The sequence below is a fragment of the Sipha flava genome, unplaced genomic scaffold (assembly GCF_003268045.1).
Source record: "Sipha flava isolate LNK unplaced genomic scaffold, YSA_version1 220_pilon_pilon, whole genome shotgun sequence".
Classification (NCBI taxonomy): Eukaryota; Metazoa; Arthropoda; class Insecta; order Hemiptera; family Aphididae; genus Sipha; species Sipha flava.
The window spans coordinates 547,685-608,632 of NW_020272849.1; the positions used below are offsets into that span (position 1 = coordinate 547,685).

General features: G+C 27.3%; 3 protein-coding genes and 1 pseudogene across 4 annotated transcripts; 1 reads left to right on the forward strand and 3 right to left on the reverse strand.

Moving 5' to 3' along the window:
• Positions 1–8,079: 8,079 nt before the first annotated feature.
• On the reverse strand, positions 8,080–9,667 carry LOC112683152 (annotated as a pseudogene).
• Positions 9,668–15,733: 6,066 nt separating this feature from the next.
• On the forward strand, positions 15,734–38,420 carry LOC112683167 (sortilin-related receptor-like). 2 transcript variants are annotated; one of them, XM_025554066.1, is made up of 33 exons: positions 15,734–16,547; positions 19,967–20,197; positions 20,275–20,436; positions 22,552–22,818; positions 22,905–23,170; positions 23,305–23,506; positions 23,569–24,034; positions 24,439–24,634; positions 25,531–25,734; positions 25,801–25,975; positions 26,045–26,283; positions 29,453–29,678; positions 29,737–29,889; positions 29,946–30,129; positions 31,360–31,466; positions 32,062–32,188; positions 33,112–33,264; positions 33,340–33,476; positions 33,544–33,702; positions 33,792–33,993; positions 34,155–34,382; positions 34,469–34,620; positions 35,051–35,336; positions 35,394–35,623; positions 35,695–35,950; positions 36,014–36,112; positions 36,170–36,334; positions 36,395–36,651; positions 36,719–36,993; positions 37,058–37,257; positions 37,339–37,548; positions 37,680–37,697; positions 37,810–38,420. In XM_025554066.1, the coding sequence occupies exons 1-33, from the start codon at positions 16,344–16,346 to the stop codon at positions 37,863–37,865; spliced, it is 6,492 nt and encodes a 2,163-aa protein (XP_025409851.1). In that variant the 5' UTR covers positions 15,734–16,343; the 3' UTR covers positions 37,866–38,420. The 2 variants fall into 2 exon arrangements, with proteins under 2 accessions (XP_025409851.1, XP_025409852.1); XM_025554067.1 differs by lacking the exon at positions 37,680–37,697 and having other exon boundaries at positions 15,735–16,547.
• Positions 38,421–42,131: 3,711 nt separating this feature from the next.
• LOC112683129 (mediator of RNA polymerase II transcription subunit 24) lies at positions 42,132–54,853 on the reverse strand. Its single transcript, XM_025554022.1, has 20 exons — positions 54,703–54,853; positions 54,454–54,592; positions 46,401–46,526; positions 46,234–46,335; positions 45,932–46,160; positions 45,762–45,858; positions 45,501–45,681; positions 45,098–45,429; positions 44,889–45,015; positions 44,587–44,823; positions 44,347–44,519; positions 44,116–44,293; positions 43,954–44,054; positions 43,813–43,896; positions 43,597–43,747; positions 43,395–43,531; positions 42,989–43,124; positions 42,677–42,928; positions 42,461–42,606; positions 42,132–42,355 (listed from the first exon to the last, which is right to left on the reverse strand). Exons 2-20 carry the CDS (start codon positions 54,559–54,561, stop codon positions 42,346–42,348), a joined length of 2,907 nt encoding a protein of 968 aa, XP_025409807.1. The 5' UTR covers positions 54,562–54,592; positions 54,703–54,853; the 3' UTR covers positions 42,132–42,345.
• Positions 52,313–53,278, reverse strand: LOC112683130 (TIP41-like protein). The gene is made up of 2 exons (XM_025554024.1): positions 53,186–53,278; positions 52,313–53,118 (listed from the first exon to the last, which is right to left on the reverse strand). The coding sequence occupies exon 2, from the start codon at positions 53,027–53,029 to the stop codon at positions 52,562–52,564; it is 468 nt and encodes a 155-aa protein (XP_025409809.1). The 5' UTR covers positions 53,030–53,118; positions 53,186–53,278; the 3' UTR covers positions 52,313–52,561.
• Positions 54,854–60,948: the final 6,095 nt, after the last annotated feature.

Sequence of the window (60,948 nt, forward strand, 5' to 3'; positions counted from 1 at the left end):
TCCAAAACATTAGCCACTGGTCCGAAACTCGATCACCAGTTCATCTTGCTTTTTAAGCGATTCCTTTCTCACTTACATAACCAAGGGTATTGACTTTTTTACAATTTTTCGATTTCTTAAATAGTCGTTAACAGTAATAATACCATTAGATAGTTTTTGGTCAGATTTTTTAACTGGCTTGGAAAATATTTTTATCGAATCAATGGACATTTTATCAATCAATAATATGCAGTTTACATTTAATACACAAACCGTAGGTGGTAGGTTACCCATTGGCGCTATCATTATGAGTGAATTTCTAATTTATAGGTTATATGACTAAAAAAATTTCGTAAAACGATTAATAAGTATGTTATTAACTAATATTATGTCATAATAGAATTAATAATTGTAGGACCGCGAAGTTAATTCGCGAAGATTGATTTTAAGTAAATATTCAGTTATACATTTCGATTATCAAGTGTATTGAGATATCATCAATTTCCATAAAGTAAAATTATCCACTTACAAGTATTGTTGTATCAAATATCTACAGAGTATTTCAGTTCAAAAACTTTTGAACTTTAAGAATGATACAGGATATAACACTATTTATATAAATTTATAATTTTCATGATAAAAAACTTTAAACGTAGTTCTTTTATTTTTTAAAAAAAACCATTAAATAATGATGGTCTCAAAATATCAAAATGTACATGAGTTGTGATATTTAATTAATCTTTAATTAATATAATATTTTTATTACGATTTTACATATTTATAAAATATATACCCATATGGAATATATAGATGATTTGTTAAATTTTTTAAGTCCTTAACTCAAAGATGTTTCAATAAAAAATATATTTATAATTTGTAATAATAATAATATTACTTATATATGTAGTTTTTTAAGTTAGTGCTTAAAAAGTAGCATAAAAAATATACTAAAATAAAAATACACACATTTTAAAAATAATGCTTAAATAATTGTGTTTCATTATACATACAAATAAAATTATTAAATCCTCCTTTTTGAAATGATTAAGCCACAAATATAAATAATTACCATACATATATTTTATTTGCTAATAGCTACGTATTACACTTTAATTAACAAATTATACGATGTAATGATAGTTATATTGATGTGTGTTTTTGCAATTTCAACTAATTTCAAGATCTTTGACCTACAATCGATAAAATTGTAAAAGTCCAACGAATACACGGATATTGAACCCATTACATATATTCATTGTAATAAAATATTTAAGAGCGATAAATTATATTAACTTAACATATTAATATTATTATTTTGGTAATTTATTAGGAACAAAATATGACGTTGTATCGTAAGAATCAAAATTACTACAAAGATTTTTAAAATTCAGAGACTTCAGTTATTTTCAGTTTTTTTACAGCTTATAATTCGTTTTTTCGAATTCAATAATTTGCTATGTAAAATAGTACATACTATTAACACAGCATTTTTAAATTTAAATTTTATTTTCCTTTGTTTTTTTATTTGCTATTGTATAATAAAATCTATAAATTTGGGTTTTACTATAAGTACAAATGTTGTATAACTAACATACATTATACTCGAATATAATAATATTAAATAAAAATAATAGATTACGTTATGATTTTCGAGTCTGGCCGTAGCTTTGAAAATTTTGACACTATGGTATATGCTGCTTTTTGTAGATTTCTTCTACTTTGATATTCGTGTGCAGAAGAGAGGATGAAGAAAAAATATCACTGCCACTGAATCGATATCAACAAAATAAAGAAGTGGGGTTATTGTTTGTTGATGCTTGATATTAGTAATAATTCTAATAGTGTGGTATATTTCTTCTACTGTTGAGGCAATATCAGCTTAAGGGATGGATGGATGGAGGTTCCTGGGAATAACTCTCAGAAATTTATCAAATTGTAGCTGATAAGTATGAAACTGAGCATTAATATCTTTTAAATAATATATTATTTTTCTGTAGCTGTCAGGAGGATTGGATTTTGTAATGATCAAAAGAGGTTAACTTACAGGAAAAACTATCGGAGCTCATAATATCTTTGGGGAGGTTATATAGTCCGATATAATCATAAACGTCTTTTGTAAATATAGGCGGAGGTAAGATGGTTTTTGGTGTTTCATTAGTGATATTTGATTACCTCCGACTTAAGGCATCCTGCTTGGTCGTCAGTTTCGGCAATATTATTATCGGCAGTGGTAGAAGCGTCTGTGGAAAGCAGAGAGAATCGGTTTGGAATGAAGAACAGTTTTGTTTTCTTTGAGTTTGTGGCATTCGGTGATTGAGACGAAGAAGAGGATGATAACGAAGATGATAAGACGCGTTTATTTTCATTAATCAAGTTTGTATTTTTATTGGGTGTATTAATGGTTACGATTTTCTTTGACATAGCGTAAGAACGTTATTAACTACAGTCCATAGGTCACCATACATAACAGCACTCGTGGTCCATTGTAGTTGCGTAGTTATATGATTATTGTGTAATAGTATACGAATTGATATTTAAGATGAAATAAATAGAAAAATATAACTGTACTTGGTGGTGAAGTTTGACAGTTCGAGTATGGCAAATTGATTCTAGGTAGACTATCTAGATAAAACACTAAGTGTGACAGTTGCAAAAATTTCGGGTTCAAAATGCAGGTATAGTTGTACATAATTCGAGAAGAGCGTGAAGTACACGTGAGCACTATCGGACTATTTGTGATATTTAAGTTATTTATTGGAGTTTGAGTCCACTTTAATATAGATTGAAAGTCTATTTTTGTTAAATACCTAATTATGTTTTTATGAATACAAGTTTGTATTTGAAATTAGTTCATTTTAATAAAGGTTTCAACCAATCGGTTATCATATATGACATTTCGTAAGTAACTAAATTGATTAGAAAAATTCCAATCTTTTTAGGTGTTAATATGATTAATAGTTTGATTTTTTCCATTTTTATTAGTTGTATAAAATAAATTCTAACTATTTTGATTCAATATTAAAATCTTTGATAGTGTTGAAATTTACACAAGCTCATATAAGAATCATAATATATTGTTCACATATTTTAAAATATGCATTATTATTTAATATTATTTATAATATATAATGATTTGAATAAAGGTTCAAAGATTCTAATTAACGATTCTAAAGATTAAAAATAATGAAGATTTTGGGAGGTATATCTGCTTTTCATAGTGTGAATTTTGTAATTAACGTAATTTCAATCTTGGTTGCACTTTTTATAAATAAAATTTACTTCAAATTTGTAGCTATAACATAAGCAAAACCAAATTATAGTTTGGAGAATAGTAATTAATTTTAATTTATTGCTTAAACTAAACGTAGGAGTTAAGATTCAGAAGCTGTATACAACTGTTGTAAATACTAAATTCATGCACTCATTATATATTATGTATATATATTCTATATATTTATAACTATAGTCAATAGGAGTGTGTACAAATGTTATAACAAGTATAAACATTTTGACATCATGTAGCTTATTTTATGTATTACGAATTACACTTGATAAAGGTAAACATAAACAATAAAACGCATATAGACCATTAATAGCATAGCCATGTACTTGTAAGAATATTGACAATTAGTGATAGCTACTGTATATTACCATTTATTATATAAATATGTGAAATATATCACATATAATATATATAATAATATAATATAATATATTATATAATAATTATTATTATATTATATAATATATAATATATATAATAATATAATATATATAATATATATAATATATATATATAATATATATATGAAATATATATATTATATATATAAATATATAATATATATGTGATATATACATAGTGTATATTATTTTTTAATTTTGCTTTAATTTTCTTGATTAAATAAAAATAATGCATTCGAGTAGTGCGTAGTAAATTAATTCTAACCATTGTACATTTATAATAATATAATATTTAAATATATTGTATAAGTACATAACTACAGTTTACAATAGTGTAATATCATTCAAATAAACATTAAGTTTCTCTTGAAGATAATTACATAAACAAGTTAAAAAAGCAATTGATAAATTAATATTTCATTAATTATATTATGAGAATAAAAATAAAAATGACATGAGAGAATGATATCAATGATTTTTTCGTAGTATTATAATTTGTGGCCCTACTTTTCGTGCCTTAATGACCTGTCTTAAATTCTTGTTTGGGCTGACACTGTCAAAGTTAAAGTAATTAACAATACTAAAATTGCTAACATGGTAGGAAAGTAATCAATATATTTGTGTTAATAAATTTTATAAACTAATTAATATAAAACTTAGAAACAACCATTTGCCATATTTCAGTCTGAAGGTTTCTATAGGCGTAAGACATTTTGAATTTCCAGTCGTACATTACAAAAATAATAAAACTCCAGGCTAAGTATTTTTTTATTTGTTTTTGTATATAAATTATTTTATTTATTTATATATTAACATAGTTTTCATGTATTAACCATTTTTTAATTTTTATTTTATTTAATTACTTTAAAATAAACTAAATATTTATTAATTCAAAATGGTTTACGTCTATAGAAACATTCCAAATTAAATATGGTAAAGGGTTGTTTCTAAGTTTCTAATAGTTTGTAAGATATATTTATTAATTAAATAATTACTAACACAAATGAAAAAATGTAAAATAGTAATAATTATATCGGTTAGTATTATTATTAATTATAAATACTATTTATAATAAATGGGACATATTACTGATATATTTATATGATGCTATATACTTATTTTATTTACAAATATTGATAAAAATATTCATGGGATGAAGTGAACTTTGTGTTCATACAATATTATTAATCGTTTTCTTTTTAATTTTTTTAACGACTAGAAGAAAGTACCAAAATTAATTTATAATTCACTTATTTATTCTTTTTAGTTCAAATTTGAGCTATACAATCCTAGCTTCTATGGTTTTTAATATAAAAACAAAATACTATATATATAATTGGATACACATAAAAAATACAATTTTTGTTTCAATTTTTCAAACTTTAACTTCTTTATAACTTATATATTTCTATGAGGGAGAGAACTTCTTAACTTAGTTACTTCACTAAACATAACCTCTTACCATCTCACAACATTTAATTTATTAATTAATTTGAATTTAACTGGTTTGACAACTTAGTTATATAAGTGGTATTATATGTATAGTGTTCAGTATTATATGGTATAGATTATAGATATGTTGGAATCGATATAGATCAGGTTCCGGGAATCTGCGGCTCCTTAATATGCAATACGTGGCTCTTTGGAAAATGTATCAATATCAAGACCCGTAAAATATAAATTGTATTGTGCAATATTTTTTTTAATTTTTTTTTTTATTTAGCTTCTAGTAAAAACTATGACAGCTCAACACTTAAAAATTATCACAATTAGATATTAAACATAGACAAAAACAATAAATAGTGGCAATTTGACAAAAATATACATTGTATACAATAAGGGTACTTATAAAATACTGTGCGAATAAAATAAATACAATTTAAATTACAAAGCCAGCTTTCAATAAAAAGGTTATTATTTTTTTAATGACCGTTTCAGATTGAGTATTAAGCATTGAAGAAAGATATAGTGAGACATTTAGAGATTTTAAAAGATTGAACAGTGACAAACGTTTAGTATAAAGTGAAGGACAGTCAAATAATAAATGAGATATGTCACAGACGCTTTCAGTTATGTGTAGTGTACAAAGAGGGGAGCTATTTAACCCAAGTTTATATGCATGATCTGAAAAAAGCGAATAGCCCACACGAAGTCGGTTAAAACGGACTATAGTAGACCTAGATAGATCTAAATTAAAAAACCAAGTTTTTTTATTAGAGATGGGGGAACAATAGATTTATATTTGGAAGCAAAGTGAGCAGGCAAATTATTCCAGTAGTTGGGCCAAAGATAGATAATGTGACGACGTAATAAAAGGGTAAAATCGGTCCAGGATAATTTAGCGAGAGGAAGAAGAATAATATTGGAAGTAGATTTAGCAACTCCCTTGAGATAGACCTGTAAAAGTGGAACGAGTATTAAAAGAGTTGAAAGGTGAAGAGAAAACAAGATTTCTTTTGTTTAAAAGGGAAAGCAAGATGTTTCCAAATATTGGAGGGGCGTTCAGAGAGATAATATGATCGACGAGAATATGAATATTGACAGAATCAAACGCACCCCTTATATCTATGAAAGTAGCAATAAAAAATTCCTTATTGTTGAAGGAGAGATATATATTATCAATGGAGGTTGAGAGATATTCCATGGTACCCAAACCTTTTCTAATGGCGAAGAGATTGGGAGGCAAGATAGAATTAGATTCGAGCTACCAATCTAGTCTGGTTTTGAGCATGAACTCAAAAACTTTGCATCGTGAAGAAGATAAAGCAATTGGACGAAACGATGCGTTTGAGTTTGATTTGGGTATGGGAATAACTCTATAAGAGCACCAAGAGATAGGAAATTGCTGTGTAGCTAGCAAGTTATTGAATATATGAAGTAAAGAGACTAACGCATTATCAGGAGGGTATTATAACAAGACGGGAGAGATTTTATCGAGTCCAAGAGCTATGGATTTCCGTGAGGAAATAGAAAACTTGAATTCGGACAACATAAAAATGTTGGTAAGAACATGAGAGTGAGCTAAGAGAGGGTAGTGTCGGGGACGAGCTTCTGATTCGGTGGGGACATGGCACGGAGAGACTTTAGAACAAAAGTTATCGAACCAGTCATCATTGTCAGGCGTTTATTGGGGTTTACACAGTTTTCAAACCTTCTGGCAGTGGCCAATAGATATTGAATGGAGCAAGAAGGGTTTAGATTGGAACAGAAGCTATTCCAACTGTTTCTTTTTACATTTTTAAGCAGACGAGTGGTATGGGCGCTAACATTACGATATTGAAGGAGATCAGATAGACAACCTGTACGACGAAATATTTTAAAATGTAAAGATCTGGTTTTGACGGCCTCGGTACAGGACGAATTCCACCACTGGGGAGTGAGTGGATAGGATTTGTGGTTGGTTGATTTGACTGGTATTGTCAATTTTGCTGCGTTTATTATAAATTCAGTAAGATTTGAATAGGAATTGAGGAGGGCAGGGTCCTCGGAAGATGAGAAAACGTGTCGTGTATATTAAGTGAGAAAGAGGTCCAATTAGCCTTATTGTAATTGTAGAGTATAGGGCTAGTGAAGTTATTGGTTAAATGCTGATTGGAAAGATTAAGAATTGAGAGGCTCCTGTTGATAGTTGTCATGATAATGGAAGGTGATCACTGCCATGAGGCTCACACAAATTGCGCCATGAAATGTTACAATACAAGTTAGGGGAACAGAAAGATAAATCAATAGCCGAGTCGGTGGAATTAGGCCGTCCGACTTGTGTTGGGCTGCCATCATTGAGTATGCTGAAACGGAGTGAGTTGATGATATTGTAAATAATGTTTCCACGGTGAGATGCGAAGACAAAGCCCTAAGCGGGATGGAAGGAGTTAAAATCACCACAAAGTATAAAATTGCTGGAGATCAGGCTGAAAAGAGAAACCCACCTGGGTTAGAAACCCAGGAACGTTGGAACTACTAGGGATGTAGCATGAACATATCTCTAAAGGAGGTTGGGAATCCGAAACGATTTCAACCCCTAAAACGTCTATTTTGTGTTTGTAGAAATTATCTCTGGTGGTCATATAAATAGGAAATAATCTAGATTTCAAAGAGTGATGGATTGCTACGGCCACGACACCAAACCCATCTGGTCGATCAGATCTGTGAATTCTAAAAGAAGGGATATTCATATAACGGAAGGGGATGAGCCAAGTTCCGGAAATTATTCCAACATAGCATTTTTGAACAGAGAGAAGGTATATAAGAGAAGGAAGACGAGCTGATAGGCTTCTTACATTCCATTGTAAAATATTTAGATCGTTGCCAAAAAAAGATATTATATACGTTAGAGGACATAATGCTTGTGTAAAGTTAATAACGGGTAAAGATGTGGTAATTTATGCTAGGTTTACGTACAAAAGAATAGAAGGTTGCTTAGGAAATATGTTTGAAGTTGGGTATAGCTAGTAAAGAAAATAGAGAAGATTCAATTAAGGACTGAAGAGCAGAAGAGGAGAAATGTGAGGATAGAGAGGGAGAGTTAATCAAAGTTTCGGAAAGTTTTAAAGATAAAGCATGTACCCAAGAAAAATCGTTAGAGCTATTCGACATAAAATTACATTGATTAGATATATTATCTAAATAATTTCCATTAGGGAAAGGAATGAAAGGTTCAGCGGGTAAGATGTTTTTATTTTTATTTGACGTAGTATAAGGTTTCTGTTTGGGTTTTCTAAAATTAAAAAATTGATACTTTCGTTTTAGTTAGGAAAATTGTCATCGTAACGAGGCATATTTGGATTCAAAATATTGGGGTTTGGAAGCTGACTATTTACTACATCAGTGTATTTAATAGCTGATGTATAACATTTATTTTTCTTAAATTCTAAAGCACCTTTATAAGATAAATTTTCAGTAGCCATGATTTTTTTTATAACTTTTTGAGCTGACCATTCCTGACAGCTACGGTCTGTAGCAACATGTGGAAGTTTGCAGAAGAGACAGGTCAGATCTGTGGTAAGAATGGATGGGAAATTAGTGATAGAATGTTTGGAACCGCCGCAATAGATGCATCGAGAATCACTGCGACAGAATTTTTGGGTATGCCCATAACGTAGACATCTATTGCATTGTACCGGAGTGCAAATGCTTGGATGGACGTTGAAAATCATATTGTAAACCGGAATGTATTGAGGGAGACAAAAATTTGAGTTCAACGATGTGTATGGGTACGATATTGCCATCTTTTTTGATTGGTATACGTTTGAAGCTTACGAATTGGAAAGATGATAGGACTCCATCCAAAAAATCGTTCTCGGAAACGTCTGGATCGAGTTTAATTCTACTAAAAGTGTATATAAGGTTCGAAAGAATACTAGCTGTAAAGCCATGTTCTATTAAAACATCGAAAATCAAACATAGATTACCATTCAAAATCGAGTCAAAGATAATCTTGATTTTTTTTGCGCCAGCGGGTTTGATGTTAATTATACGGTGAAATTAGTAGAAAAAAATTTGGCTGCTTTAATCGGATACCAATTACCTAAATTTTTATTAAAAACGATGCATTCAATAAGTATCATGACGAGACCGTTATAATCAGCAGTGAAGGTCTGTTGTGTAGGTTGAGACGACATATTAATAACATTGGGGTTATAAGTAGAATACGTATAAATGTTAATTGGCGTTGAAATCACACCAGTGATGGAATGCGAAGTAAGATCATTAAAATTATCAGAAGATAAGCTGTTGTAAATGATCGAGTCTGTTGACGTACTGTTTTCCGTAGATACGAGATTATTATAATCGAAGGCCGAAGTATTTAACATCGGAGTGTTGTTTAAAATTTGTTGAAGTTCAGGGGACTTGGGAGAGAGTGAGTTGGCTTTTAACTTACGTTCATTTTTTTTTTTTTGAGGAGACAGATGTATAGCTGGAGTCAAGTGCACGATTAGAAGATAAAATATGTTTTAATGATGGGTGATTTACCCAACCGCGAGTCGCCGCCCGAAGACGACGACATATAAAGGTAATTAAAATGCACTAACGATTAGATACAATAAATAAATATTAATAATAGCTACTATAAGAGTAGATGGAAAAGAACACAATCGAACACTACGACAGCAAAAACGCGATTGACGATTGTGCAATATTATAATGATAATATTTCTGAATTTTTTAATAATGAAGTTTATTCAGGTGAAAATGAAATAATATTTTATCTATAATGACTCCACAATATTTATTAATCATTTTTATAAACTTTTCACCATATTAAAATAAAACAATATTATGAACGAGATGTCAATAAACAAAAAGCGTAAAATTCAAGAGGAAAATATAGGATTTAGAAGTGAATGGACAGATACTTTTGCATTTATCCAAAACATTATGGAACAAACAAAATGTCTCATTTGATAAAAACTTACGACTAAAAAAATTAAAAAAAAAATTTTTATCCAAAAAGCTCTCTGGACATCATGGTTTTGTAACTTTTTTAAAAAAAAAATGGCTTTTTCTATGAAAAGGTCCTTTACTACTGATATAGGTAGATGAAAACAAATAATAAATATAATTTAACCTAAAATTTACAAAATGTACAAAAATAATAGATAATAGTACAATGAGCTTAAGAAAAAATAATGTCTTATAACTAGTGGTCACATATATTTAGATAAATTATTGAAAGTAAAATTTAAATGCTGCTTAAAGATAAATAATGATTGGCTATTAAAAAATTCTATCTTATATTTATTTGATATATACATATTTCGGGAAATTGGAAAGTTCAACGTATAATTTTTTTTGATAAGTGGAAGTACAGATGATAATAGATCTAGTAATACGTTGTGGAATAAGAACGACAATTGACTAAGAAACTCAGGACAGTTAATGTTATTGCGAAGGATATTAAATTATAAACGTAAATCAAGTTTTATTTTATAAAATTTTAGAGAGCCTATGTTGAGAAGATCTAAAATCAGAGTGTAAGAAGTATGAGCAATGCGAGAAATTTAACAGCGATAACAAAGAGAGTTTACAAATTTATTTTGAACAGAATCTGTTCAAGAATCTGTTCTATACTCCTTACGTTAGATCCTCTCTTGCCTATTATTCTACTGTCTGGTCTCCTAATCTTCTCAAACATGAACTATCATTAGAATCAGATTCAGTAGAATAATAGGCAAGGGAGGATCTAACGCAACGAGTATAGATTAGACTTAGTGCATTGAAGTTTCAAAATTTACCACTGGAAAATGTTATTAAGCCAAACTGCTTTAAAGAATTATTTCTTTTATAATTTACATAAGTATCAAACGTAAGTTTAATATAAAAAAAAAAAAAAAAATTATCTAGATGTTTAAACTTTGAAACTCAGTATTTTAGACAGGTAACGTTATGTTAGAATAGGAGAGACTGAAAGACATTAGTTTACATTTACTTGTATTCAATGCAAAATTAATATCATTACATCATTTAGAGAATGAGTTTAGATCAGATTAAAGATGATTAGCGTTATCTAAGGATTTTATGATATGAAAAATTATTATATCATCAGCAAACAATAGCATATTTGAAAAAGAAATAAAATATTGTTGGTAGATATGAGAAAAATTATAGAAGCTAGATGGTAATCTTGAGATATACCATTAGTTTGTAGGAAAGAATAAGAAAAATAATATTTATATTTTAAAATTTGGAAACGAACATAATAATACGAAAAGAACCACAAAAGGCAATTGGTTACAAATACCAAAAGCTTGAAATTTATTTTTTTAAATAATGTGATTAATTGTATCGAAGGTTTTGGAAAAAATCAGTGACGATTACGTTAAGCTGATGGCCAGTATTAAATGCATCATTTATAAACTGAGTAAAAACTAGTAAATTGGTTGTTGTTGGTTTTAATTCTTGAAAACCGTGGTGCTTGTTAATTATTTAAGAATTAAGAGTTGGAATTATTTGTTTAGATATTAGGTCTTCGAATGGTTTAGGAATCACTGAAAAGTAGTGATGGGTCGAACTGTTCGAATCTCGAACCGAACCGAACCCTTGATGTTCGGTTCAGTTCGAAATTCGAACTCGGCATGAAAAAATGAATTATCAAGCATTTTTACTGTTCGAAAATCAAACTTGAAAAATTTGTCGAACCAGACTTACTGGCCACGATAGTTCGAAAACCAAATTTTTGTACAATTCTTCAAAAGTTATTTTTGAAAAATAAAAATTGATAATGATTATTTAGAAATAATTAGACTACTGGCGATAGAAAGTGATAGTCTGTAAAGGGCATGTTATGCATTATTTATAATAATAATGCTATTATTATAATAATAATGTTATTTTTCCAGTCACCTGTTACACACCCACCCTCCACCGACCAAAACATTAATAAGTTGTTAATCACCAAGAGGCAGTGTATCTACATTCATAAATTAGCTATTTTTGTTTTTAACATATTTATTATAGAGGTTAAAATCTATTTTGGGTAAATCCATGGTAATGTTCCGATACCGCGACTGTGCTGTTAATAAAAACATGTTTACAACTTACGTCTTACATTATAAATTCTATTAATCATTCTATATTTGTGAATTATAGTTATTATTACTATATTTTTATATATTATTAAAATGTACTGATTGTATTGTCATATTACACTCAATACTCAATACTCAATGAATATTTTATAAGCTACAAGACAACATGAGAGAGCACAATACTGGTTTTGAAAAATTATAATAATAAGAAATTATCTAAAATTTAAATGTATTATAAATACTACAATTACTTAGACTTAAAATTTAAAATGTAGATTAGGTAATACGAAAACTTAAAATACAATGGTAATTAATAATTATGGTTGATTTAATTTGTAGGTAGGTACAATGTACATAATAAAAAGTATTGAGTTCGAATTCGAGTTCGACTTAAAATCAAAATAGGTTCGGTTCAGTTCGAGTTCAAAAAAATCTAATTTAAAGTTTGGTTCAAGTTCGGTTCGATTTAAAAAATCAGGATTCGACCCATCACTACTGAAAAGAGAAAAATTGGTTGATGATTAATTACATTAGATGAATTACCATTTTTATGAATGGGGGATGATATCTACTAGATTTCCAAAAAAAAAAAAAATGGAAAATATCTGAAGAAAGGGACAAGTTAAATAAAAATTAAATAAGTAGCGCAAAAGGATAATGAAAATATATTTACAACGCTGTAGAAATATAATATAAATTAAGTCAAGACCAGCTGAGAGTTTATTGTTGAGTGAGTTTGGGGGTTCGAAAATGTTAGATAAAGAGATAGAACTAAATTATAAAGGAAAATTAAAACTATGTGTATGAGTGGTTCGTGAATTAAGTGTAATAGGAGCGAGGTTAACAGATTTGTTGTATAAATACAGTCGAATCGCGATAACTCGAACCTTGATAACTCGAAAAACTTGACAATTCAATTTTTTTCTTATTTCCCTAGAAATGCTCATAAGACTCAATGTATTATAAGTCTTATTAACTCGAATATAAAATTGTGATAAGTAGCTTGGTTGAAGTATATTACTTTATCTGTTATATCCGTACTGTACAATAAAGAGTAAACGAGTAGATAGAAACTGATTATTGGTGCATTTACAGTAACAGTAAGTATAAATAAAAATAAAAATTAATATGTAAAGTCATGTACAGTCAAATACAATTATCAATTGCTTCAAAAAATTTGAATTCTATTTAATGAAGAGCAGTATGGTATATTTTTATTAAACAATGACGATATATAAGATTGGCAAATTGTAGCAGATATATTTAATATAGATCAACCGACTACATTTCAATCGTATGCTATAATTGTTGATATTGTTGTAGTCAGTAGACTATTTATAGTATATATGTTATTTTTATTGATAATGAAATCATGGGTATAAATTAGGGCGACCATATTAAGAAAATAAAAAATCGGGACAGCTGTTACTTCCCCTCCAAATAAAAAACACCTCATCCATATATATTCTCTCATATGCACACAAATCTCGTGAGTTAAAGTCCAAATTTCTGTCATATTTTGACAAAAAAAAAATACCTCATAAAAAAAACCATAAAAAAAAAACCTCATCCATATATATTCTCACATATGCACACAAATCTCGTGAGTTAAAGTCCAAATCTCTGTCATATTATGAACAATTATTTTCTTTTTACTTTACTCTTTTTTAATAAAATAACCTAAGTAATAAAATATTTTCTTTTAATTATTATTAATTTTATAGTCCGTCGGTATCGGGACTTGACGCTCGTTCCACGAAAACTTTTATCTGTTATTTCTTACTTTGGTTTCACATTTTAAATATACGAGTAAAACGGTTTTATATATTTTCATACATAGATATTTTATTTACAAGCATTAATATTTTTTATAATAAATAATATGACAATAACGGGATAATAAGCGTCCCATTCGAAGTTTGTGAGGACAACGGGACGTGATGATCAAAAAAGAGACAATCCCGTTTTAAACGGGACGTCTGGTCACCCTAGTATAAATATATCAAATGATTCCCAGGCCCGTATTTAAAAATTCGGCGCCCCCGAGTATAAAATGTATGCCCCCCTCCAAAAAAAAATAAATAAATAATAATAATCTAACACTTATTATTTCGTCCATAATCGAGATTCTTTAATATTAAAATATAACTTATAAATCGTTTTTAATTAACAAATTAAACAAAGTATAACATAATAAAACATACTTTATTCTTTTTTTCTTTTTATTTTTTTCATTAGGTACATCATTTTTAAAATTAATTTTGCTAAAATATTTTGTCGTTCCTGAGACTTGACGCCCCTGGGCATGTGCTTACCCGTGCCCCCCTCTAAATACGGGCCTGATGATTCCTGATGAGCTTGAAATATGATGACGGTGAACCAAGCAATGTCATCATTACAAACTGTTAGGCAATTTGTTGTATCTACCGAAGGCGTGAATAATTCTATATTTCAAGTCATAGGCAAATTAGAAGATTTTGTGTTAACATTTATGTATATATGCTTATCACAAAGTTTTTCATCGTACATTTTTAAAATTATATTTTATTACATAACTCGAAGTTTTGATTTAATTTTGATAAATTCGAGTTAGGTATATCGAATAATACGTATCTGGTAGTGAATTTTAATCCCCCTTCAACTGCGAGTTATCGTGACTCGACTGTACTATTAAAATTATCAGCAAAATAATTTCAACAGAAATATAAAAATATAAACAATATCCACAGTTGTATTTGTCAGCCACAGACATCGACATTTCTAAAGCGAATGAAAATTGTTGGCTCGAAAACGAATTTTACGACCGTAATTTATTATTCAAATAATGTGTCAATGCCGTCAGTGTAAAATGTATCATACATAAATCATTAGTTCTTAGTGGAAATTTAACCGTAAAGCTCAGAACGGTTTTTTTTTTTAACATACATATTTTTATTTATTTTTTTATTTAATATCGGTATCTAATTTTGAAATATCGCGAGAAGCTTTTATTAAAACCCTCATGCAACAATTATCAAAATAGTGACACTTTTTTCTTCTAATTGATTTATGATCCTCCACGAGTGTTCGCCGCCAGAATACAGTCACAATACAGTGACTAGTAGTTCATAATACAATCACGCATTGCCGCGGGAACATATTTATGGTATTTTTCATAATGATTATTACTCGAATCACCGCGGCAATAGAGGTAGGTGTCAAACCGTCGGCAGTCCGCGGGTTACGGTAGACACGGGGACGCATTCGGCCCACGTTCATGGACGAATCCCCGAGGCGGCACCGCGCGTTGGTTCCATGACGAAAGCATCCAAAAGCTCGACCGCCGCCGGGACCGGAAGAACGACCAGACGACCCTTGGACGGGGGCGGCAGAAAGGACGGGCAGAGAAATGGTCGCGCCAGCACACGCACGCACGCGCAAACACACCAACGCCCGCGCGATCCCTCTTCCGGCTCTCCATCGCCGATCGTTTCCCCCGCCACCACCGCCACCGTTCTAATCGGCCGCCCGTGCAATAATCGTACGCGAGTGCGCGCGTCTTATCTGCTCCGTTCCGTGCGCGTAGTCGTGCTCATCCCGATCGTCACTCCCCTCTTCGCGCGATACACTACACTCGTTTTTATTAATCATCATCATCGTTATTATTGTTATTATTATTATTATTATTATTACCATAATAATATATTAATTCAACTGCGCTGCTACCGTTACGCCGTTCGCTATTGCATTACAAACGTACCGTCTTCGACTGTTTGTATAGTGTTACTCGGTGGTGGTGTCGCAATCACGACTCGCGTTCATCACAATATTGACTTCCGTTGTGATTGCGTTCGTTATCAGCTATATACGAGACATTATGATGGTGTTCGAGCGTAAAATCCGATTGTTGCGGCTCGGTGACAGCGAATCGTTTCTCTAAACTTAGTTGTATTGAAACATCCGGAAACCGTAGTTGTGCATCGCAACGTTCGTCGCGAGCTACACAACTCTCCGACCTCAGAGCCGTAGACCGAATACGTTCTTCTCTTCGCTATCTGAATCTAAATAATAGCAGAACCTGCTGCCGTCCGTCCGTCCTTATTGTATTCTACGGTATTATGCCCTGTTTTTACGTCTTGATCAACTCACCGACGATACTGTGAACAAGCTTGTACCATGAAAACCGTCTTGTACTTTTTTTTTGCGGCCCTATTCGCCAGGGATGCCTTATCCCTTTCCGTGTACACCGACGATCTACCCCGGCTGGCCGATAACACTGGTTCGTTAGAATCCTTCCCTGTCAGGACCAAAAGAGAAGACATCAAGGCAACGCTATCACCACCACCAACTATTGTCTCCGATAGAAACATAACAGCCCGGGTGAGTTGGCCTCTGAGTACAATACTTTTGGGATAACGTCCTATATGTAGGTTATTTATATGTTATTGTTTTAACTATTATTACAGTTGCTTAAGAATAATTTTTCTTTAATATTTGTATTTTCAACATTATAAGTAGCGACTGTAATCTATTGGGTGTACATGAACCTACCATTTTAAATTGGTTCTTCAATAATATCTATAAATGTAATAATTTGAGTGAAATTAAATTATTGATTTGTTTAATTCAAAATTGTACTACATATATATTTTTTAACTTTATTTTTTCCTAAGTGGCGATATCTATGTAGACTAATCTAGGTATACAAAGAGAATAAGAGTACATTTTTTTATTTATGATAGAAAGGGAAAATATGGTCTTGAAGTCTTGAGTAGAAGATAGCAAAGCGATCATTTCTAAAGATCGTCGATATCTATATATTTTAAAATCCTCATTAAAATCTAAATAAATCTAAGTTTAAATCTAATTATGTTTTTTAGGTACATATGATACTTATTAATAGCAATTTCGTTTATTATTTAATTTTCAACCAATAATATAATATTTACAACAATAATAATTATAACAAAACTAATGGTTTTAAGAAAATTAGAGTTTAATATAATTGAAATTTATAACGAACACTTAGATTTATATGACATAAAAACACAAATTATATATTAGGGACGTTCAAGCATTATGTAAGCAGATCAGGATGAAGAGTTTGAGAAATTTGACAATACCTTACATGGGGGAAAGGAGCTAAATTTTAAATATAATGTTAGTAACTATTAAAATACAAATTAACACAGGAAATAAGTAAAAGTCGATGAATTTGACAACATTAAACATTAATATTAAACATAACAACTTATTATTATTTTTATTTTGATAGTTGTAAAAATTAATTGAATTAATAAAAATAAAATAATTTATAGGGTTTATGTAAAATGTTGACACATGATATGAGGTAGGGAGTAATCACTGTCTGACGTATGCTTACATGGAGGGAGAGGGTAAAAAACGTGCTAACATAATACTTGAATGAACCCATTATATTAGTATTATTTATATATACTTAATTAACCCTTAGTGAAAAATTATATTAAAAAAAAGTAGTGAAAAAATAGTAACTAAATATACAAAAAATTAATAAATATCTTGATTACAATTTATGACAACATGCAATTTTAAATTTTTAATTCACAAAGTCATCGATTCGGTCATAAAACTATTTTATACCGCCTGAATGATATTTTAACATTAACTGTTGTTATTGGATAATAATATTACATATTGACTGTTTCTGAACAAGAAAGTTTTCCAATTAAATTTCAAAAAAAGACCAGTGACAATATTTTTGATAATTTTCATTTATTCTAAACTGGGATTTTTATGAAGTACATTTTTAATAGGCATTTATAATTTTACCAATTGTTCCTTGAATTTTTACCATTTCTTCTTAAACACTTTCCACTAAAATGAAATAACGAATTCTTCTAATTTTGTAATTACATCTGTCAAAATAAAGTAAGTAACAGAAATGTAATTTATTTTGATTTTTAAAAGAATTTCAGCTTTTATCGAGGATTCTTCATTAAATATTGAAATAGTTCGATGAATGTGTCAATCATATTTTTGATTTCTCGGAAATTATATCAATAATAATTATTGCATCTTAGTCTACATCAATTATTTTATTAATTTATACCTATATAGGTCCATCACCAATTGAGTTTATATCAAACAAAGAATTTCTTTGTAAATTGGTTGAATATATATTTTTTTCTTAGTGTGCATTCATTGAAGATCGATTTTGTAGTAATTATTTACTATTCTTAAAATTTTAAATTTTATATTTTAAAATTGAGTTAGTAGAATTTCAGCATTAATAAAAAATTGACATAAATCACCAAGGCTGGGGGACTCCCCCGAAATTTTCAAAAGTAGAAACATTTTAGCGGTGAATATAGTTTATTAACCATAAATTGTATTAAATAATAATGTTAGACCCCCCCCCTCGAAATTTTTTCCAGTTACGGCCTTGTAAATCACTGTTAGATATTGTTAGATACTTCAGTTAGATACCGAAGAAAAGGTAGACAAATAATAACTGAAAAAACTTAATTTAGGCTTACTATTTTTGTTCTCTTAATGCTTATTAGTTTGTAAGTGTTGTATTACTTGAAACCATTAATCAATAGTTATAAATTGTTCACAAACAAAACAGTATAAAATACTTTTGTATTTACTTTATATTTTACTTTTGTAAATGTTCCTTTGGAAATTCAGAAATATGTAATGCTTTCTCGGTTTTAGACGATCATACATTTGACTTGATAAAATTTAATTGAAATTATAAGAAATTAATAATTAAAAAAAATAAATCAATAAAAAAATCAGCCATGTTGGTTTACCTAATGTCCACTTGTTTGTTGTGTAAGAAAAACGAGTTAATACTATGATAATATATCTAGTATTTCAGCTGATAAAATATTATCTAAAAATAAATTGTCAAATGTAACACTAGTTTACATTTTCAAAATTTTTTTATAAATGAAAAAAATATTTAATAACTGTAAAATATATAAAAACATGTATTTATGACAAAATATGTAAACTCAAATATAGCTAATTTTGTTAAAAATCATGTGAAATTAATACATAATTAATTTATCACTTATCAATTATTAAGTATTTTCATAAAATAAAACTATAAGTATGAATAATAAAAAATACTAATAAACTTTATAAATTATAGTTGTGAATCAAAAATAATTTTTTTTATGTATTAAATAATAAAATATTTCTTAGCTATTAGATAGGTAATTCTATTTTATGGAAATTATTCTAAATACATGTTGTAATAAATAGTAATACAGAAAAAAAAATCAATGAAATTAATATTTTATGACAGCTTTCATTATTTACTATAGTTATAAATAATAAATTAATACCTTGATAAGCCAACAAAAAAAAAAAGAAAAACCAAATAAATTTGTTAGTTATTTTCCTAATATATTCAATTTTATTGTGAATATATAATTAATTTAATGATTTGACAATTATTGTAGGTGGTAGCTATTTTCTATATAATTTCTATTTTTACTATAAAATAATGTGAATTTTATAATTAAAACAAAATAATAAGTACATTGATTGGTTACAGTCACTGATAAGTTCAGTGTTTAGAATTGGTACTTTTTTAACTTTATATTATATTTCTTTATATTTAATACAATTAATTAAAAGAAGATAAACATTTTGTATATTATGTAATAACTTGATGCATTTTAACTACAATACTTTAAAATGAAGGATTTAATTTAGAATCCATTTCCATAATGACTAAGAACAATTTAATATCAAAAACACTAAAGAGACTATTATAATTTAATTTAAATTTATATATTTTTCAGGTTTTCCATTTAAATGAAACTCGACAACAATTGATGGTTCATTGGGTTGGTGATAATTCAAATGTTATCATATGTTTAGTTCGTGAAGGATTTTTTTCTTCAGCCGTATACATATCATATGATTATGGAGATACTTATATTAATAAGACAGAAGCATTTAAAATTAATGCTGTTGAAAATCTATATGCTTCCATCGACAAGTTTTACATACATCCTACTTTTAAATCATATGTAAATATTTGTATTTCAGTGTATTTAATATAATTGATAATTGTAATGTCATACTAATTGCATTTTTTGCCCCATAGTGTGTTTACACAGATATAATAAACCATAAAATATTCACAACAATTGATCATAGTAACCACCTGAAATCCATTCAATTGTCGTTTGTACCTAGCGTAGTAACTTATAGACCTGATATACCATTTGTATTTGTTGTCCATGACAAAATCAGTCCCACAAAACAAGTATGTATAATTTATATTGAAATATTATACACATTTTATTTTTTTAAAGATTGTATTATGCTCAATACTATTGTACTTTATTATTGGTAATACATTTATTATTTATTAAAACTTTTTGAACTGTTACAATCTTAAATAATGTTTGTCAGCTTTTATGTGGGTTGTTTCTATGGTATTCATATCTATATTTATCATTTCCTGTCCTCTAAATTGAATTTATTGTGCAGGAAATTTATTAGAACATAACAGGATGTTCAAATATCTTTATATATTACTAAATATTTTTCATTATAAGGTGTTTAATTTAATTCTTCAAAAACCATCACCTTATTTTATAATGATTGAAATGTATATCTTTTTAATCTAACTATATAATCAATATTTTAACTTCTTATATTTTGAAATATTTTAATGTATAATATAATTAAGGTTTTATTAAAAAAATATATACAAACAATTAATACGATATAAGATTTTTAAATTGGATTTTTGTTTTAGTGTCAGTGGCGTAATTTGGAATTGGTTCTGGGGTGGGGTTGGGATATTAGTTTATACCATCGTTAGAGTGTGGCTATGCCCCTCACACCTCCCATAACCATTAAAATTCATATATCTCAATGTTATATTAATTTATTATTATAAATTAAATGAGGCAAATGGTATAATGATGATTGTAAAAATGTTAATTTTTAATCATTAACTTTTCCTAACTTTGTACTTATAGGTTGTTCCACAGTAATCATTGAAGTAGATTGATCTAATTCTTTATGTTTTTCCTAAGAAAATATACTTGTGTTAATGATTTTTAAATTTATGGACATGGGTATGCCATAATAATTACATAGAAATAAGAAATATAAAAATGTATGAACTTTTAGATTATTTAAAAAAATAGTTCAACTTTATTACCACAAATTCTTTGCTAAGTTGGTCTTAATCTGAATCACATTTTGACAAGCTATTTTCTTGATCAGATTCTTTTACTTTTTTTTGAAAAAAAAAAATAAAGGCATTCTACTGACTTTTCATTTTTAATTTAATAATTTAATATGTAATTTAGTAATATATTAAATTTACACCATCACAAAATAGACACACATCCATAGTTAAAGAAAAAATAATATTATTTTATTACTCATTTTATTATAATATAAATAATAAAAGTCATTGGTGTTACACTGTTGCTCAACGTTTACTGCAATACAATATTCGAAAATAGTTAATATCTTATACCACTGAATAGAATTATATAATGATCGACGTCGTTGATAAGCAATTTCCTGGGAAAATAAACCAAGTTTTACAATAATGCTATAAATAGTCAAAAACAAGACCCAATATATATTTATATATATATATATATATATATATATATATATATATAGTATAATATAGTTATTATATATAGTAATAATATGTCAACCACTGTAGGTACTCACTTCATTTATATTTATTTTTTTTATATATTAAAATTGTACAGAAAAATGTCGCCCTACCCCTTGAGTCGGGCCTGATGAGGTATCGTAATTTTATAATAGTAAAATAAAAAAAAATCTCGACTATGATAATATCCATGAATTCTTATTTTTTATATTAAAATCATTTAAAGCTTAATGATTACGGGAATTTAATTATAGTTATTGTAAAAAAATAGCGTTTGGGGGGATATATTCCCATTTCCACCCCATAATTACGCCACTGTTTAGTGTTCAAGGTATTCAATATTTACCCAAGTATGTTATAGTTGGAATATTATAAAAAAATTACAATTTTGAGTGTAAAAAAATAAATTAAAAATTTTTAATTTTAAAAGTTTTTTTTATATTTATTTTTATCTTAATTTTTATATTTCTATAAATATTATTGTTTAAGTTAACTACCCGACAATAATATATTACAATTTAAAATATTTATAACATATTTTTATATTTAATTTTATATTATTGAATACACTAAGTTATGATTTAAATATTAAATGTATAACCGTTTATTACTAATGTATTCTATAAATTATTAAAATTAATTTTTGTGTAGAAATATTTCATATAAATAATTTCTACAAATAAACGACTAACCTTTACTTAAATTGTTTTTTTTTTTTTTTTTTTGTTTTAGTTGTGGATAACTCATGATTTTGGTAAAACATGGACTATGCTTGAAGAGCACGTAAAATCATATTTCTGGATTCCAGTTACATGGGATTTATATAAACGAGGTCATTCATTAATAATACAGCGTGAAGAATCTTCAAATACATCTGTTGTAATTGCCGTTTCCGAAAATATAAATTCTAGCCAAAATAATTTAACTACTTTAGCTGTTAATGTTGTACATTTGAAAGTAAAAGATGATTATATGTTTATAACTACTCAATTATCAAAGGTATTTTTAAAATAAGTTATTAGTTTTATTTATTTTAAAAATGTAAATATATTTAATACTGTAACTTAATTACATTTTTTGTTCAGAAAAATTTAGATCTATTGATTAGCTATAAAGGAGGTAATTTTATCCATACTCGGTTTGATACTGAACTTGACAGACGTGATTATTATATCGCTGATATTACTGCTAATAGAATAATGGTTGCTGTTGCTCATACTCCAATTTTTTCGAATTTATACATATCTGATGTAATACAGTCTTCTAATCAAGATTCCATATCCTTTAGTTTGTCACTTGAAAGAGTGGTTGCTTATTTTCCTAACATTACATGGACTGAATCATTAATCAGGTATTGATATTTTTATTCAAATGTTCAAGACCTAATAAATTAATGTATTAAAACATAATTGTACTTGTATAAAATCCTAGTTAAATTATTATTTTTTATAAAGAATTTATTTAATCAAAATTATCATTTTTTAGTGACATATGGACAGAAACATTTGCTGATATACATAAAGTTAAAGGCCTTCAAGGAATATATATTGTGTCACAGATTTCATCTTCAATGTCAGGAGGAAGTATAGATATAGGCCCAGAGCATATTATTACTTTAATTACCTTTGATTGGGGTGTAGATTGGAGATTGTTAAATGTTACACGTTCTTTTTCTCATTGTGAAAAGGTTATTTATATTTAACATACCAACTATTGATTTATTTATCGAATAATTTTTTTTTTTTACAGACCGATAACTGTTCTTTACATCTTACTCAAATGTTTGCTCATGTATATCCTGTCACTAGAACACATACATTCATTTTATCATCAAAATCTGCCCCAGGAATCATTATGGCTACTGGAGTAGTTGGCAAATCACTAAAAGGCAAACCTGGGGTTTTTGTTAGTAGAGATGCTGGACTTACATGGAGACAAGTCTTAAAAGAAATGCATTATTACAATATTGGTGATCATGGAGGTATTCTAATTGCTGTTCGATGTTACAAGTTGGAAAAAGAGGAGACAAGTCAAATTCTTTATTCAACTGATGAAGGAGAAACTTGGCTTGAGAAAAACTTTACTGACAGCAAAATCAAAGTTTATGAATTAATGACTGAACCTGGAGAAAATACTACTGTTTTCACAATGTTTGGTTCAGTTCTGGAAAAACACGAATGGTTAATAGTTAAAATTGATCTGAAAAACGCATTTTGTAAGTTATTAGTATATTTTATCATAGTAAATATTTCAAATACTTTTTTTAAATAATTTTTTGAGAAATACCACCATATTTTATACAATAAATAAAATATTAAAATTATTTTGGTATACATTTTTTTTCATTTAAATAATTTTATTGTGAACATAAAATTAATATTAATAATAAATAATAAATACATTCATTTTTATTAAAAGTTGTTAGAATTGAGGATTTTATTATAAAATATTGTATAATGTATAATTATGTCTCTTCAAATGAGTTAAGCTGTATTAACAGTAAACCATTTTAATAATTATAATTATAATACTTAAGACTGAATTAAATTTATTTGTTTTATAGTTATATCTTTTTAATATCTGTGTTTATTTTATTTATATTATCATTATTTTGTATAGCATATAATTGCACCAAAGATGATTATAAAATTTGGACTCCTACTTCTTCAGTCGACCATTTGAAAACATCCTGTGTTCTTGGGCAGACTCAAATGTTTTTAAGAAAAGCACCTAAATCAAATTGTTATAACGGGTTAAATGATGATCGACCAATTCAAACTGTAACATGTGAATGTGATATTGAAGATTTTACATGGTAACTATGAACTACTTTTTTATCTGTCATCTGCATGCTACTATAAAACAACAAGTTGTCAAAAAAGTTTTATTTCCAGAATGCAGAAAATATGTAAAAAAAAAAAACATTAATGTACAATGTCTAATTTTTTAATAAAATTGAATTTTAATACTTTACTTATTCTTTTAGCTCATACATATTTTTTATTAAAGACCACATATACTTTTGCTTAAATATATAATAATAATATAATACGTGTTATAATATAATATTAAAATATTTATAATTCTAAGTATATATTCCAAAATTGTTGGTTGACTCATTCATTGTAGACTGTAGTAATCTTATTAGTGTTATTGTCTTCTTTAGATTTTCATTTAGTTAAGGCCATGTTTTACTCGATTTTAATTTGGTTTATTCTAATGATAATGTATGGAAAGGTAATCTTTTAATCTACATATGAAATTCAAATACTTCTTATTCACTGACTGATTATTACATCTCAAAAATGTATGAACTTGAAATTTGAAATAGTGGTTTCTCTAATTAAAGCATTAATGCTCTAGATTTGCTATTAGAAAAAATTAAAAAAAAAATTTGTGTTGCCAATTTATTTTGCATTTAAAGAGATATTACTGCCAATTTGTATTGCACTGTGAATTTATAATCAATAATATAAAATTCTTACCCTTAAGCTATTTAAAAATGGCTAGGTTTTATATAATATAAGGTACTATGATGTTAAAAATTATACCCTAGACAAGACTATTCTGTGCGAAGCCAGATATTTCAGTAGTATTATACTCTTCAAATAATTACTAACAAATTATTTTTTCAAATTTTCAAAAAAATAATATGCACTATTTAAATTAAAATAAAATTAACAGATCAAAATGGTTTTAATTATTTTTCAGTGATCATGGATTTACATGGATGTCAAGTTCTAAACAATGTATTAGGAATAAAACAAGTAGCTTTGATCCTTATATTATTCCGTCAACATGTAAACCTGGTCAAATGTATAACCGTACTAAAGGATATCGTTTAATTCCTGGTGATAAGTGTAGAGTAGGTCGTTCTTTAGAATTTATGCCTCAAGAAGTTCCATGTCCATTTGAGTAAGTTTTGATTTCAAAATTATAACTGATATAATTAAATTTATTAAATTAATATATCACTTTTAGGGAAAAACCGGAATTCATTTTAGTTGCTCAAAAAGAACGTATTCTTAGATTAAGTCTCAATGATAAACCATTCGAAGTGTTACCTGTCCGTAAACTAGAAAATGTCATTGCTGTTGAGTTTGATGTGAAAAATAATTGTATTTTTTGGGCTGATATTGTTACAGATACTATTGGAGTATTTAAACATTTTATGAATATTTTGCTTTTATTTAATGTCAATTTAAATTTAATTATTTTATTTTAGCGACAATGTTTATCTGATGGCAAAGAAGGTCCAGAAATTTTAGTGAACTCTGGTCTTAGTAGTGTTGAAGGAATGGCATATGATTGGGTATCTAAACATCTTTACTTTGTTGATGGCGCTATGTCAAAAATTGAAGTTATTCGTACTGATAATAAAATTCCTGGGCACATGCGTCGAACTATTTTAGGTCCTACTTATTTAAAGAAACCTAGAGGAATAGCTGTCCATCCTAGAGCAGGGTAAGTAAATTATAAACTTAAACTCAACATTGTATAATAATGTTTAAATAGTAATATATAGATAAATAAATGCTTAGTCTGGAGTATTATTTTATTTGTAAAGTACTACCAGTTTCAAATTAAAAATTCATTGTTAGGTGTATACTAGACGAATATCCTATATAGACCACCAACACATTCGTGAGTAATATCAAATCAGTACTTCCAAATAGCAAACTACCTAAGATATATCATAAAATATTAGGGGTCTCAAATTATATCGATATTTCGATATAATATCTATATCATTAGATTTTTTTCAGCTATTTTCGATATCGATATTAAGTACAAATTTCATGATTTATTTAATATCGGTATCGAAATTAAAATCGATATATCGATATTGAAAATTTTGATATCTAAATAAATATCGTAATGTAGGTATATAGAAAAAAATCACTTAACGAGGGATGGGGCATTTATTAAGGTTATGTTACATATGCGACCACTGTTTAAGGTATAAAACAAACTATAAAATATAATATTTAATATTTATTATTTTTATTTACAATAAATAGGTCGATCGGACCTATAGTATATAGTATTACGTCATTACGATAAGAAATCTAAAATAATTTAAACATTTTGAATATAGCATAAAAGAAGAGCCCATAAACTACAGACTTTTTATCGGTCGATAGTTTAGTCGGCTTTTACATTGTATGGTTAATGTAAGAGCCTACATTATAACGATTTGGTATCGGCTGATTAATAAGTTTGATGGACTGTACGATTGCCTTCAAACTAAATTGAACTATCGGCAGACTGTTTAATCATTATGACGCTCTCCCATCGCTCGCACACATGCTGATTAATTTTTTGGCCGACTAGACCGATAGAAGGTAAGTCGACACAGGAAATTATTGCTGGTAGAAGATGTCGCTGTTTGTCGAATCATCTATTGAAAATTTAATAGAGGAAATCGAAAAAAGACCCGCGCTCTATAATAATTTTGTGTGCATTATATAGAACTTTCCTTGTAATAATCTATCAGTGTAGATAGAATGTACCCAATATTTTCGGTTTCTTTTCTTCGTAATCCTTCTTTTCCGTTATATCAAAGCAATAATTACATTTCTGGACATTTTATCATTAATTTTCACGCGACCACTTTCTTCAATAGCAACAAATACATATAATATAATATAATAACAACTATATAATAAAATTGTCGATAGCAATGATCGGCCAACTGTTGGCAGGTGTACGCAGTCACCACCAACCCGACTGTTTAGTTGGTCCAGTGTGCGCACTAACAGCTCAACTCGACAAAACTATCGGCCGATAAAAAGCGTGTAGTGTGCGGGTTAGTGATGGGCAAAAGTGACTAATAACTACCGACTTAGTCGGTAGTATCAAATGACTAATTTAGTTACTCTGAACATTTTTATTATTCGACTAGTTATTATTATTCGACTAATTTTTATTATTCGACTAGTTATTATTATTCGACTAATTTTTATTATTTGACAAGTTATTATTATTCGACTTATTTTTATTATTCGACTTACTTTATTATTCGACTAATTACCATTATTCAATTTGACTTTTTTTTATTATTCAACTGACTTTTATTGGACTGATTGCAAACTTTAGCATGAATTACTTTAATTCAACAATATAACAAAAAACATAAACATAACTAGGAAAAATAAATACAAATTACAACTGTTTTAAATTTGTAGTGTGTGCGACGTGCACCGTGCGTGTCATTATCGTTATTTTTGTTTTGACTATGTAGACTGCTGCAGTCAACTGCGGAAACAAAACCTTACCTTTAAATAGAATTACGACTACAATTTAAATTTCTTAGAATTACCGAGTTAGTCAGTTATTTTAGTCGACTAATTTCATTTATTCATATTAGTTGGTTGGAAAAAAGTAGTCGAATAATTAGTCGACTAATTTTATTTATTCATATTAGTTGGTTGGAAAAAAATAGTCGACTAATTATTCGACTAATTTCTATGATTTGTATATAGTTGGTCGTGCAAATTATTAGTCGAATAATAGTCGGTAGTACGTAATGAAAACCGAATAATAGTCGGTAGTATCAAATAGTCGTTTCTGTCCATCACTAGTGCGGGTAACCTAAATGGATAATTGTCTATAATCTATATCTATTTTTAACTTGTTCAATACCCAATGCGGCAATGCCCATTAATATTATATAGAATTAAATGATAAATATAAAATAGTAAAGTACTATTTTGACCATTCGCCCATATTTATTAATTATACTTTACGAGTTATACTATATTATTATATATTATATAGTATTGTACTGTTCTCGTCATATTTTTGTTCGTTCGGTTTAGTTGATAAGTTTGATTTATTCGCGATTGTTGTTTTTTTGTTATTTTGTTCGCGTTCTTTTATTTATTTGCTATCGTTGTATTTTTGCCATTTTATTCACGTTTGTTCGTTTTATTCGTGATTCTTAAAACTTATATTAAAATTTAAATAATAAATATTATTATGGCTAACGTGATGAAATTGGTACCTCTTCTTGGTGCAAGGAGTGAAGTATGGAAGCATTTCGGGTTCAAAGTTGATTTAAATGGAGTTATTTTAAATAAAAAAGAAGTATTTTGTCGCAATTGTTCCAATGCAATCAAGTTTAATGGTAATACTACAAACCTTCATTCACATTTACATATGTGCAAAAAAAAATAAATCTATTATAAATTTTGGATATATACCTAGGTATGTACTATGTATAAATATTAGAAAATACTAAATACTAAATAGAAATAAATCAGTTTTTTGATTTTTCGATTTATCGATATTTCGATGCCGTGATAAAATATTGGTTGTATCAATTCGATATCGATATTTAAAAATATATATCGTTTGAGACTTCTATAAAATATAAACTACCAAAGAAACAAAAAGTTACCAATATATATTTTATGTATACTTTATTTATATTTTATATTTTTTGGATTTCGTTTTAATGTTTAATCTTGTTTTATATTTTTAATTGTGGTGAATAATTTAATTATTTATATATATACACATAAACTGTTTATTTATTTTTTTATTATATTACAAATATTAACCATTTAATAATTTTTAAATATTATTTAATTTTTATTATTTTATCATTTAAAATATTAATTACTTACAGTTATTTATTTTGGACTGATTGGGCTGTTGGTGAAGCCAAAGTAGCGAGATCTAATTTAGATGGGTCGGACGTGAAAACATTAATTAATAATGAATCTGTTGTTTGGCCAAATGGACTAGCTGTTGATTACATAGCTGAACGATTATATTGGGTGGATGCTCGACATGATTATATAGCTTCTTGTGATTTACATGGGAATAACATGAAAAAAGTTATAAAAGACGATGTAAGTATTAATATTCCATTTTAAAATAATGTATAGTTTATTAAATTTATAATTACAGGAAAAAGTTTCTCATCCATTTGCTGTAGCTGTTCTTAAAGATTGGATTTATTGGGATGATTGGAAGCAAAATTCAATTTTTATGTCTGATAAGGATCTTGGTGCTAAAATACAAACAATCGCGTTACATTTACCTGGGTTAATGGATTTAAAAGTATAATATATTTTCCTTATATGAATTATATTTATTATTTATGTACTATTTATTAGGTGTTTTCTCATATGTCACAAATTGATACTAATGCATGTGCAAGTAATAAATGCTCTCATTTTTGTTTTGGTTTACCAAATCAAAAGTTCTCTTGTCAATGTCCTGACAATATGAGTAAATCTGATGATATTTGCCTTTGTCCTGGTCTTAAGGAACCATTTGTCAATGGTACTTGTCCATCAGGTAACACAATTTGTTTACGCTTGTTAAATTTTTTTTACTCACATCTTATTTACGTTATATTATGTTAAAACTCAATTTATAATGCAGTAGATATCTCGAATATTAAAATTCCCCTTCAAGTAACAATAATACTTAACGTTTAAATAATCTTGTTAGCCCAAAAATTAATCGGACAAGTTTTTGATATTTCAAACTTTCTTATCCACATTTAGTACAAAAATAGTGCACAACCGTAATTGTTTTCCACTTATGACTTTTTGTACTAGTGAACTATTATAATTGACTGTTGGTAACTCAAACCTTGATAACTTGATACAATAGATTTCAGTTTTAGTTATTTGCAGTATGTTCATTAAATCATGCATTGTGTGAGTATGACAGTGTAGTGTAGTTATTAATAATATGCATTATTATTGTTCAAAAAAAAGAAAGTTAACATTATTTACATTATTATTTGTAGAAGAAATGAATTTGCTTAAAGTTATTGAAAAAGCCAAATATTTTAGAATTATATCTAGTATTTCTACAATAATAAATATTAAAAATGTAATTTTTAAAGACTTATAATATATAAAATACCTTATAAAATATAATTTATTTAATTTTTAATAATTCAACATTTTCTTCTCCTTAAACTTTGACTTATCAAAAGAGGTGCATTTTGCCTATAACTTAGGAGTGTTAAAATTATTCACCTCGAGATTAATTATGAGAAGAGGGGCAAACTGAGCAAAGAACAAAACCCACCCTAAATATTGACGTGATGATTGGCAATTTTCTATTTTTATAACTAAATCATCCATTATTTTTTATCAATAAGCGATCAAACTGATAGATGGTATACAAAAACAAAATCCCAAATAGTATTCTAACAATAAGTACTATAAATAAATTTGATCATCATCCCAATATCACATGCGAAGTAAATAAGTAACATGATAAACCCAAATACTTAATATTCCTACTGCTTACATAGATGTACATTATATGTCTGTTGCATTTGTGCGTTTCCAATGCAAACCGAAATGAACACAATATAATCTTTTAACAATATTTTTACATCTGAATAAATTGGGGGTGCTAAGCATCCATTTGGCACTCCTGTATGTGCACCAATGATTAATAGTCTACTGTATTATGTTATTTTGTAGTCTATTATTAGGTATTATTTAATGTAGATTTATTAATTTCAGTTTTATAACATTTAACATTGACTTTTTCTTATTTTAGTTGGTCATACTTGTTCAGTTGACTATTTTCAGTGTTCTAATGGTAACTGTATACCTAAGTATTGGCAATGTGATGGTGATAATGACTGTGGAGATAATTCAGATGAAGTAAGTTTCAATAATTTGTTATCTTCCTCAAAATATTATATTTTTTTTATAATTAAGTATATAAATATCAATTTTTTTGCAATAACTTAAAAAACATGTTTCCACTGTGTAAAAGAGTACTGATTTCTTGATTCTTTTTATTTATGCATTTTCTTATTTTAATGATTTTGGATACAACAATTTGCTACAATTGGTTCATGTCAAATATCTATATATATATATATATATATATATAAGGGGTGGCAACCTATGTTTTGCATCTATACCGTGTGATGTTTAAAGGACATAGAAAATCTTGGTTTAAAGCAAAAGAATTTTTAACAAACATCTTTAATAAATAAAACAATATTATTTCATATTTTTTTGTTATTACTTATCTAATTTAATTAATAATATGAGGCATAATAATGTATTAATTAGTATTCTGGAATAGTTAAAATTCAATGAGTGCTTTTCTTTTTTCTCTTTTTTTTTTTCTTTTCGTGCATAGTTTGTATTTTCTTTACAATTTGCTAAGTTTTCTTTTTACCATTTCTCTTATATATATATATATATATTAGTATATTCTTATTAATGACTTTATAATTTTTTATAGACAAAGTGTACTAAAGTTTCATGTGGTCCAAATTCATTCCAATGTAATAACGGAAAGTGCATTCCATTATATTGGACATGTGATTTTGATCCTGACTGTGAAGATGGTTCAGATGAATTAAATTGCAGTAAATATACATCTTTTTTTATTTTATTTTATTTTTTTTGTGAATTAATATTTAAATAAATTCCAATAGAAATTTTTTTTTTTTTTACAAATTTAGTTATTACTAAATACTCAAAGTATACCAATTTTATTATTTTAAAATATGGTTATAAAGCTACAGATTCTTAAATTTAATACATGTATATTACCATTAAGCTTAGAATATATTATATTTATACAGTATATTTTAAAATCAATAGTATTACTTATACTTACATATTTTATCAGCAAATACATTTTTCATATAAATATCTAATGTTAGAACAATTATTTATTAACAACAGTTAAAGAAAATACTTATGACCTTATTTGTAATTTATTTGTTTGATTTTATTATTCTTGGAATTAATAGTTTCTATTTCTGAACAAATTGTAATAAATGATAAAATTAAATAAAAAAAACCTAAACTTTAATGTTGTATGATCATAGGGTAATCTATTATGTAATTTCTTGTATGAAACTTTTAATGAATATTAATATGTCTATGATTAGTAACTAAAATATATTGATAGTGTAAATAGTTCAGTTGAAAATAAGATTATTCATATTTTTAATAAAAGTTTTATTCTAAGGTTTAATATAAAATCATTTAAACAATCTTATTTTTTTTTTTGCAAATGAAAATATTTTTTTAAAATATTGATTATACATTAATATTAATGTAATTTTTCAGTTAAATAAAATTAAAATTAGATAATTTTTATATTTTCGCTTATTCATGATTTACAAGATTATAAGAAATTATTCGTCTTAAATATTTATTTTCTGTATTCTATTCATTACAAATGTTGAATGAAATTTATGGTAGTAAATTATTACCCAGAATTTTAAACTTACATTTGATAAAATATCCTCAAACTTACTTTTAATTTAAAAACTTTCAGAATATTCTAACTGTTCGGATGGACAGTTTCGTTGTAAAAATGGCAGATGTATTACTATGCATTGGCGTTGTGATTTAGAAGATGATTGTCATGATGGATCAGATGAAGTTGACTGTTCTAATATTTCCAGTAATTCTTCAACTACTTGCCCACGTTAGTATATTAGTATATTAATTTAATATATATTTCAATTATATTATAATTTATAAATCTCTTTTCTTCCTTCAGCAAATAGTTTTCATTGCCCTGATACTGCTAACACTTGTATTCCAATTAAATGGCAATGTGATGGTGAAAAAGATTGTCGAGATGGAAAAGATGAAATCAATTGTGAAGTTAAAAACTGTGAAAATTGGCAGTTTGAGGTTTGTTATTTATAATTAGTTATTTATGTTATATTTATAATATATTTATATATTATTTTTTAATTAGTGTGCCAATAAAAAATGTATATTTGCATCTTGGAAATGTGATGGAGACGATGATTGTAATGATGGATTTAAAAGTGATGAAGTTAATTGTTCCTCTACAACTAAGCATTTCATTGTTGATTCAAATACAACTCCTGCATCAACATTTATTACTACTAATGTGAGTAAAAATGTTTAAATTAATTTTGAATATATGCATATTTACTAACTATTATTTATTATCTTTTTTTTTTTTTTACAATTATTTAGGATACATGTAGTGAATGGTTATTCCAGTGTAGCAATGGAAAATGTATTCCTTATTGGTGGAAATGTGATAAAGTAATGGATTGTGAAGATGGATTAGATGAAGAACAATGTGGAACTGTGCCATCTCTAGATGTTCATAAAACTTCTACTGTTTCTACTCCTAAAAATATGTGTCCTCAACATTATTTCCAATGCAATAGCGGTTAGTTTTGATTTTTCAACTTACTTATAATTGTTTTATTTTATAATACATTATATATAAATGGCTAATAATAGACAGATCTCTTTATTGCATTTTGTTAAAATATTAGTGTTGAAACAAAATTAAAATTATAAATAATTATTTGTGATTTTTTGATTTAGGCTTATGCATTGAAGATTCTTGGATATGTGATGAAATTGCTGATTGCGATCAAGGTGAAGATGAAAACAATTGCAAAAACAACAATTTTGTTGGTCGTTGCAAAAATAATAGTAATGAATTTAAATGTCGTATATCTGGATCTTGTATTAGTACTGATAATGTCTGTGATGGAACCCCACAATGTCCAGATGGAAGTGATGAAATGTTTTGTACTAATAATAATCAAAGTAAATATTACTTATTAATAATTGATAATTATATGGTTGGGTTAAGTATATTGTTTACTATAAAACAACATTTTATTTTTATTCAGCTCCAGGAACTCCAAGTTGTGGAATAGGTCTATTTCCATGTGATGGCAGCAAATGTATTCCTGCATCAAAACGATGCAATCGACACAAAGATTGTTATGATGGCACTGACGAAGAAAATTGTAGTTCAGCAAACAAGACTTACAGTATTCAAGTTAGTATCTGAATTATATTAAACTGCCAATTTATTCTTATTTCAATGAAAATATTTTAAAGTTTTTTTATTTTTGCATATATCATTGCAATTTAAGAAATTATAATATTTTCATTGTTGTTTTATATGAAATATTACATAGTTATTCAATTTCATATAATTTTTTTTTTTAAGACTATTTTTCATTGTCTCATATCGTTTGAAAATTAGAATTATTAATTAAACTATTTAGAGATTAATTAATAATGCAATTAAACCTTATTTTTATAATACACACTTCTGTAAACTTTTACTTCTATTATCTAAAAAATTGTTTAATAATAGTATAATATATACAAAGTTCAAAATAATTAAACAGTATTTTTTTTTAAAGTACATTTTGTTTTTAGAATGTATTATTATTGAAAATAAATTATTACTTTATTTATAGGTATCTTTAATGTCTATTCAAGATCATGAAACAACTCCAAATTCACTACTTTTAAATTGGATAGCTCCAACATATTCTAGTAGTTTAGAATATTTACCATCAATTAGTGAATTCCGAATGCCAGAAACATGCATTAATAAAACTTGGACAAGTAAAACTAATTATAGGTTTACATTGCTCAAGCCTTATACTACCTATAATTTGACTGTATATGTCCGTGAAGTAAATAAACCTGATGTTATTTATCCACCTGCATATTTCATACTGGCCACAACTTCTGAAGGCGGTATGTACAATTAAATGAAAATATTTGTACATAAATTAAATTAAATTAAATTTGCAGTTCCCAGTGCTCCACTAAATGTAATAGTTAAACAAGTCAATTCCGAAGAAGTATTAGTCACGTGGACTAGACCAGAAAATCCAGCTGGTCGCATTTTATCATATAATGTTTATGTTGAGCCACCACATCCAGCAATGGTTTTATCTGTTGAAGCTGATTACAACAATGCTACTCAATCATATCCTGTTCGATCATCATTATATCGCAGAAGTATTGAATATAGTTTTTGGGTAAATATTTTATGATTTAAAATAATAACTATAGAATATTATTATTTATTATTATTGTGTTTTGTATCTAGGTTACTGCCAAGACATCTGAATTTGAATCTGAACGATCTGCTGTGAAAAGGTTCCACTTCGATGAAGATTCTTTAGTAGATGTTAATTTAAAATTAAATATCATTAATGCAACCGAAAATAGTTTGACTTTAACTTGGGAAAGTGTTGAACATGCAGAAGGTTTTAATATTGTATCATCAGCACCGATTAAAGAAGGACCCTATCCTAATTCTGTCCAATCATTTAATGTATCTAATGGAAAAAATGAATTAATAAGTAAGTTTCATTTAATTTTAAGAAATTTTTTTAATATTTTATTTATTTTATACTTATTATTAGTCACCAAATTGTCACCTGGTGTAAGATATACAATTAATGTAACACCATACAATAAACGATATATTGGCATGAAATACATTATTTCTGCAAAAACTGAAGGTAAAAATTAGTTTAATTAAAATCCAGACCAACAATATTAATTTTTTTAATAATTAGGTCAACAATTACCGACTGTGACAAATATAACTGGTTCTTTGGTTAACATTAAAGATAAAAAAGAGTCTACAATCAAAGTACAATGGAGTCCACCTAAACAGTTGGAAAAAACCAAGTGGTTGTACGGAGTTTATTATGGCACAAATACTAATGAACTTCTCAGTGGTTTGTTAAATTAAGAATTGTAATTTTAATTTTCAGAACTTATTTTAATATTAATTTTAGGACATAAGTATAATACTTCAGCAACTATAGCTATTTTGAGCAATATTGAATCATGTACATCACTAACGATTGATGTTGGTATCATTGGTCCCAATGGTATTGGACCATTGTCTAAAAGACCACTTGAAATTACTACTCCATTCGATCCGACTGTTCCACCTAAGGACATTAAAATTGAACCAATGGAACATTCTACCAAAGCAATGATTATTATTAGCTGGAAAGCATCTTGTCATTCAGTTCAACAGTCTTATAAAGTAAATTTTTTATAAAAATATCTTAATTTAGTCCATATCCAAATTGTATTTTTATTTTTGCTTTCAGGTAAATATTCTGGAAACTTACAAAAATAATAAGACTGAAATTTCTGTTTCAAATGTATTTGATGCTGAAGCTCATCTTACCGTTCCCATAAATTATGGTGGGAATTATTTAATTAGTGTGTCAACCATTACACCAAACGCTATTCCATCATCATTAATTAATTATCGTGCTCCAGAACTACCTCTTCCTCATCAGGTTAAGGTATTCAACATGCCTGGTGGTCACTATGAAGTATCTTGGAAAAAACCTATACTACCCTCTACACTTCAAAAATCGTAAATCCAGTAGCTTTTTGGTTGTCACACAATTTTATGATACATATATGTGTATTTTTTATAGAGTCATTCATTATTTGGTACATATATCTGCAGGCAGTGAAATAAATAGCACAATTGCCCAAACATATAGTGCTAAAGATTCACCATTTAATATCAGCGATCCACCAAAAAGTAATCAATTGTCAGTTGCTGTGCAGTTGGCAACAGATGCAGGCTATGTATCTCGTATGTCTGAAGTATTCTCGTTTAATTCAATCGATGGTAAGTACAATATTTCTATAGATGTAATATTTTTATTAATTGTGATTACATTCATAAATGTATATTTGTATATTTTTATAGCTGATATGCAAAATTCTGACCCAGTGGTTGTTGGTGTCAATACTGGATGGACGTTTATGATTTTGGTACTATTAGTAGTAGGATTATCTGCAGGATTGGTATATTTTGTTGTTAGACATAGGAATTTACAAAATAGTTTCGTGCAATTTGCCAATAGTCGATACGATACACGGTCTGGATCAGCTACTTTCACTGGAGTTGACAGTCTAGGTAAGTAGTATTTATTTTAAATATTTGTTTCTGTTATATTTTTCTAAAGTTTTATTAACTTCAGTGCATTATAAAATTTTAATGTAATATTTATTTATAATTAATTTTGGGTATTTTTCATGCTCTCTTAGGTCTAGGAGTATTTAAAGGTATAAAAACTCAATATTTTATGCATATATTCATAATGAATAATAAAATTTATAGTTAAAAATTATTAGTTCAATTAATATTGATGTTCTATTTATGCTGTTAATTTTTCAGATGATGAACCAGCAGTTCAAGGCTTTTCAGATGACGAGCCACTAGTCATTACTTAAATATTATCAACTGATCGTTCCGTCATCTGTGATAATGCGTAACCATTTATCTCAATCCAAGTGACATATTATTTTATATTAGATTATTACATAAGTCAACTACTTTATATTTTAATACTACTTGACCTAAGTTATAATGCTGTAACTGTTTTTTTTTTACTTTAAAATTTGTAATTTTATCTCCTTATTTTATGTTCTATATGAGGGTGGGTGAATATAGATGGTTATTATTTATAGAAGAAGGAGAGGCAAACATATCTAAAAGCTCGCATCAAAAAAAAAATTTATATTATTTTAATTTTTTTAATAAGTATCTTAAATTGATTTTAAAATTTGTAAGAGAGGATTGCCATAACTTCCCATGTATCCACTCCTGGTTCTTATTTTACTTTTTCTTTCTACTCTGTTTTTTATTATCATTGTTTTTGGAAATTTGTGTCCATAATTAAATAATTACCTACATTGTTGTTCTATAGAATTTAGACTATAATAATTTTTTTGTTGCCAATAAATTGCCAAAATAATAATACATTTTAAGACTTCTTCATAGGTATGTATCATAATTATAACTTAAACATAACAAAATATTATCATTATTATTGTCATCGACAATAAATTAAAAATAAATAATTTTAGTTTTGAATTATATGTAGTATCAATGAAGTTCAAAAATAATTGTCAAAATACATTTTGTTGCCATAAACATTTTGTAAATATAATTTTTAAATAATTGTTATAATTTGAAAGATATAAAGTGACTTATGTAAGTTTCTTAAGCTTTTTGCTAAGTAACTAGATTTGATGTATTTGACCTATTTTGACCTATTTTGTAGTTAAATATGTATAACAATTAATTTTTGCCTGTCAATTTTATTAATTTTTCTTGAACTACAAAAATTATAAGTCATTTGTTTCAATCTAATTTTTCAGTGTTCAGGATTGTTATTTCATATACACACACACACACACATATATATATATATATAGGCTAATTTCAAAATATATTTAATGCTAAAAAATTATTATTAAATTGAAAACTATTACTTTCATCATAGTTATACCTTTTTTTTTCCTGTATCAATTTTGTTTTCTTTTTGCAATTATTTTAAAACCAAATAATATTTCACATGTAAAAGTCTTAAATAGATCTATGTATGCTCACTTTATAATCTTTGGTATAGTTGAATATTTTTTATTTTTTCCCTTGTTGTATTGTTTAAATAATTATTTGTGCTCAAATATATTTAATTATAATTTAAATGAAAGATTATAATAATTTTATCTGGAAAGTATATATTAAATATTATTAGACATTGTTTATAACTGCACACATACAAACAAAAACCACATAAATATTTTAATTATAAAAATTTCATCAATTACATTTTAACAATACACTTAATTGTTGATATATTAATTTTATTAAACGTTTTAAAAATAAAATTGAGTAAAATTATATATTCAATACTATTAAAAATAAAGATAATTTAACAGTTATATATATTATATAATGTAAATTGAATGTGCCTAATCTATAATTATTTTAAAACATTAAATTAATATAATATTTCTCAATCTTAGAAATGTCTGTATGTATCAGAATATAACAATAATAATCCTGTAATATATTGTGTACCTGAACTGTGTATGATTTTCAAATATAAAGTGTGCAGTTATGACAAAATTATATCAATAAAGTTTTATTGTTTTATTGCAGTTGAAGGGACCGAAATATTATTGGTTATAGTTATACTCTTAAATGTATTATTTGGCAAATATTTGGTTAAATAGGATTGTAGTACCAAAGTTATTAGCATAGTGATATCTAAATGTAATAAATAATCTTTTTTTTTTACATTTGATTATAATGTTGTGAATAATTTTTAATACAATGTATTCATAATATAGGTTGTGAAAAATAAATGAGAATAGATATTTTTTTAGTTGGTGGAAGTATAATCATTAATATAATGTTTTTGTTTTATTGGTTTTAAATTTCAATTAATTTTTTCAAAAATTTAAAGATTAAACAGCTTAACTCTAAGTTATTTTTTATATCGATATATATTTCAGATGACTACAATGGTTTTTTTTTTTTTTTTTACTCTAACAAATGTTATATCATCATATTAATATTACATGATTTTGTTGTTGTCTCGTACATTAATAATATTTTTCATGACCTATATCAGAACAAAATTAATAAAATGTTCTATAACTTTGTATATTAAGCTATAATTTTTCTACTCTCTTATTATATTTTATTTTTTCTACCTATATATTATTTTAAACGCAATTAGCATTTACTGTTTAGATGACAATGTGTCTATTCATATAAATTAACTACGCGTATTGTTATTTTTATTATTATTTATTATTGCATACATATGTATACTGTATACATATATATTTGTATGGTATATAAAATATTGTCTTTTAGTTTGCGTTATGACTGATTATATTATAATTTAAGAAGTGTGTTTATGTCAATACCTTTGTACATTATTAATATGCTTCCGTTAATTATTATTTATTATCATAATGTGGTTGATGCAATGTCAAATTTAGTTTTGTAGGTTGATAATGTTTACTATTAAAAATACCACAAACATACGTATTATATTTCTTAAGTAATTGTTATGTATTTCATTTGATGTGATTACAAAACAATTTGATAATTTCTCTATCCTCAAATAATTTTATGTGTACTGTACACAAAAAATAAAAATAAAATTTTTCAGGCTTATTATTTTTATTCCTTAGTTTTACAGTAATATCGTATTTTTTAACTGTGTTGAAATTTGACAAATAAACCTAGAAGTACCAAAAGAGTTACATATTAAAAATCCTTTTTAAACCAATTAAAAATTTCCATTCAAACGTAAATACTAATAATACTTAGTACTCTACTACCATTAATTTAATTTTAATATTTTTTCATCAAATCAACTGTAATTACTTGATTTCAAAAATTTTTCAAGTATTAAATGTACTCGAATGTAGCGAATATTGGAGTTTTGTTAAAATTTAATAAACAAATACTTTTAAATTTTTTAAAAAAGAGTGGTCATCATTATGTCAAACTAAAACTATTTTATTTACATTTTACAAAAAAAAAAAAAAATATATGGAATATTCAAATATTCATAGATAGAAATTAGTCAACATGTTTTGAAATATTATCCACCTATAGAAAACTAATATAATTCATTGAAAATTTTAAGTCTCAATAGTTTTTATTTTTTTAAGTTATAATGAAAACAATTATTCTATTTTACTGAACTGCTTTTAATTTTATGGTTTTTTTCTTTGTTTTATTTTTCATCAGTTTTTGACTATTTTAAAGGTACTGAGAGCATTTTAGTGAATAAATAATTTATAATTCATATGTACTTGCCCCACTGAATGCGTGTTGCTGAAAGAACAAAATAGTTTAATATTCAGCAATTAATCATCAAAACATCTTCTCCATTTGTTCTGTTCGCAAACAACAATCACTGTTTTTGACGGCAATCTATTTGAAATCCTAGACATCTGGACTTCAAAAATAGGTCCAAGTTCCAAAAGTATTGGGCAAACGAAGGAAAAGATCTCAACGTGAATGGTAATTTAATTTATTAATGTTTTATATTTTTCTATATAAATTCTATAATATACTCACTGAGGCAAAATTACTAATAGACTTAGTGGGTAACAATCGAAACACAAAATTGCTTTCATTGTACGTCTAACTCGAGGTGGATGAGAGTTCCTACAATGAAATATCTGATATTTTACTCAACCTCATTTATTATTAGGTTTCAGACTTAATATACATTTTTCATTTTTATTTATTGAAATTCACATAGTACAGTAATTATTATTGTATTATGTTTACTACTAATTATTTTTTTGTTGCTTAAAAATATTCGATTTCCAAGTTAAAATTCCAACTCGTACACGAATCTATTATGAATGACACTGTTAATTAATAATATTTATGGCACAATTTAATCAGTCTTAATTAAGATTTATATTTTCTTTGAAAATCAATAATTCGTTCATTTTCTCCTTCTACCAATAATAAGTCATCAAAGCAGTTAATGAATAATTTCATGGATAGATTTATTCAGTTCTGTTTCTCCAAACCATTCAATACCTTTCTTTTATATTATTTGTTGTTATAAAATAAATAAAGTAATAAAAAAAATTATTTTATTATTAAATCACTTGAACACATTGCATATAAATACAAATTAACTATATATTAAGTAAGTTATAATACAAAATCCCTCAGTATAATTATATCAAAAACAATCCCAAAAGTATTATATTATTAATAATGGTTTTTTAATTTGTTGTTGTAATATTGCGGAGTGATTTCAAATCGGTAGTACATCCGTGACCTATATCGATCTGTATCAGTATTAGACCAACATTTCATTTTGTGGCTCGATTATTCAGAATATCCGTATAATTGATCTTCACTAGTAATACTTGACTACAAATACCTGAAATCAACATTAATTAATTTTCAATGGAAAAAGTGTTTATTAAAGGCAAATTAAAAAAAAAAAAAAGTGTTTATCGCTCTAGTACTAATTCTGGGACATTACTCTGTGTTTTTTGCACAACGGGTTTTCTGCAATAGGCACAGATCACTAGTGGCAGCTTTACGACCAGACGGCCAATTTAAGTCATATAAGTTCAATATCAGGTCAACAGTAAAAAGTTCTGGAACGCAGCGTATAAGATTTGGTAACTAAAACACAGAATCAAAGTCACAATAGGTGTATTCATTACTCAGCTATAAGATATGTATAATTACTAACCAGTGATGGTGGCAAATGTTTAAGAATGATTTGCGAAGATCCACGTCCACACATGACAAGTTGCTCGAGTAATCTAAGTACGAAATGAGTTTCTCGACACAACTGTTCATGTCTAGAAGCGACTACAGCAATACGACGAAAAAGTGCGACTAATGCTCTTAATAATGTTCCATTTATACCAGTACCAGTGTTATCACAGTCACCATTATCCAGACGCATAATTTTATTAGGTGGCCATGAGTTATCAATGTCCTAAAATTAAATAATTAAATAATTCAATGGATTACTTAAGTGGGTGTATCAATGTCTCACAATATCCATGCTATTTGTAGTTTTGAGAACTTCGTTTTTAACCATACTATTTTGTTGAAATTCCACTGATGCATAAATGCAGTATGAACACAATTTAGCCAAAGCAGTCTGTTGCGGTTCAATCAGCTCCACATTTCTGCCAACAATTGAATTAATTTGACTAACTCATAGAAATAGACACAAAGAAATTAAAGTTATTGACTTGGTTTATTGTTAAAAACCATCTACTGTACATTAATTTAAATTTCTTTTTAAACCTTTAAGTAAAATGGGAATTTTAGAATATCACTGAATAATGAAAATTAGTTAATTCATTTTAAATATTGTTGGATCATATTAAATTAATAACAATCAACCAGTGTTGATTGATCATAGATAATAAAGATTCTATAATCTCATTACTTACATATCTGGATTAAACAAATACTGAGGCATTAATTCAAGTAATGCAAGTGTACAGAACTCAATATCAAAGTGAAATATGGCGAATAGTAAATCTACAGCTTTTTCGAGCTCATCGCGGTACTGCAACTTCATCATTTCCTGCAGAATGACATTATTGAATAGTGCTTGATAATTTATTTACAATTTTATTCATAAAATATTACTTTTATCAAATTGTTGACAAACCAATCTGATCCTGCTGTGAACAATGTAGTTTTCAATTTTTGAGCAGCTTTTATATTTAACCAACCTTCTTCCAAAATACTCTCCCAAATGGGTATGAGCTGTTCAAGGATGGAATCTTTTGATACGATACTAAAAAAATGGTAGTTTTAAAATATAAGAGCAACTAGAGAGGGAAGAACAAATTGTGAACATACCTGTGAGAAGGTTTTGATGGCATTGTTGGTGGGTGCAAGTCTTGCTGCATTTTCCGAATTATTCGACACATTAATGCTTGACGGCTGTAAAGTATGATTTGTTAATAACAGTCAAAATGCATTATATTTAAAAAAGTTCACCATTGAGAGAAGGTTTCTGTATTCTCTTCAGGTTCAGGAATAACATTTAATAACTGCTGTACCATGTTTAGTGGCTTAAGTAAAGCGTCTTGATGTAATACCTAATTTTATCAGATGATCTAATTTAATTTTAAACTTTTTTTAAATGTATCAAATTTATACCTGCATGTAAGAACAAAGCCATGCTGCTGCACAAATAGGCAAACAAAACATGGAAGAACCCATTGAATCTAAAATACGTTTCACGTCATTACTACTAAGAGTAGAGTTTTCCCAGGCAACTAATACATCGTGAGTGGCTCCAATTATAGATATACAAATTTGATCCCAACTCGAATCACTAAAAATATAAAATTTATATTAATGTGCTCACAAATGGGAAAAATTACAAACCAGTTTATTAATTCTTCTCCGTTATCAATAGCTGTTAATAGTGCTTCTACTTTATTTGGATCACATTCACCCATTATAGTTTCATGAGACTTAGGATTTCCTAGTTCAACCATACACTGTCGACACCATTTTTCGAAGAATGTATCATTACTACCACCATCGGTCAAAATTGCCTAAAGTTTGAAAATAATAAATTAAAAAATTATGATTATTTTATTAGGATTGGAATTTTGAAGTTACTTGATGTCCATATTTTTGAGTAATAAAACAGAGCATCAAGAATGTCATATCAAATAATACTGCATTTGTGCATATAGATTTGGGAGTATCTTGTAGATTGATTTGTTTGCTGAATTCGTTACATTTAATAACTTTAGAAACAAACATGCGAAGTTTGCCCTCCACTGATGCGGCTGCCAAAATCAATTCTAAACTTTTTCCAGTGAGTACTTGACTTAGTACACTTACTAAAGCCTCCTAAAAAATATATATATATACCACATTAACTCTGCTGTGAGATATATAATCCAATAATAATTTACTTGAATTTTAGAGTACTCAGAGTCAAATGTTCTAAGCATTCGTTGTAATGTAGGTTCTGTTCTCATAATAATTGTCAAGACATTGGATGGTGGTTTTGGACTGTTGAGTGTTGAAACAACACTTGCTCTAAAAGTTGAAAACATAATTATAGGTATATATAAGCATTTGATTAATCAATTTTATAAGTTAGAAAAGAATCAATCAGTACCTCCTGTTAATTATTGAACTACATTGATTCTCTGTCACAAAATCTAATTTCACTAATTCATTAAGCAAAAGCTCTATTGAACTGCAGGCTGTATGCGAATCAATAAAATCTAATAGTGGAAACATTTCTAACAGCATTTCAAATCCTTGAATCACTTCTTCGGAGGCTTTAAAACTTTTAGAATCCTCACAAAGATGTTTTATGATATGAGGAAGTTTGATGAATGTAAATGCACCCCACTGGGGTCCATGATCTTCTTTACTCAAAGAATCTCGCAGACACATGAGACAAGCACGAATTAATTCGCAGTACAACCGAGGATTGCTGTAACCCTTTTAAAAACATAAAATGTATTAATTAATAATGTATAATAAGAGATTTACTAAATAATAGAGCTACCAACTTTTATTTGACGAATCAATTTCAATTTATCTACCAGTACTTGCGTCTCTGCTGTAGGGTTCAACATGACTCTAATGGCTAATAACGGTTGTAACACATATGTGATTGGTTCATTATATGTTGTAACTGATTCCATTGCTGTAAGTTTTATTGAATTTTTGAAGTCAATATTACATAATTGTCTAAAAAAAAAGAGAAGAAAAATGTTTACAAATATATTGTAGAAAAAAAAATATATGTAAATATTATCAAAATTATTAACATTAAAACCGAGTGCACGTGTGGAATATTTGTGTCTATTGAATTTTGTACATCTTGGCTGATTTCTTGACACTTGTTGACAACAATCAAGTATAGATCTAAATTAAAATAGAACATATAAACAATTTTATAACTTTTAACCCATAATTAACTTATTGTATAACCACTTACTAGCATCATCGTGTTTTGCCAAATAAAGCATGGCAAATACAAAATCATTATTCAAAAGGTATTCTAAAATTTGGATGGATTTATTAGCAATACGATCTTCAAGTCGATTTGTGGTACCATTTTTAGGCACATGTCCACTACGAATACATGTCAACAGCCAATCTACCAATGATAATAGTGCTCCAGGAAGTACACTCTCTTCTGGTTTGCCTCGACATGTTATACCATGCTGATAGAAACATATTTTTTTTAGTGATTAATTTGATGTAAAATGTGAAAAAATGACAAAAAATTATACATACAAGTGTTGATTCTAGGAAATCCAGCAAGACAATGACACATGATCTCTTATGAAATTTATCATATTTGCTAATACGTTGAAGAATTGCTGCATAAGACACAAGCTTAAAACAAAGTACATAATATATTATCATCTTGAAATTGTATTAAAATTAATATTTTGACTTACTTGGCAGTTTAATGAGTGTCTTAAATAGGAAAGTACCAATTCATTGGGATAAGAACCGACCAAAGCCTGGGACAATATTATATCGGCCAAATTATAAACATCTCCACTTACTCCTCTTGGTAGAACCTAAAGTATAATAATGTATTACAATACATTTTTACTTACATTATAATTAGTATTAATATTTAATCAGAATTAATTTAACTAATTAAAGTATTTTAATATTTAATTTTTTCAAAATAGTTAATCAAAAAATTCTCATTTAACACTCCAATTTGGAAATAGAATATAAACATTTTTTAAAATTTATCCATTATATTGATCAGTAAGTGGTTTTCAGTGTTTTTAAAGAATACATTCCTAAAAGTACGATTTTTGGAATAGATTCTTTTTTAGAAGAATTAATGCAGAAATTCATTCCAAAATTTTAAAAAGAAATAGGAACATGAATTAGTTCCTTATTTTTGGAATATGAATATAAATATTGTGATAACTTTGTTCTCCTTAAAAATGTGTTTCTTCAACTTGTAATTTTAAATCAAAACAACATGTATAGCTGAAATTGGAATGTGTGTTATTTATTTTATAATATTATACATATTTATTATAATAAAATACTTATAATCATATTTAAATTTGCATTAATTTTTATGATTGCAATTAAAAAAAATGAATGTTGTGTTTTGAGTATAGTATAAGATATTTAAGAAGTATAAGAAATATTTTATATACATTTGTACTTCAAATTCAAATATTTAGGACGTATAATAAAATAATTTTATTAAGTTTTAATTTTTATGGTACACTTACGTTGGAACTAGATGCATTTTTAATGAATGAGTTCTTTTAAATATTAAATTAATAAGAAACTGAATGAATTCTTATTTATATTAAATTAATAAGGAATTGAAAGGATTCCTTTATAAAAGGAACATTAACAACATTGTTAGTTTCGAAGGAGATCTGGAAAACTTTTGTGCAATATATTTTAGGTTGATCTCAGTTAATTTAAATTAAATTAAATTTCAATTAAATTATATTTGTTCTTTATACATTTTCGTGACAACATTTCACATATGTATATGGAGCCAAGTGGTAGTTAATATTACAACCAATTCATTATAGTTAATATACCTATCCAAAACAGTCTTTACCAAAAAATCTTCAGTAAATGTGTTTTGTATATTTTCTAAGAAATATCCTCTTACAAATTAATAATTTCAATTTGAAGTAAAAATTTGGGAATTCTGAATAACTTTGTAGCTACATTAGAGAGATTTCTTAAAATATTGTGTTTTTCATTTTTGGCAATTTTCGAATCTTTTCTTAAAATCTTTAACAAAATCTGACACTGCAATCTATGTCAGAATTATTTTTATTATTCCAAGTACTGGTATTATAGGAAAATTAATAAAATTTTGATTTTCAATATATTGTTTAAATAATTCAAGCTTTTAGCAGAATGCTTATACACTTGATATCATATCACATATTTACATTTTATTACCAGGTTCCTTGGTATTAAAAACATTTAAATATTCAAGAATGTCTTTTAAAAAAACTATAGCACCATATTACACTTGTATGTTAAAAGCGTATGATAGTTCTCGTTCCATCTTCCAAATTTACTAAAAATGTGATTATTTCTGCTTTGGTATTCCAAAAATGTTTAATCACTAAACCTTTATTCGACCAATAAAGAGTTATGATGAAATAAATCAGAATATATTGAATCATATTTAGATAATAACTGTTTAACCCTTTCAGACCTGAGATTTTTATACAAAAAAAAAAAAAATTTTTTTTCATCAATTGTATACTTAAATAGGTAAAAAAATAATGTTCGCCAATTTTTGGTAGTTTTAATTATTTTTACCAAGAAAACCAGTAGGGTTACAAATACTACCTAATACCTAACCATCGGATTGAATGGAAAAAAATATACAAATTTTGTAGGTACATTATTTTTATTTTATAATTTATTTATTGAAAAATCGATTATTCCTTTTCAATAACTGCAACTTTACATGCTTAGTTCTAATAAAATAAATAAAAACTTTTTAAATTATTAACAGTATACAACCTATTTATAAACTTTAATATAAAAACAATAAAATAAATATATAACTTTTATAAATTAAATAAAATCCTCTTCTTGAGTTATTTGAATGTATGTACTACTTCATAATATGAAAATCAGCAAAACAATTTCTTCCTGAAGCCAAACACAAATGTACTTTATTTTACTTTATTGTACTACTTATTTTGGAAGCTTGCATTTTAAAGGATTTTTCAAGTTATTAACAGGCAAATGATCTATTGTGTTGTATCTTACTGCATCGGGATGAATAAGACTATCAGTTTTTATTTTTTTATTTGCTTGTGATGATATTTATGTGCATACATTTTCAAAATTAGATAAACATCTTGTATTCCTATCTGTAGAAATATTACTAGGTCTGCCTTTTCTTTTTGGAGTTGTTATTTTACAACAATTTATTATTACATTAGGTAACTGCAACCGAAAATGTAACAAATCTAAGATTTTATTTTTTTGGATGTTTAAAAATTTTGCATCTTTTATATATTGAGTCCAAAAATTAGCCATTATCAAATCAAAAGCGTGTATTATGAGCCATAATGTCCATAAATGTTCCATGTGTACTTATAAATTGATTGATTTTGTCAACGTCACCCATTGATTTATTAAATAATGTTATAATCTCCGGTTTTTCTATTTGAACACATGATTTTTTTTTTGTCTTAGCGTTTTTTAATTTCAACTTGACCAGATGTAATAAAATTAGATGCCATATTAACTGGTTTATTATCGTACCATTTCAATATGTTCTGTTCAAAGAAAAGGTATTGTTTTTTTTTAGATTTTATTTCATATGATGTTCCACGTCCAATTGTTGACATTATTTTATCTACCAAAAAAGGTGGATTAGCAAAACGATTTGTTCTTATAGTTCCAACCGCATATGAAGAAAAAAAACTATCGAAATGTAAGAAGAATTTTTTTTTATTCCTTGTGTTAATAATTACAATACAATCGGTACACCTACACCAAATTGTTTTTGTAAATCAGAATTAATTTCAATAGATGCACCTAGATACAATATAAAATCATAAACTGTACCACTTTGTCCAGCAAGTAGACATATTTTTATCTTAAGGACAAGGCTTACAATTCATATATTGTTTAATAGAAAGGGTACCCTTGAACGGCACCATTTGCTCATCGACACTTAAGTTTTGTTCCTTTACTAAACTATTACACTTCTTTTTTATTAAATCATACAAAGGCCGAACTTTTATAAATTTTATCTCAGTTGAAAAAAACGATCCCGAGTCATAGTATTTTCTACGATATTAATTTTAAATACCTCTTCCCAGTACATTTTAATGATCTCATTATAATATGTATTACAATAAATGATTTTATTTTCATGCCGTTTGTAGGCTAAAATTTTACTCCATTTAGACCGTGTATAACGTGGTGTTAAAAGCTATGTTATCAAAAAAATCGTCATGAAAATACTGATTGAAACAATCTATTGGTGAGAGCATAGATGTAGGGTAAACTTCATTTTCTAATTCTAATTATAACATGAAAATTTGGGAAGGTTCATTTAGCCATTTTATACTTTATTAGTAACTGTATAATTATTTTCTAGTGTATTTTCATTCAAAGTATTATTATTATTATCAGGGACATTTGGAAAGTCACAGACAACATCCTCGTTTCAAATTCATTTAATAAATCCTGAAATTCATCATCGGGAAAAAATTCGTCCTCATCATCTATACTACCAAAATCAGAATTATAACCGTCCGATAATAATTCTAAAGGCGGGTCCAGACGGAGCAGCTTTTGTCGTGCGGCATAGCCGCGCGGCCTCCGTCAGCTCCGTGCCGCGCAGCAAATACTTGTCCAGAAGGTGCGGCATTTATTTCCCGATTTGTTTTAAAGCTATAATAATAATAATAATAGTATATTATTCGTACTATAGAGTTGTGTGATTTTTAATGGGCAACGAAATGCACGAGATCAGCAAGTAATCTATATTTTTGAATCTTAAAAAACATGAAATTAAAGATTTTTGAAAAATTATTATTGATCTTTGTATTTTTAAAAACAAAATCTTCAGTATTGACATTTTGATAGAATAAAAATTGTGTCTTCTGGAGATTACTACAAAAATCAGTTTTACTTCAGTGAAAAAAGTTTGTTCTGTTACTATTACTTAAAAAATAATTTAAATACCTACTTAAAAAATAAGTACTGATGCCGTGTGGCTTTGCCGAAAATACGTCCTCACACGCGCGGCATAGGCGAGCGGCATAAGCCGCATGGCTTTCCTTTGATGTAGACCGCCTACTAGGCCGATCGGAAATTATGCCGCGCGGCATCAAAAAAAGCCGCTGAAAATGTATTCATGTATTCACACTCAAACCGCGCGGCCGTGCCGTGCGGCAAAAGCTGCTCCGTCTGGACGCGTCTTAAAATATCACATTCTAGTAATTTACGAGACATTTTTTTTTTTTTTTTAATGTTAACTATTCATAAAATAAAATATAAAAAATAACACTAATAAGTATACGTACGGTATCGCGGAGTATAGAAACGCGTTACGATAACAGCGCAATCCGTTTCAAAAATGAAAATAAATACCGGTAAAAACAAACGCAACATGTCACAAATGTGACCCAATATTCAAACAATCATATCATTCGATATAATGGAAACATAAGAATAAAAACGATATTATTAGATTACATAGGTTTTATTCTTCTAAGAATTAATTTTACAACTCGCTGTTCTCGTTATATTCATATTAATAAATCAAAAGTGAAAAGAAAACATGAACAATTATTTCTATACTATTTTTTCTTGTAAATATATGGAAATACACTAAAAAAAAAGTCAATAAGAGGATAATAATTAGATAACTGAATTCTACGGAATTTTATACATCGATACTTATACAGAACGTTTGTTGTATACTACTCAATTATTTTTAATTGAAGAATGAAACATTGGGTCACAAAAGTGACCCTAGGGTCTGAAGGTTAAAATTCTTGTGTTGAAGATAAGAACTGGCCTTATCAAATGAATTAACTTGATCAAGCTGCTTATTACATCCCTAAGTGTTATACTAAATTTACCTTACGGGGATGCCTGATAAATTATGCATTGATAAGAAAGTTAGAAGTTTAGCTTTCTTTCATAGTCAATTTTATGTTTTTCATAAAATATAAAACATGTATAAATTGAATAATTTATTTTAACATGATGATTTAGTACGAGGTAAATAAAGTAGTAAAATTAGTAGTAAATAAAGGTAAATAAAATTAAGTGTTTTAAGCATTGTTGTTATGTTATTATAAATTATAATATAGATTGTAGGTCTATCATTATAAACAGCGAAGAACAATGAATGTCAAATACACTTTAATCACCAAATACATAAATTATCTATTACTTGCAGATTGCTTAACAAATTAATCTTTATCTATACAGACATATAATGAAAAAAACTTTAAGTAAAATATATAAGGCATAATATACATTTATTTCTCCATCTATTGTAACCCTTTCATTGATGTGTAATGATTTAAATATTTTTTTTGACAAACCTAAAAATTAAATTTGAGAAAACCTATTTTAAATCTTCTCATACATTCAATTATTTACTTTATGGATAGTAAATATTTTTCTATAAGTGTCATGAATTTTGATAATTCATCAAAACATTTACCCCACTGAAGGCACAATTGTAAAAATTATTAAATTTGAGAGCGAAATAATATTTTTCAGTAACATTTTGAATTTAAACCAATTAATAATTTTATTTTATACATAAACAGCCAAATTTTAAAAACTACAGATTAAAAACTCAAGTAAATTAAAAAGAAATATTACTTTATTTTATGTCAACACATTTTATGGATATTTTATTTAACTAATATTGCTTATACAAAATAGTTTTGGACAATAAGATGCATAATAGTTTAATAAGATATGCACATATATATATTTATTTATTGTAATGAGAATTTGATAAGTTGATTTAATATGTATTTAAAGCTAAAGTAATTATAAACATGTGTACCTATTCAAACAAATCTAAAAAGGTACATATAAAAATGCAGAATTATGATGTTTTATGAAATTTAATTTTTTCATGGCACTCGTAGACAATAGGTAAGGTGTTGGCAAAGCTTCCGGGATCAGTTAAAGTTCCAGATTTTCCAACAGGTATTTTTGTTGTATAACACTCTCTACGGCATACTTCTTTGAGCATATAATCCCATTCTATTGCTTTATATAAACGTGTGTCATGTAAACGCATCATGACACCATCTACACGTAAAAAGTATCGTAACAAAGCAAAAAAACCACTAGGCATGCAGCGGATTTTCACTGAACATACAGCCACACCATTGTCATGTAATTCATCTTCAAACAAAGTCAAGTCAGAATAGAAAAGTATTTCTTCCTGCTCTTTGAGCTTTTCCATATCAATACGTTCATCAGTGGCTTCAGTGACCGAATTCCCAAATAATGTGCCTTCATAATATGTTGAATATGTCCAATCAAACTGATTAACATTTGTATCCATTAGCCCAGAGTCAACTCTAGATTCCTTCCATTCATTAGAACATGCAATTTTCACCGGTGCTCTACATGGATCAACATCTCTAAGAGCATCTAAAGCGCAAAAACGTATTCCTGAATGGCCATCATACTTAATTTCTAAGCTGTTATTAGGAAATACCATTTCAGGCAAATGATGGAGTTTTAATTCCGTAGAAAATAGACAAAAGTCACAGCATGATGATGATGGTACACTACTGCGTGAAGAACATCCAGATCCGAGTATATGGCTTTTTGATGAAATAATTGTCCATTTATTGGTTTCAAACTGTTCACACTTGGTAGTCATTTTGAGAAGATATTATAACACCTGATCAACAAAATGATTTCAAGACTGTCACTTCACTGTACATAATTCATAATAAACTAACAAATAAATTAATACTTTAATAAGTAGTAAATGTTTTCCCTTTTTCATGTTTAAAGATGTCTCAGTGAGTCTTTTTATTTCAAGTTTTTCATAAAATTTAAATTGGCATATTTAGGTGAACAATACAACTACCATATAATAGTAGTGTAGAAAATGTAAATAGTATTATTTAAATCATGCTTTATGTATAGTTACTTGAGATTATAAGCACAACAGTGGAACTAAAATTATACTAGATAAGAATGGCAAATAGTAATTTATCAATGAAATAAAAATAGTAAATAAATATTAAGTATATAGGTGTTTATATAATAAATACATGATGAATAAAATAGAGATTTAGCCATTATACAAAATGCCTAGGTAATGAATAAAATGTCCAATATAAGAAGACAATAAATTATGATTACATAAGAACCTTGGACGTCCTGAACTACAAGGTTTAAGTAATAGATTTTAATTTATTTATAAATATTCAGAACTGGAGCAATATCATAATGCAAAAAATATTATCAAATTTAAATTTATTATTATGGAATAAAACATAACGAAAATTAAAATTTAAAGTACCTAATACTAAACATTATATACTTATTTATTCTATTTATTCTACATGAATTAACATAATTTAATGGCTAATTCAAATTAATTAATTAATTAATCTCAGCTAAGAACTTAATTAATTTTAAGTGTATATAGTTTCATGATTTTTATAAGTTTGTTATAGACAAGATCAGGAGTTGTAAAAGTATATTTATAAACTGATGTAAAACTCAATAACAACTTATGGTTTAACATAATCTCACTGTTATTGGAATACATGTAACAATAGATTTTTGATAAAGGTATTTTGATTAAGGTAATTAGACAATCCCGTTGATGATAGACATCCCCTAACGATAGAATTTTCAGTGTAGGTGAAAGCAAAATCCTATAATATAGGCACGAGTCCTTGTAGCGATAACGACTGAGTTTTTATTTGGTATATTAGTGAAGACATTTAGGAGGTAAGCACTTACCGATTTTATGGATATGCCCCACTGGATTTCTGTCCAACGTTCTCCCCACGCTTTTAGCACCAACGATTTCAAACTGCTCGTTTTACTGGTCACTTTGCTCGGCTCCATTTAGGACAAACTTTCCGCGACCATTTCGAATCTGAACGAATAGGTATGGAAACAAAAAAAAAAAAATCCCACTAAATTTCGTTAGACTGTACGCACACACAATTTGCAATAATGGACAGAACGTCACGCGAGTGTACTCACTGAATAACCACGAGGAAAGACTAATGAATAGGAATACTTCAGCGTCAGTCCGCGGAAAAGAGTTAATCCAGGTCAAGAGTAAATTAAAAAACGACGGTGATACTTGAAAATATTACAGCGCCACCGACGATTGTTTCGTACAAACCGGGACGTAAACAATCAACAATCTAACTGATAACTCCGTTAGGTTACCGTTTAAACCGTGGTAACAAAAACTCTATGTAACTATGGTTATGGTGTTCATTTGGTTTTCTTTTAAAAAACCATTGAAAACTATACCGTAAAGATACTTAAAATCATAGTACTTAATAGGCTCGAAAGTAAAGAAAATATAACATAAAATTTATAAAACTAAAAATAAACATAGCAATTTACTTTTTTATTATAAAACACCACAATAATATAAATATTTCTAGTCAAATATAAGTACTTTATCATTTAATATCAAATATATTCTTTAAAAATAATAATAGATTGTTAAATTTTACAGCCTTTAATTTTTAATACAACCAAAGTATAAGAATGAGCCATCAACAAATTTCGGAGTACTCGTAGCAGATACCAGTGACGGGAAGTGAATATATATATATATATATATATACCGAATATATAATTGTATAATAAGTAGTTATATAAATTTTATTCGTATATACATTGTATTACGAAATATGTAGTATTTGTTTTCCGTAAGTAAAATTAGTTCCTTCTAGGCTATAATGAAACAAGTCCGACTGCCGACTGGTGTTTTCGTGGGGGGGTGAGACCCTCCCCATAAGACCCCCCTTTGGGACGGTCCTGCGTCCAGCGTCTGTCCCTATGTATGCTTAGATTTTTAAAACTACGCAACGGATTTTGATGTGGGTTTTTTTAATTGATAGAGTGATTTAAGAGGAATGTTTTTAATAAAAAAAAAAAAGAAGACGGAATACTGTATTATTGTACTATGTGTGTGATGTGTTACCATGATAATAAAATTAGATTATTACTATTATTTATTGAACTGACTAAATAGTACTTACTTTGTACAAAAATTATTAAGTCACGTCTAGAAGATGTCGTCGTTCGAACATAGGTTGTAGTATAGCGAATGCCAAAATATTACGTTTAGCAAGAGATGAAGAATCGTCTGTATAGCGTGAAACTCGCTTCAGCCAGGATAGAGATAGACATCGAATACAAAGAGCTAGAGAATCGTCTACACAGACACATAGTAACACCGAACCAAATGGATAACCGAACGGCCATAGATCCGAGAGAGTAACTAATTCATGGGTAAAAAAGAAAATTCTGCCATGAATTATGATCCTTCGATTCTTTACAATGACGATTGTATAGTATCAATAGGTATCATATCAGTAGTGTGTGAACATTGCTTGACATTAAAATTCAAGGACGAATCGAAAGGCATGTGTTGCTTATAAGGAAAAGTAAAATTAGAAGAACTTCTTCTTTCATCTGAACCACTTCACTCTCACCTTATGGGTAATCATCCGAAATCCAAAAAATTCATGCACAATATACGCCGTTATAATAACATATTTTGAATGTATTTTAAACCTCTTTCAAGAATAAGCAAGCCGTTGAGCATGGTTTTATGTCTACATTTAAAGTGCAAGGGCAACTGTATCACTTAGCTGGGAGCTTGCTATCACATCGACCCGATGATCACAAATTTCTACAAATTTATTTTATTGCAGATCCAAATAACACCCATGTAGAGCCGGGGTGGGTCACTAATATATTTATATATATATAAAAGTGAAAAACAAATTGAACTATTTTTTTTATAAACAAAATAAAATGTTATCTTTATCGGGATTATGTTAAAGAGAGAAAGAGAACCCATTCTACGCCACCGTTCTCTTTGTTTAGCCGAGTCATGTGATGGGTGGTTTTTCAACGGTGGACGAGGTTCGGGGTACGACAGCGATTCTAAATAAGTTTCAACACTGAATATATTTGCCTTCGGTTGTATACCGTAATGCTAATTTAAATGATAAGTAAATAGTTCGTGCAAGTCGATGAGAATATGATGAACATTTAAAATTTCAGACGGTGAGAGTACATTATCTTATAATAGGTATAATACGAAACCGACTCCGCAGTAGAACGCATTACCTCAGGGGATTTCGTCGCTGTTTACGGATCTCAAAAATCTTCACACTATACGTTGAAATTGATAATTATTGTTAACGTATAATGTGCCGTTAAGGATTACCAAGCTGATGACGAGAAAATTAATTATTATAATTACAACAGTCCTAACCAACTTTGAATCTCTCCTAACCACACCCAACTCAACTTAACACAAGCTTATTTGTACGTGCACAAATTATGAAAAACGCAAAATGTACAAGCTGTACATCTCAGTAGGTATTTATCGATATTAGCGGTATTTCTATTCTCAAATGTGATTACTGGTGTTGACGTAAACTACCCAAAAACTGGACGGTATTATGTTAACTCTCCAAAATCAACTTCAGAAGTTATACACTAAGAAGTTATGTGTTAACTATACCGGGTCACTTTAGGAGCAACAAAGAGGCACGAGTAAACTTTCCTCGAATAAAATACAACCTAGGCCAACATAAATTGTCTAACATTTACAAGTAATACTGTACAACAGTATATTTATTTATTTCATTGCTCGCTGAGTTTTGTACTAATTAATGATTACAATAATTATAATAATGATTATATTTCATTATAATTATTGTTATTATTAAAAATAAAAATGATAAACATGTAGTCATGGGCGTAGATAAGTACATGTAAAGAAAAAAAAATTCACTATTCAAATATTTAAGTGTATTTTAAGATTTAAAGGTAAATAAAATATACATTTAATATTTAATTTATATATTCATATATATATATATATATATATATATATATATATTACTATCAAAGATTGTTATACATCTTATTTGGTAAAAATGAATAAATTTAATAAACGTAAACAAAATTAGATTAATAATATTGAATATAGATTATCTAAATTGTAGTATTGGTCAACAATATCGATATCGTGAGTATGTTTCTTATAATTTTATAATCGATGTATAAAAATAATTATCAAAAAATTGTGGTATCGGGGTGATTAATCGGAGCTCGGGATTAAATGGACGATTAAACACTAAACTATATAAACAGTATAAAATAAAATTATATCTATAACAGCGATTCCCAAAGTGTGTTTCGTGGAACCTTAGGGTTCCGCGGGACAATCTTAAAGGTTATAGCTTTTATTTTTTATTTAGATACTTATTTTATGATGTTGTAATTCATTAATGAAAACGATAATTTTTCAATTACTCGTAAATAAGAATAATTATATTAATCAATGGAATTTAACCGAAAATCAGTGATTTCGAGTTAAACCAAATCAATAATTTTCAATTGAAAATTAAGTAATTTTTATTTATTTCAGTTTTATTATTTTTTTAATTTTTAAATAAATTTACATATCTTTGATACATCAAAATTCAAATTTATTTCGAATCCCTTCTGTATTCTTATACTTTTGATTGAAAAAAAAACATTTTCAAAAAAGTATCAATTATTCGTTTATTTTAGAAAGTATATACAATTTAAATATATGTAAATGTATATAATAAAGTGTAAAATATATTCAAAATTATTCGTAATTAGAGTCTTTGGGATTTATGATTGTATGAAAATGTTAATATGTCAAAATCATATTTACTTGAATTATGATACAATTACATTAATGACATTTTCACTGTCCTTAGACTTTATTATAAAAAGGTTTAAGATTCATTGAAGAAGGTGGGAAATTTCAACGAGGAAAATATATGAGAACTTATCACCCGGATGAATCGATATTGAATTATGAAATATAATAAACTTTTCACTAGGTATATTCAGTTATTTTATAATAAAAAAATTCTGATATTATTAGATTTTGTATTGTAAATAGTTTATTCGAGATACCAATATAATGTTAAATAATAATATAATATACGATTTTTAATAAACGTGAAAGTATTATGTCCAAATATTATTTGATTACAACAATAGAAGTATACTAAAAATATTCTGGTTAATTTGAAATCTAGTTCCCATTCAGTAACTTAAAATTTTCGGTACTGAATTATGGAAGCCTGGGCATTAACGAATTAATAAGTTAAAAGTTAAGTTAATTTAACTTATTAACTTAACTTATTTCATGACTGGAAAATTAACTTAACTTATTTTCTTACAGATTAACTTAAAATTAACGCATATTTTTTAATTTATTCAAATTAAGTTAATTTTGATTTTCAAGACCATTTTTATTAATATTTAATATTATCATATGTGATTTTTGTAAAAAATTGAAAGAAAAAATAAAATTATTTCAATCAGCTTATATACAGCTTCAAGTTGATCAATGATTTATAAATCAACCTGATTCAAATATATAATCCAACTTAAATATATGTTGTTGCCTTAATCACAGTACACCATGTATACCTATAACTACAAAAATGTGTGTATGCCCAGTCGTTAATAGTTTGTAGAGTACTAGTATAATCTATAGATAATACGTGATAATTAGGGTCGGTTTTACCATTAAAGAGTTAAAGTTGAGATTAATTAACTCTGAGTTTGTCAATAACCCCAAGTTATCATTATTTCAGTTTCACCACCAGTTTATAAGTGGAAGTTAGTAAATCTCAGGTTAGCTAATTAATTGCTGGTATTAACCAGGATTCCCTCTCATTTTCCACTGATAGCATTGATAACACCGCTCATTGAATTGATAACGCTGAAAACGTTAACCCTTTCAGACCCAAATTAATTTCTTATAGAGATTAAAAAAATTTTATTGCTTATTTATTTTACTATGGACTATAATGAGAGTAAAATGTTTTAAAAAAAATTTATTTTTAGATTTTGACGAATTTAGGAGTATGTCCTCTATAGGGGACATTGGGTCTGAATGGTTACAAAAAAATTCAAATTAAAATTATCATATTAAATTTTAAAATGTTTCAATAAGTATAATAGCAATATAATGTAATGAAAAATTATTATTTTTATTATTTAAATTATTATTCGCGGTCTTCGTTGCATCGCAAGAATGATGTCGTCGTTATCGCTCTCACTCTCGTCATCAAATAATATTCTACAATACATTATAATAGTATCTTCACAGGCAGAAAAATTGTATGCAAAAACGAAATATTCAAATACGACACTCAATAATCATTCTTGAAAACAAAAAATATATTAACAGTGATAACACGTTTTAATATTGTTGTTTGAACTAAGAGTTATTTCTTAACACTCAAAAATATTAGGAGTTAAAATCTGGGAGTTAAGATTTTCGATAACTTGATGTTACCCCTTAACTCTAAGTCGTGAAATTATTTTTTTGAGTTAACCTTGAGTTATTGGTAACTTGCACTTTAACTCTTGTTGGTGAAACCGGCCCTAAGGGGTTAGAGTTCAGATATTGTAAACATTTGCTTTTTTTTTTCTATTGGTCTAAGACAAAGTTATGTTAGTTATAAACAGGATTTATACTTCTTTGAATACAATGGGTAAAACATGATTGCGTATGTTCGTTATCGGCGATACCTTTTTAATCTATACGATTCCGTATGATTTTACCTGATTTTTAACTACACGATTGCATACGAAGTGTTAAACGTTGATGTCAATTTTCATACCAGTATTGATGTATACCAAATACCTATACGAGAAACATAAAAAAGTTAGTAAATACTTTGTTTTATTGCTTTTATTACCTATGTTTATTGTTAATGATATTAAATATATCAGATATAATAAAATGTTGTTATTTTCGTTATATTATACGGTATTTTCCGAGTTTCAGTAAAATTAGTAGGTTATAGATGTCGAGGAATCCAAATTTAAGCATTTTCAAATAATTTATTAACAATAATTTCATTAAAATGAAAACTGCCGATTTTATTTATTTATTAATAACTTTTATTTTATTTAGTTATCTTCATTTTATTTATTATTTTATTATTAATTTTTTTTTTATGAACTATTATAGAACTGTATATTTGTATTCTATATATTATTAGATATAATAAGGTAAAATTAGTAAATTTGATAATGTTGCATACGCAATCGTGTTTATTTATTTATCTTATCTACTTTTTTGTTACCCATCTACAAACGTACGCAACTGTGTTGCCAAAATGAACAAACGTACCAAACCGTGTTCTACTCGAATAAAATAATCAAAATTTAACTTTTTTTTTTTAT

What these genes read in the sequence shown, in the direction of transcription:
- LOC112683167 (XM_025554066.1), top strand. Translation starts at nt 16,344, where the DNA reads ATGAAAACCGTCTTGTACTTTTTTTTTGCGGCCCTATTCGCCAGGGAT. An exon ending in ATAGAAACATAACAGCCCGG is followed by an intron (nt 16,548 to 19,966) that starts GTGAGTTGGCCT and finishes TATATTTTTCAG; the next exon opens with GTTTTCCATTTAAATGAAAC. An exon ending in TTCAGATGAATTAAATTGCA is followed by an intron (nt 32,189 to 33,111) that starts GTAAATATACAT and finishes AAAAACTTTCAG; the next exon opens with AATATTCTAACTGTTCGGAT.
- LOC112683130 (XM_025554024.1), bottom strand. Translation starts at nt 53,029, where the DNA reads ATGGATACAAATGTTAATCAGTTTGATTGGACATATTCAACATATTAT.
- LOC112683129 (XM_025554022.1), bottom strand. Translation starts at nt 54,561, where the DNA reads ATGGAGCCGAGCAAAGTGACCAGTAAAACGAGCAGTTTGAAATCGTTG. An exon ending in GGGGCATATCCATAAAATCG is followed by an intron (nt 46,527 to 54,453) that starts GTAAGTGCTTAC and finishes ATTATACTTTAG; the next exon opens with GTTCTACCAAGAGGAGTAAG. An exon ending in CTCAAAAATATGGACATCAA is followed by an intron (nt 44,520 to 44,586) that starts GTAACTTCAAAA and finishes TTCAAACTTTAG; the next exon opens with GCAATTTTGACCGATGGTGG.